The sequence below is a fragment of the Rhinolophus sinicus genome, chromosome 18, assembly GCF_057876585.1.
Source record: "Rhinolophus sinicus isolate RSI-liver-muscle chromosome 18, RSI-T2T, whole genome shotgun sequence".
Taxonomy (NCBI): domain Eukaryota; kingdom Metazoa; phylum Chordata; class Mammalia; order Chiroptera; family Rhinolophidae; genus Rhinolophus; species Rhinolophus sinicus.
In genome coordinates, this window is record NC_142518.1 from 37,870,634 (window position 1) to 37,921,464 (window position 50,831).

At 52.9% G+C, this 50,831-nt stretch overlaps 6 protein-coding genes across 10 annotated transcripts; 2 read left to right on the forward strand and 4 right to left on the reverse strand.

Annotated features, from left to right (window-relative positions):
- Positions 1 to 3,089: 3,089 nt before the first annotated feature.
- Positions 3,090 to 10,563, reverse strand: GPKOW (G-patch domain and KOW motifs). 2 transcript variants are annotated; one of them, XM_019714335.3, is made up of 11 exons: positions 9,985 to 10,439; positions 9,087 to 9,241; positions 8,863 to 8,987; positions 6,985 to 7,094; positions 6,028 to 6,238; positions 5,426 to 5,558; positions 4,619 to 4,745; positions 4,314 to 4,437; positions 4,151 to 4,220; positions 3,542 to 3,627; positions 3,090 to 3,446 (listed from the first exon to the last, which is right to left on the reverse strand). In XM_019714335.3, the coding sequence occupies exons 1-11, from the start codon at positions 10,158 to 10,160 to the stop codon at positions 3,312 to 3,314; spliced, it is 1,452 nt and encodes a 483-aa protein (XP_019569894.2). In that variant the 5' UTR covers positions 10,161 to 10,439; the 3' UTR covers positions 3,090 to 3,311. The 2 variants fall into 2 exon arrangements, with proteins under 2 accessions (XP_019569894.2, XP_088650837.1); XM_088794711.1 differs by lacking the exons at positions 3,090 to 3,446; positions 3,542 to 3,627 and adding an exon at positions 3,666 to 3,917 and having other exon boundaries at positions 9,985 to 10,563.
- A 698-nt stretch (positions 10,564 to 11,261) lies between these two features.
- LOC141569576 (uncharacterized) lies at positions 11,262 to 17,047 on the reverse strand. Its single transcript, XM_074323296.2, has 6 exons — positions 17,026 to 17,047; positions 15,780 to 16,274; positions 15,127 to 15,273; positions 14,249 to 14,374; positions 13,347 to 13,523; positions 11,262 to 11,399 (listed from the first exon to the last, which is right to left on the reverse strand). The coding sequence occupies exons 1-5, from the start codon at positions 17,045 to 17,047 to the stop codon at positions 13,504 to 13,506; spliced, it is 810 nt and encodes a 269-aa protein (XP_074179397.2). The 3' UTR covers positions 11,262 to 11,399; positions 13,347 to 13,503.
- Positions 17,048 to 17,687: 640 nt separating this feature from the next.
- MAGIX (MAGI family member, X-linked) lies at positions 17,688 to 22,051 on the forward strand. Of its 4 annotated transcripts, none has more exons than XM_019714269.3 (7): positions 17,688 to 18,299; positions 18,483 to 18,716; positions 19,223 to 19,369; positions 20,105 to 20,187; positions 20,264 to 20,500; positions 20,609 to 20,741; positions 21,494 to 22,051. In XM_019714269.3, the coding sequence occupies exons 2-7, from the start codon at positions 18,659 to 18,661 to the stop codon at positions 21,811 to 21,813; spliced, it is 978 nt and encodes a 325-aa protein (XP_019569828.2). In that variant the 5' UTR covers positions 17,688 to 18,299; positions 18,483 to 18,658; the 3' UTR covers positions 21,814 to 22,051. The 4 variants fall into 4 exon arrangements, with proteins under 4 accessions (XP_019569828.2, XP_074179935.1, XP_074179937.1 ...); XM_074323834.2 differs by having other exon boundaries at positions 17,688 to 18,221; XM_074323836.1 differs by lacking the exon at positions 18,483 to 18,716 and having other exon boundaries at positions 18,278 to 18,415.
- Positions 22,052 to 25,061: 3,010 nt separating this feature from the next.
- Positions 25,062 to 27,894, forward strand: PLP2 (proteolipid protein 2). Its single transcript, XM_019714289.3, has 5 exons — positions 25,062 to 25,315; positions 26,340 to 26,492; positions 26,601 to 26,696; positions 27,168 to 27,258; positions 27,476 to 27,894. The coding sequence occupies exons 1-5, from the start codon at positions 25,220 to 25,222 to the stop codon at positions 27,496 to 27,498; spliced, it is 459 nt and encodes a 152-aa protein (XP_019569848.1). The 5' UTR covers positions 25,062 to 25,219; the 3' UTR covers positions 27,499 to 27,894.
- A 152-nt stretch (positions 27,895 to 28,046) lies between these two features.
- PRICKLE3 (prickle planar cell polarity protein 3) lies at positions 28,047 to 37,368 on the reverse strand. Its single transcript, XM_019714287.3, has 9 exons — positions 36,802 to 37,368; positions 35,555 to 35,640; positions 34,577 to 34,760; positions 32,033 to 32,146; positions 31,576 to 31,713; positions 30,625 to 30,828; positions 30,348 to 30,534; positions 29,239 to 29,538; positions 28,047 to 28,727 (listed from the first exon to the last, which is right to left on the reverse strand). The coding sequence occupies exons 1-9, from the start codon at positions 36,841 to 36,843 to the stop codon at positions 28,138 to 28,140; spliced, it is 1,845 nt and encodes a 614-aa protein (XP_019569846.3). The 5' UTR covers positions 36,844 to 37,368; the 3' UTR covers positions 28,047 to 28,137.
- Positions 37,369 to 38,659: 1,291 nt separating this feature from the next.
- On the reverse strand, positions 38,660 to 50,558 carry SYP (synaptophysin). The gene is made up of 7 exons (XM_019714288.3): positions 50,468 to 50,558; positions 49,244 to 49,309; positions 47,987 to 48,111; positions 45,077 to 45,272; positions 44,032 to 44,223; positions 42,487 to 42,817; positions 38,660 to 40,281 (listed from the first exon to the last, which is right to left on the reverse strand). Exons 1-6 carry the CDS (start codon positions 50,501 to 50,503, stop codon positions 42,491 to 42,493), a joined length of 942 nt encoding a protein of 313 aa, XP_019569847.2. The 5' UTR covers positions 50,504 to 50,558; the 3' UTR covers positions 38,660 to 40,281; positions 42,487 to 42,490.
- Between the last annotated feature and the right edge of the window lie 273 nt (positions 50,559 to 50,831).

The window sequence follows — 50,831 nt, forward strand, 5'->3', positions numbered from 1 at the left end:
AGTAAAGCCTTCCCTGGCCGTCCTATGAATACTGCCAGCTGCCCACCTTGGGTCCCCTTTATTTTGCTGTTCTTTCTTTCCCCGCCATGCTTCTCAGCACCTTCTAACATTCTAGATAATTTACTTCTTATGCTTGCTACTTATCGTCTCTCAGCCCCACTGGAATGTCAGTCAGTCTCATGAGGGCAAAGATCTGTTTTGTTCATGGCTATATTCCCAGGATGTAGAATCATGCCTGGCGTACAAATAGTAAGGACTCGGTATTTGTTGGATGAAATGATTTACTCTACTGGATCCCCAGTATGCAGAACAGTACCTGACATACAGTAGGGGATCAACAGGTGCTTGTAGAGTGAATCGAGGGCAATAGGGACATGTGGTGAGTACCCAACTCCCCTTTATGTAGATTGCCAAAGTGCTGGGTACTTATCCATCTGTGTGATGCTGCAAACATGGAGGTCCAGAGGCTCCGATGCGGGAGGGGAGCACACCCCAGCTGCGGAAGGCATGTCAGAGAGTCTAACGGTATGTATCTGCCACCCGAGCTTAGCTGAGGCAGCAGTCCCAATCACCCCAATAATTCACTTCTCACTGAAAGGCAAAGAAACTGCTTATTGAGTCTGCAGCCACAAATACCTGGTTTAGTGTCTAGACGGTTGTTTTTTAATTTTATTTATTTTTTTATAGATTTTATTGGGGAAGGGGAACAGGACTTTATTGGGGAACAGTGTGTACTTCCAGGACTTTTTTTTTCCAAGTCAAGTTGTTGTCCTTTCAGTCTTAGTTGTGGAGGGCACAGCTCAGCTCCAGGTCCAGTTGCCGTTGCTAGTTGCGGGGGGGTAGAGCCTACCTTCCCTTGGGGGAGTCAAGGAATTGAACTTGCAGCCTTGTAGTTGAGAGCCCACTGGCCCATGTGGGAAACGAACCGGCAGCCTTTGGAGTTAGGAGCATGGAGCTCTAACCGCCTGAGCCACCGGGCTGGCCCTAGACAGTTGTTTTTTTAAATGGGGAATACTGGGGAACAGTATGTTTTTCCAGGATGTCAAGTTGTTGTTTTTCACTCTAGTTGTGGGGGAGTGGGGGGGGGGGGGCGCAGCTCAGCTCCAAGTCAAGTCATTGTTTTTTCAATCTAGTTGTGGAGGGTGCAGCTCACTGGCCCATGTGGGAATCGAACCAGCAACCTTGTTGTTAAACACTCACACTCTAACCAACTGAGCCATCTGGCCGCCCCAGTGTCTAGACAGTTTTTAACAGAAGCAGCACCCTGCCAGGGAAACTTCTGGGCATTTGGCAAAAGAGGCAGATGCTTCTTCACCCACATCTTGCTCAGTCTCTGTGATGTGGAAGAAGCCAGTCTGGACAGATTAAATGGGTCACGGTCCCCAGCTTGTGAGTGGAGAATTCAAGGGCTCATGGAAGCTGTTGCTACAGCAACCACGACCCAAGGGGCAACCTTGGCAGCAGGCAAGTGCTAGGCAACAAGCCGAGAGAAAACGGCACAGACTCAAAGGGTCTGAGAAACATGTCTTTGTGCACAGTGAACAAAGGGCAAATTGGGAAATCCTTCTGATACTGTCTACACTTCCTAAAGTATAAGGAGCCGTCTTCAGACTGAGGGCCGGGAGGGATCCTCTCAGGGAATGCACCAGTGACCTGTCGGGGGAGCCAGGCGCTCTGCCTAGGGCTAGGTGTTCTGGACATGGGGCCCTACTCAAGAACTTCCCTGTTTCAAAGGCAGGCTGGGGAGAAATATTAACTCCAGGAAATCGGAACCTGATGAAAGATCTATTTTAAGTATTGCAGTGCGTGGAGGAGACGGAGGGACTGTCCAAAACTGCCAGGTGAATATGCCACATTACAGGGCAGACACAGGGGTCCAGTGACCCTCCCAGGGGAGCTTTAAACCCTTCTCGAGGGTATTTCTAAGATCGATTTATGATTTAGAGAAAGGAGAAAGCCTTCTTGACTGGGTGAAACATGTACAGCGTAGGAAGCTCACTACTGGACGTACCAGATTGGGAACTTCTAGAATCCCAACTCTTCCTCCCAAGATTAAAAAAACAACCCAGACTGGAATTCGGGGGCAGTGCATGCAATCATGAGGACTCAAGAACTGGAGGAACTTGGGGTGGGGGTTTGTCCCCTGCTGTCTGCTGTAACAACCCTCTTTGTCTGACCTTGAAAACAGAAGAGTTCTGGAATTAATTAGGGGTAACAAAAAAGTAAATCAGTCTGTAAGTGTACTTGTTGTTGGGGTTAGTAAATATTGGAAGGTTTTCTAGTCACCCCCTACCTTAGGGGCACATGGTCATTGATCTGGCCAGCTCACTTCAGCTCTAAACAGCAGCCTGCCTCTGCTCGGTGGCAGGGACAGCAGCTCACCTTTACTACCCTGCTCCAGGGGTGTTTAAACTCTCCAGCACTGTGCCACATTCTGACCCTTCAGGACTTTATACTGATGGTTTAATTCAAGTACCACTTATTACATCAATGACTTAGTGACTGGGGATGATTTAGAATCAATTATGCCTAAAGCTCTGACTTCTCTCACTGATTTTGTATTTCAGACTGTTACATAGGAAAAAGATTGACGATTCTTTGCTAATAACCTTTTTGAGAATCCAGTTACCTGGAGCAACTAGAGAAATTCTACCCGAGACAGACAAAACTTTTTACCTTCAAGCCAAAGTCTTGGGACTAAAACGGGGCCCCCAAAATTAACTGGCTCCTCTGGAAAGTAGTGCTAACCCATCCCACTTGTGGGTAGATGCCTCCCTTCATCTGGACTCCCATCATCGGCTCAAGATATCCTCTGGGCGTCTGCTCTGGACGAAAAGTAGAAGAGAGCCACTGCTAGGATGCTTGCTTAGGAAGTTGTCCTGAGATGTGGCATTCTAGCTGCACAGTACGTGCTTAGGGGACAGATTTCATAGCTTCTGTGTTCCGAGAGTGAGCTTGTGAGCGAATGGATACTTTAACTTCTCTGGCAGCCCAAGCAGGGTGGTGGGTCTGAAAAATGGAATGGTTCCCACCTCACCGTGGCTCCCACCTCCACTCACAGCTCAGCACACCATTTATGAGCGCTCTGGTTTACTAAGTAGTTGAAATGGTTTTTATTATATACTAAGTGCTGGGAAATACTAGGTTTGTTTCTAGCCTCCCTTCTAGTCCACCCATCACGTGCCCTGTCTCTGTTCCAGGGCTGCACTGTAAGTGCAGGATGGAACAACGACCCCACCACCTTCACCAAGGTGGGCTTTTCACACTGTACAGAACTGGTAACCGCCTCGGGGATGGGGTGGGCCCACGGGTCAGTCTTCATCTGAGTCACGGGGGCCCACGTACTCGCAGACAGCATCATAGTGAAGCTCCACCAGCCGATTCTCTCTCCGAAGCTGCACCAAAGCCTGGCTCCGCTCTCTGTCCCAGCCCAGCAGACGGCCCAGCTAGAGTAGGGGCGGGGGGAGTCAGCTAGGCCAACCCAGACCTCGGGATATCCCCTGCATGCTCCCCCCACCTGATTCCCAGGTCTGGGACTCACCCTTCCAGCCAGTGGCCCCAGCACCACCATCACCCGGTTGCCCTCCACTTTGGGGACAAGGGTCTCCAGCATGTCTTCCCTGATTCCTACAGACAAGGAGAGCCGAGTAAGGCCTGCAGCAAGGGCCAGCCCACCAGGGTCCTGTCAGAAAGGCCTTTCCTGTATTCCCGGGAGCCACTCTGCACCCTGTTGACAGATGGGAGGCCCACCATACCCATTCCACAGGTGAGGAAACCTAAGGAGCAGTGCCTAGCAACAGCCGTACTAGAGGAGCTGTTATGTAAGGTGACAATGGGTAGTGGTGCCAGCAGAAGCTGCTTACCATAGCTGTGTTGGAAGCCCTACCAACCCTGCACAGGGAGCTCCATACACACCCCTACAAGATACCACAGAAGGAGAAACAGGTCATTTCCATGCTAATTTTGCAGATGGGAAAAGTGGGGCTCAGATAAGAGTCTAATATTCTGTCACAGGATGCTGGGCCTTGCAAAACCACCTGAACTCTGCCCAACCTCCCAGCCTCTGCCTGGGTAGGCTCTCGTCCTCAGCCAGCCTCGCTGCTCAGCCTCGAGGACGATAATGACCCAATGGCCCATCCCTCAGACTCACCTTCCAGAACCCAGCCTTCATCTGTCCGACACACACAGGTATCTGGGCTGAGGACATCTTCAATTGTCATCTGGGAAGAGGGTCAGGGGGCATGAGAATGTTAGCGAGTTAAGGGGGCCCAGTCCCTGGGGGAGGAAGGGGACCCAGGCTGTGGGGTGCCCACCTTGGTATTGTAATAATGGCCGCCCTTGTGCAGCTTATCCACAAACCGCACACGCAGGTCCCTGTGCAACCAGTGCTGACTCCTGGGGGCTGTTTTGTCACTCTTGGCTATAGGTTCGTCCTGTCTGTGGAGAGCGGACAGACACCAGGCTTAGTCAGACGTGCATTCTGATGCTGTGAAACCCACCCATAGTAGCATTCCTAGTTCCTTCTATGCACTTGCCTTGCCCTGGAAGCTTTCTCTGACTGCTGGAGGCTCCCCCCACCCCTACCCTCTTCTACCATCCCAGATGCCCAAAGTCCCACCGGTCTGGAAGGTGTTTCCGTTTCCTCGCTGAATCCTCCTGCCGGGTGGGGAGGTCCTGATCCTGGGGGGCCTTCTCTGATGAGGCTGTTCCGTTCTGCTGCCTTGGGGATGATTTGCTCACCTGGCCTATTCAAGGGGGTGTGGGGAGAATCAGGAAAGAACTTCAGTGTCTCACTCTTTCCTTCCAGGCCACGTCTCAGCCTCAGGCCACCTCCCATCTGCCAAAGCGTCCCCTCTCATCAGCACATCTTTGCCTGGTCTATTGGAACATTCTTCCCTTCTTTCAACAGTCTCGGCCTCCTTTGGGAAGCCCTTTTCCATCACCCCAGCCTGCGCTGACAATGCGTACCGGAGTCACTGCCATGTGGGCTAGGAGTCCAGGAGAGTGCTGTCAGCGCTCCTATCTGCCAAACTGCCCCGTCCTACCGACACATCTAGAATATTTTCCTCTCTGGTCACGACCTGTTCTAGGTAGCTGCTCTGACTCCCTAGCAAAAGAAAGGTTCATCACCCCAAACAGACAAAGACCTCCCGAGGGTAAGACTTGGTTTCCGCACCTGTTTCTTCTCCTTCAGAAAAAGGCTAAAGACCCAGGGTTATGAGACCAAACTTTCTTCAGTCAAACTGAAGAAACCACTATCTTCATTCTCAGCATCTTCATGTCCTGACCACGGAGCAGAAGGCAAACCTGCCAGGCAGACCGCTACCCTGCCCTCTGCAGATCTAACCCTCTCCCCCAAAAAACAGGCCCAACCACCCCAGGAATGCTTCTCCGACTCCTCCAGCTAGGTAAGAGGTTCACTCACTGAGATCCAAGGAGTTCCTGTCAAACTCCTGCTGGGAGACAGGCCGCAGGCAGTACTCACTAACAGTTACCATGCGGCCCCCCACAGCCAGACGAACCATGGCCCGAACATTGTCAGGATCGAGGCCTTCCACCTACAGTGGAGGAAGGAGCTGAGTGAATTCGACCTACATTCCTAGGACCAAACTATTCACCCTTCTTTCCAAGGTGCCCGACCCCTGTGCCTCCCCCAGCAAACTGACCCCGGAGGGCTGAATCTGGGCCTGGTCACTGTATCTCCCTAAGCAGACTGTAACCCCTGAGGTTGGGGACGAGGCCAGATCCCTATGTCTCCCCTACCAGACGGTGGGGCTTGAACATATTTTAAGCATTTAATCCTCAGGGACTTGTGGTATGACCTCTCCTTTCAATTGGAAACTGAGGCTCAGAAAGGCCCCGAAAGTGGTCCTGAGTTACCGAATGAGGCAACAAGCCAGGCAGGCCTAAAAGACAAAGACTTCCATCCAGCCTTTCTACCCCACACCTAATTCTGCCGCCCTCTGAATCTCACATCAATCTTCTCTGCTGCCTGTCTTGGGTTCCAGGCACATCTTGGTTTCTTACCTTCCCATAGAGGCCTCGGTGAGGGCCAGAAAGAACCGTCACAGCTCCTCCAGGCACCAGGCCTTGAGGCTCGTCTTCCTTATCCTTCTCTTGCTCATCTGGCCTCAGCAGGCGGTGGGGCCCTGTGGGGGCCAGGGCCTGGACCTCAGTCAGGTTGGCGCCCAGCCCTAACCCTTTGGGCCTCAGTGAGTTGACACGGGGCTTCACCACTCTGCAGGGAGCACAGAATATGGGCTTGTTGGGGGATGCAATGGCCTTCAATGCCCCACTCCCCTGTATCCCTCGCCAAATCCCACCCTACCAATATGTTCAATAATATATTTCCCCATCCTATGTTGGGACTGTTTTTGACCTATAGAAATGGCAATTTCATTTGGTTCAACCTAATAACATGTTGTATATACCATCCATTAAGTGTAACCAAATACACTAATATTTCTACAAGGGAAATCATACAAATATTCACACCAAACAGGAGAAACAGACCATAAAAAATTCAATGTCAATCCAGATCACATTTGGCTGCCAAAGGGTTTATGAAAAAAATACTTGTTTTTCAAAATTCTTTGGAGTTCAGAACTGTGAAGGGAACGTAAGTCCACGTGATAACGGTAAATGTCCAGTCAATGCTTATTTGGGTCCAGGGCCAACTATGAGTGCTTTACATGTATAATTTCACTCAATTCTCAACTGACCTAGGAAGTCAGTGCTGTTATTATCCACATTTTTCAGATGAGGAAGCTGACGCCCAGAGAAATAATATTTCCATAAATCGGATCCCGTTACGGATTTTCAAAGGGCAAATAGGAGTTTGAAGCAGTAGTGGAAGAGACTGCTGAATTGGTTAGGATGGTAATGTGCCCTTCCCGTACTGGGATGGTTCTGGGGGGGCAGTAACCACAGGGGTCTTGTTCATTGCCTTGTCTACTGTCCCCTTGCCCCTACCCCAGAACTCACTGATTGAAGGTACGGCCGATGCCCTGGCCAGGTTTCCAGCCCATGCCCCGCAGCATGGCCAGCCCGTAGGCCTCCACAGGGACTGCCTCGTAATTGGCCTCCTCCGGCACCTACACGTTCAAGCGGAGGAAGGGTGGTCAGGCTTTGCGCATGGTGGGCCCTCCGAAGTGCATTTGCTACTTCCCACTGAGATCCTCACTGCTTCTTTTCCAGTCAGCTCAAGGGTAACTTTTGATTTCCCCTCACCATCCCTCACTTTACTCCTCCACTTCAGTCTTTCAACAGAAATTTACAAAGCACCTATTCTGTGCCAGGTACTGTTCTAGGTGCTGGGGAGAAAGCAGTAAACAAATCAGACAAAAACTCCTGCTCTTGTGGAGCTTACATTCCAGTTGCGGGACACACAATAAATAAAATACATAAAACAGGATATGTCAGGTGGTAATAAATTATGTGAAGGAAAATAAAGCAGGTTAAGGAGATGCAGAAGGATGGAGAAGGGAGTGTCACTGAGTTGATATTTGAGCAGAGACCAGAGGAGATGACAGAGAAAGCCATGAGGATATGAGAAGGAAAAGTGTTCCAAGCAGAGAGAACAGTAAGAGCAAAGGTACTGAAGCAGGACAAGATCTGGTATGTCTGAAAAGCATCATGAAAGTCAACCTGACTGAACTAGAGATATGGATGCAGAGAGGGGTGGTAAGAGATTAATTAGGAGAGCTGGGCAGGAGCCACAAGGGAGACCATTGAGACAGTAACTGCAGTAGTCCAGATGCCAGCAGAGTGATGCTAGTGGCTCAGACCAGCACGGTGGTAGTGGCGACGGGGAGAAGTGTTCCGATTTTAGAGGTATTTTGAAAAGGAATATGATAGGATTCTGCTGAAAGATTGTATTGTGGTATGAAATAAAGAGGTGAGTCAAAGATGGTGCTAAGGTTTTTAGGCTGAGTAAGAGAAAGGATGGATGTAAATGTGATCAACTGAGATGTGGAAAGCTGAGCAAGGAGGAAAAATGAGAGAAATGAGGCCAAAGCTGGAAGAGGATGGAGAGTGAAAAGTCTTTTTATTCTTTTTTATGATGAAAGAAACCAGAGGACATCTGAAGGCTAATAAGAAAGTTCAGTCAAAAGAGATGGTGGTCTGGGGCTGTAGGAAAATCAGGCTCCAAAGCACTGCAAAAACCAAACTGTGAATGAAGAGGTGAAAAGAGGGTCCATGGGTATGAAAGACAGACTTGGTTACTTATGTATATACACCCCTTACCTCCCATCATCACTCCCTCAGTTCTTTATATTCACTCCAGATACACCATAAATTGCCTTACTGTCGGACACACACCACATTGATTTCCTGACATCATGCCATGGTCTGGGTCATTGCTGCCATTAGGAGTACTCACCCTGCTCTCCCCTTTCTCACTAAACCCTACCTGTCCTTCCAGGCCTCACTCCTACCACTCTGGTCTCAGTCTCCATCACTACTGGTGGACTACTGGTCACCTTGCTTCCACCTCTGCTTACTTAGTCTGTTCTGTTCACAGCAGCCAGAGAAATCCTGTCAAAACAGAAGTCGTGTCCTTTCTCTGCTCAGAGCCCTCTCATCTCATTCAGAGTAAAATCCACATCCTCACCACGGCCCACAAGGCCCTGCCTAGTTCAGCATTCCCACTGATGAGCTCATCTACGACCCCTCCCTCTCCCTCATTCCACTTCGGTTACATCAGTCTCCTTGGTGTTCCTCAAACACTCCAAAGGATGGAAGGAGGGATAAGTAGTATGCATCATCACATACACACACAGACTTCTGCTGTGTGCACGCAGGCAAGCCTATCAGACAGGGAAGAGGCTGGGAGAGGAGGGGGGCGAGGGGCCAGCTCACTGTCTCAGCCTGGGGTTCACTGTCTGTGCCTTCCCCGTTGGGGGTGCATCCTTTCTGGATCATGGGGATAGCGAGCGTGGGGTCAACACCTGCATTCTCGCTCTCCTCCAGAGACTTCTTGGATTCTAAGGAAGAATGGGAGGGAGCAATGAGGTTCCACCCTACCCTTCCATTTTCCTCCTGTTCTTCCTTTACTGGGACAAGGCAAATGGGGGATCACTCACCCTCAATGAGCTCCTTCACAGCCTGGGACAGCACCCCATCCCCCACGGCCTCAATATCTGTGGATGGCCCCGGGGCCTGGGTTGGTGGCTGCTTGCGATGGCCATACTGGATCAAGGGGATGACGAGTTCCTTGGGGGCTTCGGAGGGCTTTACACTAATGGGAACACAGAAGGGTGAAGTTGGGAGAGTAGTATGGTCAGTGGGTTGAGCCACACCCCTTCATTCAGAGAAAACACAAGAGTCAAGCTCACCCCAAGTCCCATGGACAGCGCCCTCAGTTCTGTCTGGCTCTCCTGTTATGTCTCTGATGGTACTTTCTTTGGATTCTCTCCTCTACCCCCAACTCCTAATTGTGCCTTTGGGGAATCAGTCTTCAGTCGATGGCTTCCACAATGACCCACAAATGACTATATTCAGCCTGGATTCTCTCCCCAGCTCCAGGCTCCACACCTGCTTCCTTAGCTGGTTGATTCTCTTCTGGAAGTCCCTCCCTCAGACTCTCCTTTGCGGATTAAGCTGATGAAGGCATCCTCCAACCTGAACCTGTCGCTCCATCCCGTTTCCCCGTATCAGAGAAGCCCCACCGCATCAGTTGAGACATTAGGGGTCCTGTAATTCTCTCCTCTTTTCCTTCTCTCAGAACGCACACACCTCAGGGTTCCTAAGTCCTAAAGACACTCTCTCTCAGGAATCCATCCTCTCTTGTCAATCCCCACGGCCATCAGGCTCAATTTCTCCACCTGTCCTACAAACTCCCGCCTTCTCGCCTCCACGAATTTCCTCTGGCGGTATTCAGGCTTTCCAGGTCACTGTCACCGAGACAATCAACTCAGATTGCACCCTCCCACTTGCACCCACCGCACCGACTTCCAAGGGATGAAAGACTCGGCGCTTCACCTCTGCAACTCCCTCCCTTCCACGGTCTTCAAGAAATCCTTCTCCTCCGGTGCCGCACCCGCGCCGTCTCCTGTGCCCGCCAGCCGTCTCCGGGCGGACGTGCGACTAAAGCTGAACGAAATCGGGGCAGTGGAGGCTCCCGCTGGCCGCAAAACACCTTCTTCCGCATCCGCCATCTTGCCCCTCTTCTCAGGCCGGTGAGCTGCTTGCTGGGAAGGTTAGTTTGGGCTCGGGTTGCCCGGGGCCTGACGACTAGCGCTAGAACTACCTACCTTCCCACAAAATACTGCGACATCGACAGGTGAAAGCGCGCGGTGGGAAGCAATTGTCGCCCTTTTTACTTCATAGGAGCGCGTCGCGCTAAGCATATAGGGAAATGTAGTTCTTCAGGGAGGTAGGCGTGGTAGGAGGCTGATTCATTCTTAGCAGATATTCATTCCTTCGTGTAAATACTTTGACAAGTATTTATTGATCGCCTACTGTGTGCACGTAACTGTGCCCTACTGGTGTGAGAAGTGTAGGTAAGATAAATCATTTAAGAAAAAGTGTGAATGTCAGTCGTGTACCATAAAAAATAATAATAGAGCCATGTAAATAGTGCCTACCGATACCAGATTTAATACTGGACAAGCTCTGGATTCAACTATTAATAAAAAATGCACCTCCTCCGTTCTAGAGCCTCATAGTGCAGTGGGGAGCAATGACACTTAAACAAATATTTAAAAATATTTCCTATCAACATTAAATATGTTGTGAGACCCAGGTCCTAAGTCTTCAAAAGATTAGACAGGTTCCCCTTGTGTATGACCTTAAGAGTTTGTAAAGTAGAAGACTGTTACTTAAACAAATAGTCACAAGAAAGAATACTACAAATCTACAAAAAATTCATCCCAAAGAAATCACTGACGATGTGCAAAAGGATTTTTATATGAGATTCATCATACTATTATTGTAGCAAGATCTTGAAGACCTCTTAAATGAACAACAGAAGGGGATGAGGCAAAAGGAATTATAGTACATGTCTTGGGTGGAACTCGTATACTTGAGCCTTTAAATGTGAAGCTATAAATATAACGACATGAAATGGGGATATAGTCACAATGTTTGGAAAGTAGAATCGTATGGTGGGGTCAGAGGATGGTCTTGAAAACAGGAAGCCCATTATTTGATCAATCTCATGGCCATGTTTCCAGGCTTAGAATCCCTAGGCATCCTGGAAAGGGCCCTGGAATCTCAAAAGAGTAGCCACTGTGGTTTTCAAAATATACAACAACAAACGTCTTTTAATTTTTATTTTGAAATAATTTTAGAATTAAAAATAGTAAGAGAGTTCCTGTATATTCTTCATCCACATCCACCTACAGGATAGTTAACAAGATTATGTGCTCTCTTGAGGGTGGTTACACTTCAGGGGTCTGAAAAAGAGACATTTCAAAGGTGTATTAACTTAGATGCACAGAAACAATGGATGGGGCTTGCTTAAGGCCAAGATAAACCTTTTACTAAAGAAGTTATATGTCTGGGATGAGACTACCCACCATGACCTACCCAATTAGGAATTTATGATTGATCACCATATGAGGTTACTTTTGATTAGATTTATTACAGTGCCCCTCCCTTTTTTGTCCACAAGGGCTTTGTGAGCAATTAAGAGGAGGCAGGTATCTCCATGATAGCAACAAGCAAAACAGGAAAGAAACAGCTAAGGAGAGCCCTTCTAAGGTCAGAACAAGCTGCAAAGACTACCCTCAAAGCCTACCTACCACATACAAAAGGCCTGACTTTAATTGGATAAAACTATGGAACAAATTATGCCCTAGGGCATTGTCAAAAATTAGTTTAGATTAACAGCTGGGTATGGTATCAATACAGGCAGACCAGCCAGAAATTAAACTAGGACATCAGGGAAAGAAACAAAGAGAGCCTGGATAAAAGTAAGGTCATTTCAGTGCGTCTGTGCTCATGCCCAAGGCTGAATCCTCTGTAGAGGTTCATCAGGCAGAAACAGATTTGACTAAATTAGTGTAATCAAGTCATTAAACAAATAAGCAAACAATAACAAAAATGGGCAGATCAGTACCTAGAGTTGCTACAATGTTATATAAAATGTCCAGTTTTCAACAACAAATTATGCAACATGCAAAGAAACAAAAAGGTGTGAACCATATGTGGGGGGTGGGTGGGGAAAAGGAAACAGAAACTGCCTGTTAGAGGGCCCAAATGTCAGACCTAGCAGATAAGGATTTCAAAGTGGTTATTATAAATTTGTTCAAAGAAGTAAAAGAAATCATGTATAAAGACTTAAGGGAAGGTATGCTATTGTGTTTCCCCCAAAATAAGAGCTAGCCGGACAATCAGATCTAAAGAGCCTTTTGGAGCAAAAATTAATATAAGATCCGGTATTATATTATATTATATTGTACCAGGTCTTATAGTAAAATTAGACCAGGTTTTATGTTAATTCTTGCTCCAAAAGACACATGAGAGCTGATTGTCCAGCTAGGTCTTATTTTCCGGGAAACACGGTATGTAACAGTATTTCATCAAATAGAAAATGTCAATAAAGAAATAAAATTACCAAAAAAACTGACCAAATGGAAATCCCAGAGTTGAAAAGTACAATAACCAAAATGAAAATAATTCACCAGAAGGGCCAATAGTAGATTTGAACTGGCAGAAAAAAAAATCAGTGAACCAGAAGAGAGATCAATACAGATTATGCAATGTGAAGAACAGACAGTAAAAGGAATCAAGAAAAATGAACACAGCATTAGAGAAATATGGGACACCATTAGGTTCACTGACATATGTGCCAATGGGAGTATCAGAAGAAGTGGGGACAGAGAGAGGAGCAGAAAAATTATTCTAAGAAATAATAGCTAAAAACATTCTAAATTTGGTTAATGAACTTTAATCCACATGTTCAAGAAGCTTAATGAACTCCAAGTAGGATAAATGCAAAGAGATTAATACCCAGACATATCATAGTCAAAATATCGAAATCCAAAGAGAAAACATAGCAAGCACAAATGTAGTTCCAGAACAAGTTCAAAACGGTCCTATCCTGTTCAAAGAGATACTGAGTTGCTTTTCAGAGACTACAGACCAAGACTGCAAGTCTGCAGCCAGGGCATGTGCAGAGGAAAGAACTTTAGCCTCCAGCTGCACCTGAAACCAAAGTCTTGTCCCCCAACTCATGGAATCAAAGAACCAGGACATAACCGGCACTTGAACACCAGAACCCTTTCAGAAGCCAAGAGTTCCATTGTCCAGGAAGATCCGGTGTTGATGCACCTTTACCATCAATGGCCAAGATCCAAGTTCCTCTAATTAAAACTTGCCCTACCAGAACTTCCACGTACCTGTTCTCCCTTGCCCCTTAAAAACCATTGGCCTGGTCCAGCGAGCAAGATGGCATTGAAGCACCACGAGGTTTCCCATCTTCTCATTTGGTGCCTTCTCAATCAATAAACCTTTCCTTACTCCAAACTCTATGATGTTTTGAGTTTTGTCCAAGCATCAGGCACACGGACTTCGGTCTGGTAACCAATGAGAAAAATCACTCTTTACATACAAGGTAACCCCAGTAACATTATAAGCTGATCTACTATCACAAGCAATGGGTTCAGTAGACAGCTAAATCATTCTTAATGTGAAATTTTGAATAGTTTCTATCCAAGATCAGAAACATAACAACAATGCTGCTCTTGCTACTTCTATTTAATATTGTCCTTGAAGTTCTAGTCAGGGAAGATAGGCAAGAAAAAAGAAATTAAAGGTATCCAAATAGGAAAGGAAGAAGTAAAACCATCTCTATTGCAGATGACATTCTATAGAAAATTCTAGGAATCAGCTAAAAAGCTATCGGAACTAATAAGCAAGTTTGGCAAGGTTACAGGATTGATCAATATACAAAAATCAATTGTATTTCTATAAACAAAATAAAAACGAAATTAAGAAAATAATTCCATTTACAAAAGCCTTAAAATAATAAAATACATAGAAATAAATTTAACAAAAGAAGTGTAACAAATGTACTGTGAGAACTACAAAACATCGTTGAAAGAAATTGCAGAAGACCTAAATAAATGGAGAGACATCCAACATTGACTTGTGCTGGATTCTCAGGCTGGCCCTGTCCATTGCTCTCCTGCAGCTCCCATCCTCTTAAGCTATCCTCTCCCTCCCCAAGGTTCCTTAAGCAAGTCTCCAGCTCATGGAGTTTTTAAGCTCCGCAAAAAATCCAAGGTATTTCACAACTTACTGTGTTTGCCATGCTGGGAACTCTGAGTGGGAAGCAAGGGGGCCTTCCATGACAGGAGATTTTCCGTGACATTACTGTCTTTTTTATTTTTCACATTACTGTCTTTACAGTCCAACATGCTACCTGCTGGGGGATGACAGAGGCTATCAAAGCTGTTAGGGACTCTCCATAGAAGCCACGTAGGCCCCGCCCCCTAATTTAACAATCTAGCTTTCATCTCTTTGAACTTACATAGGGCTTTGCCCACCATTTAACTACCTAAGCAGTGTCCTTTCAAGGCTTTGCCCACAGAAATAACTGTCCTTATCCCGCCTTCTTAAGTAATAACCCTGGGACCGGCTGCTTGAATCATCCTCCAGACCTTCCTACTCCCCTCTAAACACGCAGACCCTGCCCCTCAAATAACAGCCTAGGCCCACCCGGGAGGGCGCACTCTCCAGGATTCGACTCCTGAACATTTCAGGCTCCACCCTCTAATTAGCCTACACACCTCAGCCATTCCCGACATTTCGAGCCCCGCCCACACTGCATTTTTAGGGCCCACCCTCCAGACAGCACTCCAGTCCCACCCCTTGGCTAAGTGCCGGCCACCAACACGCTCCAGGCCCCGCCTTCTCAGAAATGCCATTCTAAGCCTCGCTGACCTCGCTGGGGATAACCATCCATCCTCGCACCCTCATCTAATCTTCCAACACTCACCTACGGTCCTGCAGTAACCCTCCCAGGGTCACCTCCTAGAGGAATAAGCTAGGATAACCCCAAGGCCCCGCCCCCCGAATCTTCCTCCGAGCCCCGCTCCCCTAACTCACACCTGCCACCTCAGAACTCAGCTGTACTCCAACCCCGCCCCCCGGGGAGGCCCCGCCCCCGACACTCACCGTCCTTGGGGAGCAGGCGCAATGTGGCGCCCGCCTTGCGTACCAGTACCGCCACGTCCGCCGCAGCTCTGGCCGCCAGGGGTCGCGCATCCAGCCGCGCCAGGAGCCCCCAGGCTCTGGGGCTCGCCCGCTGGGGAGGGCGGCGGCCTGGGAGGGGGGGAAAGAACCGGTCAACACCCACCCCGAGCCTCGGCGAACCCCCACACTCCCCGACGTCCGAAGACTAGAATGCCCCTAGGATCCTCAGAGCCCCGACCACTCCCTCCATAGTTCCAGAGGTCGCCGACTGTCCCTGTCATCTCCCGCGACCCCCAACCATCGCGGGTACGCGCGTGGACCCCCGCCGGCCCCCACGATATCCCTAGAGACAGCTGTTTGACCGCAGTATTCCTGGACACTCCGAACACTCTGTGACTATCTCTGGACGTCTCCGACTGCCCCCTCATAACCTCCTATTCCAAACTCTTAACCCCGCAATATCGAGAGGGACCCCGATTCCCCCAGATGTCCCAAGAGAACACGGTCTGACCCCCTGTGGCCCTGAGACCCTCGACTCCCCCTCCAGATACCCTAGGCAACCTTGGTGGCCCACGTAGCCCCAACCGCCCCTCCACTTATCCCCAGAGGCCCCCGCCTAAGCCCCCTCAATTCACCAGAGACCGTGAGTGCCCAGGTGTCCCCAGTGACCCCGGGCAGACCTCTCCGGCGCATCTCCGGAGACCCCTGAGAGCCCCCGAAGCCGGTGCGCGGCCCTGCGGCACGGGTGTGGGTGCGGGTAGCGGGCCACGAGCCCAGCCGGGGTCGCTGGGTCCATACCCGCCGCCGCCGCCGCCGCCGCCGCCTCGCGGGCACCAGGCCTGCCTTGTTTACCACCTGTCGGAAGGGAACTGGAAGGAGCAGACAGGCGGGGCGAGGTGTGGCGGGGAAGCGCCTACCCCATCCCCACCCCCGTACCTCCTCTGCTCCCCCTAGGGTCCGTGGCGACCCCCGCGCGTGGCTCCATGACTTGGAGTCGCTCGGGTGGACGCACGGCCGCCAGCGACGCGTTTTGAGCTCCCGCGCGCGCTCACCTGGCTGGCCGCCCGGGTCTAGACGCGGTGAGGCCGACCTGTCCCGTGCTCGGCGCCACAGCCCGCACGGTGACCTACCTGGCCGCAGGCAAGGAGGCCTGGCTTGGGCGCCAGCGTTTGGCCTCGCTCAGCCTCGGGGCGTGCCTCTGCTATCCCAGGGCCCTGGGCTGGATTCCACCTTCCACCCAGGGGATGTTGTTATTCCACGTGTGAGAAGGGGAAGTCGAGGCCCAGAAAAGTTAAAGGCCCCGCCGGAGCCCTGACTCCTAAAAACCCGGATGCAGAACTGGAGCCTGTTACCTGGGAATTCTGCAGCCTCCGGCAGAGCTTTGCATATAGTAGGCACTCAGTAAATTTACAGTGAGCGTCTGCCTAAGCCAGATCCCTACTGGAGAACTGGAAGAGTACGGTGGGCTGGGAAGGGGGCGCCCTTGGAGCCTTTCTGGCTATGGGAGGGCTTGGGGCCCTGAGTCTTACAGGGTTGGGGGTGCTCAAAAACCCAGGGAAGGGCAGGTCTCCCGGAGACTGGAGGGGTGGTAGGGGCCTGCACTTGAGGAGGCTTTGAAGGCACCTGGGTGAGAGGGGATGCCAGCCAATGAGAGGAGAGAAATGGGGCGTCTTCTAGGTTTGAAAGGGGGTTCTGGGGACACAGGCCCCAAGGGGGGAGCGCTGGGGCACAGTCTACTGTAGTGGAGAAGGAATGGGGAACAGTGAGAGATGGCCAGTGGCCGCTGCTTTTTGGAAGAAGAAACTGAGGCCTGGAGGGCCTCAGGCACCCGCCCAGGGCCCAGCAGCCAGGCGACAACAGCTCCCATCTCAGGCAGCTCACCCCAAACATTCACCTGATCCATGACTGTTTCATTGTGGGCTGTGGATGCACCGTGTCCTGATGTGCATTCTGGCTGGCTGGACAACCTCTCTTACCCACTTTAGGGTCCCAGTGTTGTCTGATCTGACCTTGTCTGAGGGGGATACATCGGACTTCCTTCACTGCTCTGTCCCTTTTGTGCCAAACACATCATCTGTCACAGCTCCCCATATATGCCCATTGTTTGTCCTACCGTCCTGCGTTTGCCCATGCTTTGCCCTCTGTCTGGGAGACCCTTCCCAGTCTTTTGTTCACCCTAGGCTCCCACGTCCTCTCCTTCACTGGGAAGCCTTCCCACTTTCTTCCAAGGCCCAATCCCCTCACTCCTCTCCTGGGGAGTACCCCAAATCTGCAAGGCATTGCTATTCACCAGGGTCACTGACCTCTCTGAGCCTCCATCTGCCTGAACTGGGATCCACTCTGTCACTCTTGGTTATCTTCAGGAGTCAAGAGTGGGCGGGTGCCTGAGGCCCTCCAGCCTCAGTTTCTTCTTCCAAAAAGCAGCGGCCACTGGCCATCTCTCACTGTTCCCCATTCCTTCTCCACTACAGTAGACTGTGCCCCAGCGCTCCCCCCTTGGGGCCTGTGTCCCCAGAACCCCCTTTCAAACCTAGAAGACGCCCCATTTCTCTCCTCTCATTGGCTGGCATCCCCTCTCACCCAGGTGCCTTCAAAGCCTCCTCAAGTGCAGGCCCCTACCACCCCTCCAGTCTCCGGGAGACCTGCCCTTCCCTGGGTTTTTGAGCACCCCCAACCCTGTAAGACTCAGGGCCCCAAGCCCTCCCATAGCCAGAAAGGCTCCAAGGGCGCCCCCTTCCCAGCCCACCGTACTCTTCCAGTTCTCCAGTAGGGATCTGGCTTAGGCAGACGCTCACTGTAAATTTACTGAGTGCCTACTATATGCAAAGCTCTGCCGGAGGCTGCAGAATTCCCAGGTAACAGGCTCCAGTTCTGCATCCGGGTTTTTAGGAGTCAGGGCTCCGGCGGGGCCTTTAACTTTTCTGGGCCTCGACTTCCCCTTCTCACACGTGGAATAACAACATCCCCTGGGTGGAAGGTGGAATCCAGCCCAGGGCCCTGGGATAGCAGAGGCACGCCCCGAGGCTGAGCGAGGCCAAACGCTGGCGCCCAAGCCAGGCCTCCTTGCCTGCGGCCAGGTAGGTCACCGTGCGGGCTGTGGCGCCGAGCACGGGACAGGTCGGCCTCACCGCGTCTAGACCCGGGCGGCCAGCCAGGTGAGCGCGCGCGGGAGCTCAAAACGCGTCGCTGGCGGCCGTGCGTCCACCCGAGCGACTCCAAGTCATGGAGCCACGCGCGGGGGTCGCCACGGACCCTAGGGGGAGCAGAGGAGGTACGGGGGTGGGGATGGGGTAGGCGCTTCCCCGCCACACCTCGCCCCGCCTGTCTGCTCCTTCCAGTTCCCTTCCGACAGGTGGTAAACAAGGCAGGCCTGGTGCCCGCGAGGCGGCGGCGGCGGCGGCGGCGGCGGGTATGGACCCAGCGACCCCGGCTGGGCTCGTGGCCCGCTACCCGCACCCACACCCGTGCCGCAGGGCCGCGCACCGGCTTCGGGGGCTCTCAGGGGTCTCCGGAGATGCGCCGGAGAGGTCTGCCCGGGGTCACTGGGGACACCTGGGCACTCACGGTCTCTGGTGAATTGAGGGGGCTTAGGCGGGGGCCTCTGGGGATAAGTGGAGGGGCGGTTGGGGCTACGTGGGCCACCAAGGTTGCCTAGGGTATCTGGAGGGGGAGTCGAGGGTCTCAGGGCCACAGGGGGTCAGACCGTGTTCTCTTGGGACATCTGGGGGAATCGGGGTCCCTCTCGATATTGCGGGGTTAAGAGTTTGGAATAGGAGGTTATGAGGGGGCAGTCGGAGACGTCCAGAGATAGTCACAGAGTGTTCGGAGTGTCCAGGAATACTGCGGTCAAACAGCTGTCTCTAGGGATATCGTGGGGGCCGGCGGGGGTCCACGCGCGTACCCGCGATGGTTGGGGGTCGCGGGAGATGACAGGGACAGTCGGCGACCTCTGGAACTATGGAGGGAGTGGTCGGGGCTCTGAGGATCCTAGGGGCATTCTAGTCTTCGGACGTCGGGGAGTGTGGGGGTTCGCCGAGGCTCGGGGTGGGTGTTGACCGGTTCTTTCCCCCCCTCCCAGGCCGCCGCCCTCCCCAGCGGGCGAGCCCCAGAGCCTGGGGGCTCCTGGCGCGGCTGGATGCGCGACCCCTGGCGGCCAGAGCTGCGGCGGACGTGGCGGTACTGGTACGCAAGGCGGGCGCCACATTGCGCCTGCTCCCCAAGGACGGTGAGTGTCGGGGGCGGGGCCTCCCCGGGGGGCGGGGTTGGAGTACAGCTGAGTTCTGAGGTGGCAGGTGTGAGTTAGGGGAGCGGGGCTCGGAGGAAGATTCGGGGGGCGGGGCCTTGGGGTTATCCTAGCTTATTCCTCTAGGAGGTGACCCTGGGAGGGTTACTGCAGGACCGTAGGTGAGTGTTGGAAGATTAGATGAGGGTGCGAGGATGGATGGTTATCCCCAGCGAGGTCAGCGAGGCTTAGAATGGCATTTCTGAGAAGGCGGGGCCTGGAGCGTGTTGGTGGCCGGCACTTAGCCAAGGGGTGGGACTGGAGTGCTGTCTGGAGGGTGGGCCCTAAAAATGCAGTGTGGGCGGGGCTCGAAATGTCGGGAATGGCTGAGGTGTGTAGGCTAATTAGAGGGTGGAGCCTGAAATGTTCAGGAGTCGAATCCTGGAGAGTGCGCCCTCCCGGGTGGGCCTAGGCTGTTATTTGAGGGGCAGGGTCTGCGTGTTTAGAGGGGAGTAGGAAGGTCTGGAGGATGATTCAAGCAGCCGGTCCCAGGGTTATTACTTAAGAAGGCGGGATAAGGACAGTTATTTGAGTGTGAGGAGGCTAGTGAAATGGGTGGCAATCTGTCTGTGGAATCTAGAAGCAAGGCAATGAGAAGAGGCTAGAATGACAACTCAAGGGACAGGACATAGGTAATTTACATGGAATTCGACCCTTACTCCCTCTTACATCCCACAGCCAGTAGTGAGCTGGATTCTGCAGACATAGAGGTCACGGACAGTCGCCTGCCTAATTCCGCTTTATTGGAACATCGCTCTCAGGTACCACTTCGCCCTCCTAATCGAGGCCACGTGCCTCGCGACTGGCAATGTATGTACACTCATGTTCTTACTCCAGCATCACCGGTCAGAGACCTTGGGTACGTGTACCAGGCCACCACAAGTGACTCAGGTTAAGGCACGTTGTGGTTCGAAGCTGCCCCAGGCCTCTGGTCGGTTCTGTGTGGAGCTGGTTCGTGGTTCTGCAGGCTTTGGTCTCACATTAAGTGGAGGACGCGATGCAGTCGGCAACGCTCCACTGGCAGTGCGCCGACTGCTGAAGGACGGGCCCGCAGAACGCTGTGGTCGCTTGCAGGTGAGCCACAAGGCATTCTCCATTCCATGGCGTTATAGCCTTCTCATCCTTTGTCTGGTGCTCTCCATTTGCCCTTCCTATAACACCCCTCACCTTGCCCTGTTGCAGGCCGGCGACCTCGTGCTCCACATCAACGGAGAGTCAACTCAGGGCCTTACCCATGACCAGGTCGTGGAGCGGATTCGCACAGGCGGCCCCCGGCTCCGCCTGGTGCTAAGCAGGCCTCTTGAAACACACCCAGGCAAGTCTGAGAGGGCGGGAGGGCCCCAGTAAGGACATGATGGGTTTTCCATAGGAGAGGGGTCTGAGTTCTGTAAGGGGAAGGAGAGAGTCCCAGACTGGCGAGATTGGGTGGTCTCAGGGGGGAGGGTTGGGGGTTCAGTGTCTGTGAGGGCGTCATGGCATTCTCAAAACTGGGAGCAGGGAGGGCAGGCTTCCAGGACAGATATAAAGGTGGATTTCAAAGAGGAGGCTTTCAAAGTACTAGGAGGGGAGAGGAAGGAAGGGGTCTGGTGTAAAAGCAGGTATTCATAAGGAAGCGTCATGCCCCTCAGAGGGGAAGACGCAGTGGGTCTCAGCGGGGAGGGAATGGAGCTGGGATGCAGAGGGTAGGGGGTCTAGTTTCTAAAGACAAGGGGTCTATAAGGGAAAGGGTTGGAAGCAGAGGGAGGTGGGTTGAGCAAGGGGAGAGTTTAGGGATCTAGATGGGAGGGGATTGGCATCTAGAAGGTCAGGGTTTGTTTCCTTTGGGGATTGTGGGAAATGATTTCTTAGGGGCGTGTTCTGGTCTAGAAGGGGCGGGGTCTTGGAAAAGGAGGTGTGTGGGGAGGTAGTGAGGGGGTGGTGTCGGTTCTCGAAGAGTGAGTCCAGGCCTTGATGGAAGGTTTCTCTAAGGGTCGGTTTTCTGTCTGCCTCAACCCTTGGAGTCTCCTGGCCACCTTTGGCCAAGGGGCCTAGCACACCGTTCCCCACCCTACCCCATCTATCTTTCAGTCCTACCATCCCCAGGTCGCAGCCCAGATTCTGGAGGACCAGAGGTGATGAGGTCTTGTAGTGCGAGCGTTTCCCCACTTCAGCACCCTCAATCTACGAGGCCCAAAACCGGGGGCAGCCCAGCACCTAGCCCAGAGGGGTCAGCGGATGGTCCCACGGTTTCTCGTCTTGAGCGCCGCACGGAGGACCCGGACCACCGAATCCTGGGTTCCCCGGGACCCTGGCTGGTGCCGAGTGAGGAACGGCTTTCACGGGCTCTAGGGGTCCCTGGGGCCGCGCAGCTCGCCCTGGAGATGGCAGCTGGAAGGCGGAGGCACTGAGCACAGTCTGATGGCTGGGTACTCACTTCGTAGTGTCCCACTTGGATTTATCCGGTGTGTTCTGCCAACCGCGCACTAGTATCGCAGGCGGAACTACCACTTGGCCTTGTCCCCACTCCTACTGCGCAGTCGACCAGCCCGTGCTCCCCTCGCGGCGTCAGTGGTACAGCCCTCCCTGACTCGCCAGCCTGCACTTCTTGTTTCGGGCGGGGGAGGCAATAAAAATGGTCAGATCCTGTCTTGACTTGCCAGGTGCTCTAGTCCGGGTGGGGCTCCCGAGTCCACCCAGTAAAGGAGGGGGTGGATTGATCCGGTTTAGAGGAGGGCCTCTTCTGGCAACCACACTATCAAGTGCTGTTTCTTTCATGCCTCTAGAGGGGTCTGCTTTTGCTGGTCCTCAGCCTGCTGTGCTTTCTCCCCACTCCGTTTCTCTTCGCCAATTCCTGCTTCTCAACCCATTCATTCATTTCACTTTTTTGGAGGTGTGCAGGGCTAACAGATAATTATTCCGCCTAGCGTGGGGAATGCAGAAGTGGGCCTGTTGTGGCGAGAGTGCACCAGTATACCCACAGCCCTGGCCAGGAATCATCTAGACCCTCAGCGGCCCGCCGGACAGCAAGGCTAGAAGCCCTGCGGCTTCCTTTGTCGGGAGCCTGCGGTCTCTCGCTTCCGGCCTGGTTGGTCAGCTTTCGCTGCCCTGTAGGCTGACACCCTAAGGGCATGGGCTGGGGCCCTGGAGCCCCCTTTGGGGCGGAGCTGGGAAGGTGTGAGTCAGCGGTCCCAGAGTAAAAGGCTGTTAGAACATTTGGGCGGCATTCCCCACCCCCTTCCGTAGATGGTGACAAACTGCTGCGAGCTTGTGTGCACACGCCACACACTGGGCGTTCCCGGTCCTGGGAGAGGTCCGAGTTTCCTCCATCCTGGGAACAGAGCCCTAAAGCCGGGGGCTTATATAGCCAGCGGGACTCCAACTAGGGTATCCCCAAAGCCAGTGCTGGCCCAAGCCAGAAATGTCCAGTCACCTCTGCTTTCACCACATCCTGAACACAGGGCCCCATCCTCTTCAACAACGGAAGCTGTGGTCAGGCGGGAGTGGGCAATTCTCACCCCTATGGGGAGAGGCCAGGAGTGGGGAGAGAAATGAAAGGACCGGAGTGTGAGTGTCCAAGGTGGCACTGGGAAAAAGAGGAGGACAGAATAGCCAGGCTGGAGTTGGGGTATAAAGAGGTGAACCCTTGAGTGGTTAGCCCTGTAGACATTGTGGGGGAGTGTGCTGCCCCTGACTCAGAGGCTGGTGGAGGTGTGGCTCTGTGGCAGTCAGGAAAGGGCTCCAGAGCCCCAGTCCTATAAAACAGTCACACCCAGGAGACTAAGAATAGTGACCCAAGCCACCATTTACTTAGCCTTATCCCTGCTACTGGCTTCACTTGCACTGTCTATTTTCATCTGTTTACACATCTACTCAATAATCCTGATATGTCCATTCCACAAAGGAGGGAAGTGATGCCCAAAGAATATATATAGCTGGTGTGGGGTGGGGGTGGGGTTGAAGCAAGATTTAATCAAGATTTCATTCCTAAACCTTAATCTCACCTGCATTTGACAAGAATTAACTGAACTTCAGCTGTTTACCTTGAACTGTGATAGGCACTGGGGAGATGCTTGGAGGAACAAAACAAAAATTTCTATCCTTCTGTAGCTGATGTACTGACATATCGAAAATGAGTAATTTCAGAGAGAAGTGAGAGTTATAAAGATAGCAAAAGGAGGTTGTGTTGGGGGAAGTAATGATGGTGGGCTGCTGGCCTCTTTGAAGACAACATTTGAGCAGGGACCTGAATGACCAGAAGCCAGATGGATAAAGAGCTGGGGGAACAGCACTGACAGCAGTGGGAACAGCAAGTGCAAAGAGGCTCTGAGGCCGAGTAATTTGTTGTGCTCTAGAAACTCAGGCATGTCCTCACAGACTTGGAAAGCACACACTTAGCAATGGGTAAAAGTATGTTTCACCCTTTCCATTATCCAACCACTCTTTCACTGGGATGAAAGAGGGGAGTCCCTTCCTTGGTTTTGAGGGGCCCCAAGCTAGGAGGTGGAGAGCAGGCAGGCCCTTGGGTTGAACCATCCTGGCCTTCCAGCCATGACTCTCGCCTCCTCAAATGAGATGAGAATAAAACCAATGTCCAGTTTAGAGAGCGTGCCCCGCAACACACCTCCGGGGAGAGCCAGATTCCAGTGACCAGGTGCCTGTCTCACATGCAGAAATCCAGGCTGAGTCAGAAATTATTTGCTCAGGGTAACACATTCTCCAAATGTCGTCAGCCTTGTTGCCCAGCCTGGCAGCCAAGGAGCCTGACCCTTTCATCTTGCCAAGGAGCTCCCAGCAATAAAACCTGTGTTCCTTCATTCTTCATCTAGGGATGGGCTAAGAGCCCCTTCTTAGAACCAGAAAATGGAGGCCCAGCACTTAGGGCCGCGACTTCCCTCGGACTGCAGAACAGAGAATCAGACAGAACCTGGGCTCTGACACTATTCATAATGTCAGCCCCCATTTACTGAGCAGCTTGATGCTCACTAGGCCCTGTTCTCTCTCAGCTTGGGTGTGCACTGCCGTGGTCTCATTCCCATCACTGCTAAGAGGTTTATTCTATGATCCACAATCCTTTATCCACAATTCCAAAGTTCTGGAAGCTCCGGAAACCAACAGTTTCCCCACAATTTGGCACCACTCGACTATGAAACCTGACCTGACTTAATGAAGCACAATTTTCAGTACAGGCTTATCCCACCTTATTGTCAATATCCACACTTTCGCTTGAGGAAATATTAACTTTTTGTTGTTGTTGCTGCTGTTGTTTTTGTTTTTAAACAGGGCAGCCTCAGACCCCACTGAGAGTGTTAAGTAGTATACCATATATGCACCAGGAAAACTTTCTAAAATTCGAAATATTCCTAATTCTGGAAAAATACCTGGGTTTCACCAGGGCCTCGACCATTTTTACAGCTAAGGAAACTGAGTCACTCCCTCCCAAAGGCAGCTCCTCCCGGTTGAGATGCGGCAGCCCCAGGAGCGTTTGTATCCGAAAAGGGCAAAGTATCTCGCTATTACCGCTCAAGGTACCCCTAACTGCCAAGTCTCAGAGGCTGGCGTCCCTGGAGATGTAGCGCCCCGGTGGGAAGTATCCAGGGTGGGCGGGGCGAGGGGGCTTCCGGGGCGGCTGCCACCTGGCCCGCCCCCCCCCTCCGGCCCCGCCCGCTTCTGCGCCGCGCGGTGATTCACTGCCTCCGTCGCCCCGGGGCCCCCTTCCCGGCCAGACGGCGGGCAAGACGGCTGGGTGTGCAGTGTCCTCGAACCTGCGAACAAGCGAGCAGATCCTCCGTGCCCCAAGGGACTCCAGCCCACGCCATGGCGGATTCGGAGCGCCTTTCGGCCCCTGGCTGCTGGGCTGCCTGCACCAACTTCTGGCGCACCCCCAAGGGAATTCTTCTGTTTGCTGAGATTGTGAGCGTCCTGGGACAGGCGGGTGGGGTGGCTGGATCACTCAGAGCCAGAAAGACCCCGGAGAAGCAGGCGCGTGGCGGGGCGCTCTGGGCCATGGGTGGGGGTGTGTGGGTTAGTGTCCGAGGGCCGAAACCAGGGGTGCAGGGCGAGTCAATGGGGTTTGGAGAAGGTGGTCGCGAGCTGCTGGGCCACGGGGTGAGGTCAGGGGTCCACGGCGCATATGGTGGGGGCCGTGGAGGGAGACCGCTTGAACTCATTGCTGGACTCACCGAAGGGGTCCCAGGGGCCTGGGAGTTGGGGGGCTTCCTGTGGCAGGGCGTGGCACGGCCTGGGTACTGTCGGGCGGGCTGGCGGCTCGCCCAGGGGCGGGGCCTGTTGGGGTGGAGCCCCGCGCGCTGGTCCCGCAGGGTAGGGCGCTCCGCTGTTCTTCAGTTCATCCTCGCCCTGCTGCGGTGGAGTGGGAGGTCCTTAGCTATTCGGCTGCTACGAAGCCTCGGTTTCCCACCCCCGTCAAAGTGGGCGCTGCCTTTGAGTCACTTGTAAAAGGGGTGAGGCGCCTTTAACCGGAGTCCTGCCCCTCGGGTGTCGCTCTCACCGCTTCCCAAAGGGGTTGCCGGGGGAACCGCACGTCCTGTCCCGTCAAGGCCCCAAGCTGGCTCCAGCAGTGCTCATAAAACACCTGGCCGGGCCACTCCCTGCAGTCCACCCCTATCTTAGAAGGGGAAAAGGGGGAACCGGAGACGCCCAACTCTACCCCTTACTAGCTGGGTGACCCTGGGCAAGTCACTTACTGTCTCTGTCTCACTTTTCTCATCTATAGAAATAAAGATACTAATAACAGTGCCCAGCTCATTAGGTTGTTGGGATGATTAAGTGAATTAATACTTGTCCAGCTTTTAGAACAATATTTGGAACACAGTGAGCACACAAGAAGTGTTCAGTTATGATTGAGACCCCTGATTTCAACCCATCCCCTCAGCCCCAGGAGTTGATGGAGGCCCCTTTCCTCATGTCATCCTTCCAGATATTGTGCCTGGTGATTCTGATTTGCTTCAGCACCTCCACATCAGCATACTCCTCTCTGTCAGTGGTTGAGATGATCCTTGCTGCTGTCTTCTTTGTCATCTACATGTGTGACCTGCACACCAAGATACAGATCATCAACTGGCCTTGGAGTGTGAGAAAGGGGCCAGAAATGGCAATGCGAGGGAAGGGCCCAGGTACTTGGGATTGTCTGGGAACTCTGGACACTCATTGACTTCCCTCTTCTCCCTACCCCTTACAGGATTTCTTCCGAACTCTCATAGCAGCCATCCTCTACCTGATCACCTCCATTGTTGTTCTCGTTGAGAGAGGAAATTCCTCCAAAATCATCGCAGGGGTAAAGGCCATGGAGGCACCTCCAAAGCACAGACAGGGGGATTTGGCAGAAAGTATGGGACCCACAGTAGGCCACACTTGTCCTCAGGGCCTGTAGGAAAGTCTGGCCCTTTTCCTGGTTTTCCTTCGAAGACCATCATTTGCTGTAAAAGGCCATCCCTTGTCTGACACAGGACCTTTCTCAACACACTAGACTGGCATCTGCTAGAACTTTGTCTCAAATGTTACTGTGAATGGTGACACCTATATGTGGGGCCACCATGTGGCCATCCTGTGTTGAGCGGTACCAGGAGGAGTGAAGGTGGGGGTAGTGTCCAGTTTCCTGGCCTTTCCCTGGGGCTCTCTGGCTTCCCCAACTGGGGTTTTGGTCACCTTCCTTGCATGGGACAGTCATTGGAGGTGGTGGATACAAGGAGGTATGAGGCTGACCAGCCTAATCCACCCCCACTCCCACTCCCACTCCCACCCCCAGGTACTGGGCCTAATCGCTACGTGCCTTTTTGGCTTTGATGCCTATGTCACCTTCCCCTTGAGGCAGCAAAGACATACAGCAGCCCCTACTGGTAAGTGTGTGTGTGTGTGTGTGTGTGTGTGTAGGGGATTGTTGCTGAGGGGGCTGAGGAGAGAAGGAAAGGGATCTCCCAAGGGCATGAATGCAAGCTCTGTCCCTTGTTGGTACTTATGGCTTTAGTGCCAATAAGTACTATAAGCTTCAGTGTTCTTGGCTATAAAATGGGCATATGGACCCAACCAATGCTTTCTTTTTTCCCTCATTTGCAGACCCTTCAGATGGCCCGGTATAAGGTGTAGGTGAACTCTCTTCGTTTCTCTCTGCAACCTGCAAACAACACCTCCATTGAAATGACTCCTCCCGGCCCCTACAACACTCCCAGCCAACACCCAGCCCCCTATTGAGGTACAAGTGCCTTTATTGGGAGAATTTGTCTTCCAGCCTGCCAATCAACCCTCCTGGGTGTGGCCACCTTTATGGGTGTGCCTAGGTCCCCCTTCTGCAGTACCCGAAAGGAGACACCAATTCTGCATGGACTATGCCCCACCTAAGCCACAAGATGAGTGAGAAGAGTGCCTCAGATTTCAGGCTCCAGGCCCCAGGTTGTGACCCGCTCCAAATAACCTCACTGTGGGGGCAGTTATGTGGAGGGATAAATATAAATAAATAAACGGATTGTTGGAATATATGATAATGAATAAATTAATCCTTTGATCAAATGTGAACAAATCTCAAGCATCAGAATGGGGAAAATTGGGAAGTGGGGACAGCTGGAGAAAGGCCACCAGGCCTGTTTTACACCATGTTAAATTACTTCAATAGTACAAACAGACAAAGGAGGGAGGAAGGAAGGGGATTTATGACTTAGGTTGGGGGATAGGTCACCAGCTACACTGACTTGAGAATGGAGCCCCCCAGGACTGCTTCACCTTCAGGCCACGATGCAGTTCTTGTCTCTGGACTGGCGAGTCATCCCTGGACATGAGTTCCCCCGGGGCGGTGGAGATGGGGAGTTGAGATTCTCTGTTACAGTGTCCTGAGCGGGCACTGGCCTGCATAGGTGTGGGGGCAGTGGGATGCGTTCCCCCAGGAAGAAGCCATCGTCCTCTGAGGACTCCGAACTAGAGCTGGAGGGCGAGCTGGAGCAAGATTCTGAGTCCGACCCTGATGCCAAGTCACACTGATGGTGGTGACCTCGGCGGCGGCGACGGCGGCGGCGATGTTGGTGGTGGTGGTGCTGATGGTGGTGGCGGTGACATGTGGGGGCCCTGGGAGGGGGACTACGTGGCCTGCGGCGCTGGGCTGGGGGTGCACTCAGGGTCCGCCGTGGGCCGCCCTCAGACACCAGAGGGTCCCGGAAACTGACACGCGGGGCGCTCTGACGACCAAAGGCACCATCTTCCAGGTCTGGTTGGCCCGAGGTCCCTGGGGGTGGCTCCGGGGCGCTGCGGAGCCCCAGCTCGGGCATGGAGTGGCGGTGAGGGGCCCCTCTCAGAAAGCGGGTGGGCTCCTCACCTGCAGCTGGAGAGATGGAAGGAGTCCCTGTATCTGCCTCTGCCCCAAGGGGAGGCCTGTGTAAGGGCCTTCTTTCCCCCATCAGGGCTGGGAAAGTGGGGCAAAGGTCGGAGACGGGCAGTGAAGTGGGGAGTCCGGGAAATATGAGGCCTTGGACAGGCTCCGAGTGGAGGTGGGGAGAGGGAGGTTGGAACGCAGGAGCAGAACTGGATGGGTGCATGGGGGCGTGGCATAGGCTGGAGCAGTTTAGGTTTGTGATGGGGTGGAGGGTCAAGGGTTTGGAGGAAAGGAGGAATTGGGCTCAAGCATGTACAAGCTGAGATACGGGAGGGCCTTGTACAGAAGGGGGCAGAACCAGGGTTTACGAGGGGGTATAGTTTGGGTGGAGACTAGGCTTGGAATGGTTTGGAGGCAGGGCCAGGGATGCCGCAGGTGAAAGGCCTGGGCGAGTCACTGAGAGGGGCCAGGATTGGGGATGGATGCTGAGTGGCTGGGCGTGACTCGAAGGTTAACTCACCAGGCGCTGGCTCCGTGCTGGCACCTTTGGTGGAGGTCTCGGACGCCCCCTCCACAGCAGAGAAAGAGGCTGTGGAGGCTGTGAGCGGTGGGGGAACTGTGCCCGCGCTCCAGCTGCGGCGGCCGGGCCCCGGAGCCGTGGGCTCGGACCCCAGGCTGCAGGCTCGCGAGCAGAAGATTAGGCCACGGCGTGGCAGGAAGGGGCGGCCCAGCAGGGCTCGCCCGCAGCGACTACAGCAGAAGCAGCGGTCTGAGGCGTGCCAATGCTGGCCCTCATAAGCCATCTGGCCCTGATCCAGGCCTGCGGGGACGATGTGAGGGGGAAAACTCAGGCAGAGCCCCCAGGCATATCCCCACCCTTCCTGAGTGGGGCCCTTCTCAGGAAGAAGCAAAGAATCTGAGGCAGGGTACCCGGAGACGCCCTCCCCCTGCCACCTCTCCAAAATGGGGCCCTTCTCTGGAGGAAGCAGGAAACCTGAGGTTTGATCCTCATCTCAGGGTTCCTCATGCTCTCCTATGAACTGGCTGATAAATGTCTCCTCCTCCCCCTCCCTTTCTTTCCCAGGGTGCTCCCTCCCAGAGAGGGGGTTGGGCAATTGGACACTAAGATGTGGGTCAGGCTTAGACATTAAGAGGTGGCTTCAAGTAGGAGAGTGAAAGGTGGACCTGAAGAAGAGGCCTGGGTTGTGGGGACAGGGCTTAGAAAGTAGGGCGGGGCCTTGGCGGGAACGGAGTAGAGCTTAGAGGGTAGGGTGTGGCTTAGAAATTGTGATGTACCTAGGCTGATGGATAGGGTTTGGCTTGGGGTATAGGGGCTAGACTGAGAGGGTAGCTCTGGGGGGATCTGGGAATTAGAGGGCACTCTGGAGGTGGGCCTAAATGTGTAGTGGTGCCTAGTGCCTAGTGCTGTGTAGGTGGGGTTTAGAAAGTATGGCAGATGAGGGATACTGGTGATGGGACTTGCAGTGAAGGGTATAGGTCTATGATGCTGGGGCTAGACCGAAAGTATGGGGGACAACCATGGATGGGGCCTGAAGGAAAGGAGGAATATAGGGATGTGCTGTGGCCCAGCTGTCCATCCATCCTCTGTCCAGTGCTACGTTCACCTACCAATGTGTTCCCCACAGCCATCACAGTACTCCGCGTGACGAGCCTCATAGCAGGTGCAGCAGTGGGGGCGGCTCTGACGCATGACATAGCGCTGCCCTCCTAGTGATGTTTCACACTCGAAGCAGCAGAAGTGACCCATGTGCCAGTGCCGGCCCTCGGCCTCCGTGCACTCAGGAGAGAAGATGATCTGTGGCGCAGGCCATCTGTGGCTGTCAGCGAGGCTTGCCCCTAGCCCTGCCCACCCTCCACTCCTACCCCTGGGCAGAGAGGCACAAACCTCATCACAGGCTTGGCAGCGTGGGCGCAGGCGTTCGGCATGGTGGCGACCACAGTAGACCTTGCCAGCATGGTAGAAGTAGATGAGGTCCACCAGCAGCTCCCGGCACGTGGAACACACAAAGCACTGGGGGTGCCAGCAGGCACCCAGGCCTGCGCGGCTGGCAAACACTGCAATGTCCCCACCTCCAATCTGCTTCCCACACTACCAGATGACAAATAGACACCATTATACTTACCAAGATGGTTAGATGGATGGGGATCAGCCAAGGCGTGCGTCATACTTGGGCCCTCCCCATGGCAGACCTTTGTGACTGGCCTCACCCACTGGGTAAATTTGAGACAGGCTCTGCCTACATGGGGGGCCTTACAGGCAAGTCTTGCCCTCGGGAGGTTGGGGAAATCATAGAGACAGGCAAGGCCCAGTGAGGGGACCTTAGTGACAGACCTCACCTAACAGTAGGATCTAAAGTTAGGCTCCACCTACGGGGGGTCGAGGGAGGGGCTTGGAGACAAATTCCACCCACTGCCAGGCTCTAGAGACAGGCCCTGCCACTGTGGGTGGGTTCTTAAGGACAAGTCTTGATCACAAGAGGACCAGAGAGACAGCCATGCCCCACGTCCACTGTGTGGAGGGCAGGAAACTAATAAAGAAGGCCTGCTAAGGCCTCCTTAGAGACAAACGGCACCTAACAGTGGGATCTGAGAGACAGGTCCCATCCACCAGGGGGCCCTACACACAGACAACGCTGACCAGGGAGGCCTTAGAAACCATCTTCGCCCAACAGTGAGAAGTGAGGAAAAGAGCCCATCCAGTAGAGGGGAAACTAGAGACAGACCACTAGGGCTTCAGTGACAGGCCTAATCTTTCCAGGGTCTGAGACATGGGCCCTGTATCCCCAGGGCTTGGAGCAAAAGCACCACTCACTCCCCGAGGCCCTCCATGACTCACCTCCTCACAGATGGCCCCAGTGATGGTCACTGGGAAGATGCGCACAGTGCCACGCCCCAGATTTTCCCGTTTCCGCTGCTGGCTGAAGGCTCTGAGCTCTTTCTTCTCCTCCTCTTCCAGTGCTGTGCAGTACTGTGCCTAAGGTGGTGGGGGTCATCCAGGCACCTCCTCTGATGTCTGCATCCCAACCCTCTTCCAAATGTCATCCACACTCAGAAATTTTACTTCTAGGCCATTGTATCGATGGTGCTTCCTGCCTGAAATACCCACCTCTGACCTCTCCCAAGGCCCAGCTGTGGTTTTGCTAAGGAATGTCCTGATTGCCCCTGACTGTCCACACCTTTCACCTCAGATCACCTTTCCCCCTCTGACCCTGCCCATCTCTGTCCAGCTGGCCAGCATGTGCCCAGGCTGTGCCCCCTACCTATCACGCCCTTCCTGTCTTCTCCCTCCTCACCTCACTGTCGTGTGGGGGCAGCTGATGGAGCAGCTGCTTGATCCTGTATTTCTCCCCGGGGCTGTTGACATAGGGGACCTTGTCCTCTGGGAGGCAGCTGAAAAATTGGTATACCTGGGAGGAAATGGAGGATGAGAGAAAACAATTGAGACTAGGAGTGAGCTCCTGGAATGCAGTGTGATGGTGGGTCCCTACTTCTCTGAGAAAATTAAAATCATCAGAAGGGAACTTCTACTGACTCCCTCCATCTCTCCTTCCTACAAGCCAGATCATTTTCATCACCTCCCAAACAGGCCGAGCATTCCCTCGTGTCTTGACTCCACTTTTCCCTATAGCTGTTGCTCTACTTTTCTCTTTCCCTTTAGAGCACAATTCCTCAAAAGAGTTATACACACTCACTGTCTCCATTTTCTCTCCTCGCAACCTCTCCAGACCCCACTCCGGTCAGCCTTCCCTGTCCCTTCAGTCCCTGCCCTTCCTCTAAAGCTCTTCCTGTCACAGACTTCAATGACATCTACATTGTTAAAGTCATTGTTCGGGTCTCAGTCCTCATCCAACTTGACCCATCAGTAGCACTGGACACAGCTGATGACTTCCTTTTCCTGGAAACACTTTGTTCCCTTGGCTTCCAGGACACCACACCATCCTGGTTTTCCTTCTACCGAAAGGAAACATTGGCCAACTCCTCTGTCATTTTGTTTTCTCCTCAACCAGCAGACCCCTACATGTGGGAGGGTCCTTAGGCTCAGTCCTTGGTCCTCTTGCCTCTGTCTCCATTCACTCGCATGGGAATCACATCCAACCTTATGACTATAAATATCATCTTGCAGCTAATACCTCACAAACGCATGCCTTCAGCCCTTTGACCTCTCATTTGAGACAACCACTCAGATGTCTAATGGTCATCTCTAACTCCAGATGTCAACACCAAACTTATGCTCTTAGACCTCAAACATGCTCCCACCTTGGCCTGACCCATAGCAGTTAGTCCATCCATCTTTAGGGTCATCTTTGACTCCTCTCTCTTACACACCCACAAACAAATCCTCTCAGCAGCTCCACGTTCAAATTATAACCAGAGGGGCCGGCCCGGTGGCTCAGGCGGTTAGAGCTCCATGCTCGTAACTCCGAAGGCTGCCGGTTCGATTCCCACATGGGCCAGTGGGCTCCCAACCACAAGGTTGCCAGTTCAATTCCTCAAGTCCCGCAAAGGATGGTGGGCTCTGCCCCCTGCAACTAAGATTGAACACAGCACCTTGGGCTGAGCTGCCTCCCGGATGGCTCAGTTGTTGGTTGGAGCGCGGGCTCTCAACCACAAGGTTGCCAGTTTAATTCCTCGACTCCCGCAAGGGATGGTGGGCTGTGCCCCCTGCAACTAGCAACAGGCAACTGGACCTGGAGCTGAGCTGCGCCCTCCACAACTAAGACTGAAAGAACAACAACTTGAAGCTGAACAGAACCCTCCACAACTAAGATTGAAAGGACAACAACTTGACTTGGAGAAAAGTCCTGAAAGTGCACACTGTTCCTCAATAAAGTCCTGTTCCCCTTCCCCAATAAAATCTTTAAAAAAAATTTATAACCAGAATCTGACCATCGCTTTACTCCTTCCACTGCCAGCACTGTCATCAGCCACCTAGACTATTGCAATAGCCTCCCCTTCACTGGTCCCCTGCTTCCACCTGCACTCATACAGTCTGTTCTATACTCAGCAGCCAGAGGGATCCCGATAAATCCTGAGACAAAGCACATCCCGTCTCTGCTCACAACTCTCTTGTGGTTTCTCCCTCATTCCAAGTCCAAGTCCTCTCCCCGCCACCTCTCTGACCTCACCTCCACTCTTCTCTACTCACTCTGCTCCAGTCACACTGGTCTCCTCACACATGCACATTCCTGTCTCAGGGCCTTTGCAGTAATTATTCCCTTTGCCTGGATCTCTCTAACTTCGGATTTCTGTGTGGTTCACTCTTCACCTCCTTCAGAAAGTTCAAACATCATATTCTCACAGAGGATTACTTGGGCACCCTGTTTACAATTATAAAGTCTCTCTCCATCTCCCCTGCCTTTAAAGAAATTTTTAACAGACCTTACACCATCTGACATATTTTTACAGGGTTGTGTATTCATTGTTGCTGCCCCCGGGAATCTGATCTCCATGTGGGCATATATGTATTTTTGTTTTGTTCACTGCTGTGTCCTCAGTGCCTAGAACAGTGTCTGCCATGCAGCAGGCACTCAATAACTGTTGAATGAATTAATCAATGGCGATGTGGTGAATGAAGTGCTGGGATAAGCCTCGAGGTAAGGGATAGAATAGGAGTGGGATGAAGCAGGTCCTGAGAAAATGGCTCAGTGATCACTGAGGATTCCCTGTGAATTTTGGGGGTTGACCACCTCTAAGATCATAGAGAGGTCAGAAAGACAGGTGCGGTCTGACCACCCACCCCAGGGTTGCCTCAGAAATAAGTTTCCACCTGAGTGTGTGTGTTTATGCTTGTTTGTGCGCCTATTGGAGAGCAAGAGTGGGTGGTGCCTTCTGGTCACCTGCTCTGGCTTGAGACCAGGGGGCACCCAGGCATACTCCTCTGAGGCACAGCCCGAGTCATCATCGGAGATGGAGTGGCGCTGGAAGTCTGAGATTAGCCGACACATGATGCGTTCCAGGTCCACAGGCACCGCGTGCACGGCATGCTCCTCCCGTGGGCATTTGCAGTGCTGGCAGATCTTTCTGAGGGGGCCGGGATGGGGGTCAGTTACTAAGGCTCAGTCAGCCCACTCGGATCCCTTGACAGCCCAAGTAAGTTCAACTTAGAGGCAAGGGCATTCAGATTATCACCACCAGAGGACTCGGGGCCTGGGGACAGGGCTGAGAGATGGGGCTGTGAGCCTGGGCACAGGAGGTGGAAGGGTGGCGCTGTGGGGTTTCAAGGCAGTCCGATAACTTTCAACTCTGGGACTTAGGCCTGAGTAGGGGTGAAACTCTGAGCTTGAGACTGGAGTTATACAGCTAGGGGCTTCCCCTCAGGACTGACTCTGGACATTGTGGGGGAACTCTCCCTGGAGACTGGCTCTAACCTGTGCTGAGGCTCTGAACTTGTGGATACGGCTCTGTCTGTGGTATTTTATGGGACGTTTTGGGTACAGGACTACAGCAGGAGGAGAGGACACTAAGTCAGGGAGAGGAGTTCCTAGTCCAAGAAGGTGTCTGGAGGTCAGTGGGCCGTGCTCAGAGCCCAGGACCGAGGATCTTCCTAGGGATGGGACTCAGGCTTGGGCAGGACAAGTCTAGGGCAGTGTCGTGGGTGGAGCTCTCCTGGGAAAGGGATAATAGGGAATGAGTCAGGGGGCAGGGTTCTGAATCAGAGATACAGGCTCTTTCCCCAACTGAGCTTCCTCTGTGAACCACCCCCCTTCCCCAGATCCTTACCCCTGGCTCAAGCCTAGGGGACTGGCCTAAATCTCTGGGGGATTCCCCTGAAGGTGGGGCCCTGACAAAGGTGAGGCCCTGGGATGGTCACCTACCTCCAGCCGTGCAGCAGGAAGCCAGGGCACTGCTCCCTGCAGGAATTGCAGGGCTGGCCTCGGTCTGGGTCCTCTGCCTCTGGAGGCTGTAGTGGGCGGAGGCAGACGCGGGACCAGGAGAGTCGCAGAGGCGGGGAGGGAGAAGTCAACGCCCGCCTCTCCACTCCAAGGCCCACAACCGCACGCTGGGGCCTGTCCCACCAGGGCAGCGCTGGGCAGGCTGGGACAACGCCCGGAGCGCGGGGGAGGGGGACACAACAGTGGTAGAGGCGGGAGAGCTGAGGCCACCTCTCTATATGCCCCCTTGTCAAGGAAGTCTCTTCCCCAGGCCAGCCTCGGACACCTCCCACCAGTTTCTGACTCCTCCAGGCCTCAAACACCTCCCCCAGAACTCAGTACTTTGCCTGCCCAGAGCACAGAGTCCCTAATCTGGGTGTCTCCCCCAGGCTTCATCTCGGGCCCCTTCTCCACCACGAGGCCAGCAGCATTCCAGTTCCACAGGGTAGGAGTTTCAGACCCCCTCCTTACAAGGGATCCACACATGAACCCCTCCCCCAAATGCTGGCTTCACCCTTTCATACCCAAGGAACTGGACACCCTCCTCCAGGACCTCAGGAGGCCCCTAATCCATTCAGAAACTCCACGCCCCAAGAAGCCTTGGCCCTTACCCCTCATATCCTAGGGCTATTCACTACTCTGCACCACCAAACACAGACCCCACCTAGAGACCCCCTCCAAAGGAAGAGCGAGACCGGAGACCCTCCTATCTAGGAACTCAAAGACTCCCTAGAAGTGAAAGCCTGGAAGCTCTCTTTCCCCAAATCCCAATCCCTCCACCCTCATTATTCTGGCACCACCTCACTCTTTAGTTCACCTCCCCCAAGGTACAGGGGGTGGTCCCTTCCCTCAGAAGCTCAAAAGGCCACTGTTTAATCCAGGACCAGGAGACCCAATCTTTTGGCCCTCAGAATCCCCTTCCATAATTCACACAAGAGGGGAGCACACTAAGTCCTTGGGGTGCTGATAAAAAGTGTGCGGAGAGGTGATTAGGGAGCATGGGCCCCCAAATCTCCACGTTCCTTCATCCACACGCTTCCAGCTACCCCAACCCCTCTGGTAATTCTGGGGATGGGGATTCCCAGACCCTCTGTGAATTTCGAGCACCTCCTCGCTATCCCTATCCCCAGCCCCCTCTCCTGGGCTTAAGTTTACCCCTGACGCCCGCCGCTGCCCTGAGTCTCGCTCACCGTGCGCGCCGAGCGGCGCCTTCGGGACCCACGCACGAACATGGCGCTCCCGGGCAGGGTCAAGCCGGGCCGGGTCAGGGGAATGGAATCCTCGCGGCCGTCAGGCTACCGCGCGTCCTGCCTGGAAGCTCTGTTCTGTAAATCTGAAACCGGCGGGGGAGGAGCACGCCTCGCAGCGCCGGCCTCTGGGCAAGTTGTCTCTCTAGGGCCAAGGCGCCCCCTGCCTAGAGGTGAAGGGCACGCAGCCCAGGAGCTCCGTGCAGGAGAGCTCCCCTGCCCTACTGCCAAAGGCTCCAGAACCCCAAGGTGCCACGTGGCCTCTCGCGGGACATTCTAGGGCTTGAGGGCTCTAGTGGGTGAGGGGGGATCGAAGTGGCGACCTGACTGCGAGGGGTGGTGCGCTAGGGTAATTGTATTGGCGTTTCGTGTTGATTTATCTTGCATGTTTATTTGGGGGAGGGTTAAAGCTACCTCTTGGCCCCCTCCCCACTGGTGACGTTCTGAGGGACTCTTTCCCCTGGATAAATGCTGCAAGAATGGTCCCCAACTCCATTGCAGCCCCAGCTGGTGCTCCCTCGCCCCCATCAGAGAGCTAGATCTTATACACCCCCACACAACCCCCGCTCCCATCGCTTCAAAGCAAGGATTATTTGAGATTTGTGGGAAGGAGGTTAAAGTCACTGGCCAGGTCCCATGCCCTCTTTCCATCTCCCTCCCCATCCTTATAGGCCCAGATGTTATCCCCACTAAATCCTGAGAAATAGATCTTAAAGCCTCCCCTCCCTTGCTCCCATTTTTCTCTCTCCAGTTAGATATCCCTTTCCCTGAGCTCAGTCCCAGAGCTGGGAGCCTCTCCTTGGTGTTCTCAAGCTTTGCTCTATCTCAGAGCTGGGAGGAGAGGGTCCCCCGCCCGCAGTCAGAACTCCGACGAGGGGCCGGGGTCTCTAATTAGGCCCCGCGGAGGTGGCGATCAGCCGGGACTTTCATCATGGGAGCTGGGGATTTCCCGCCCCATTACGCACGTCCCTATCACTTCCCGCCTCTCCTTGCCCCAGGGACAAGTCGGGGAGGGGTTAAAGGGAATGTGTGAACTAAGAAGTCAACCCGGCGCCCCGCCTACTGGCGGTGCGGCCTAGCGGGTCTCCTGGCTTTCCAGCTGGGGCGGAGACTAGGAAATGGAGAAACAGCCCGGTCTGAAGTATACGAGGCGGGTGGGTAGAGAGAAATCTCCCTGTGAAGTATGGGGTCGTATTCGAACCCCGTGGGGGATGTGAGGACAGGGCTGGGAAGACGCACCGGCTTAGGGACCAGAATTAGCAATGAACCCTAGGGGCTGGCGGATGGTTCAGTTGGTTAGAGCGGGAGCTCTTAACAAAAAAGTTGCCGGTTATATTCCTGCATGGGATGGTGGGCTGCGGCCCCTGCAACTTAAAGATTGAAAACAGCGATTGAAAACTGCCACTGGCCTTGGAGCTGAGCTGCGCCCTCCACAACTAGGTCGAAGGACAACAACTTGGAGCAGATGGGCCCTGGAGAAACACACTGTTCCCCAATATTCCCCAATAAAATTTATTTTAAAAAAAAGTAAAAAAAAAAAAAGTGAACCCTAGAAAGACAGGGCTTTCTGTGGCCTGTAGTGGGGCATTGGGCAAGGCTACTCAGAGGGTGACTTAGAACAGCAGGCGAGGCTTCACCGAGGAGGCTGCTCGGCCAAACACTGTTGGAAGTGCCTAAAATGGGGTTACTTGAACGGCGGCGCCCAGCAGGTCGGGGGCGGAGCTTCCTCTCGCCTCCTCTCCCCCATCCTCGCTTTGTGTTCCCCAAAAAAGGATACACTGACAAGTCAGAGCCGGATGGATTAGGTGGTTGAGGAGTTTATTTAAGGGAGGAGATTTAATATTTGTTCTTCCTCGGGGAGGGAGTCTTCAAACAATACCGAAGGGCACAGGAAGAGTAGGGGGAAGAGTAAGGGTCTGGAGGGAAGGGGGAGGGGCCACAGCCAGACAAAATGGCAACACACGGTCACAGGCACTACTGACATCACAGACACAGCAGAAGGTGTAGAATAGGGGGTCCAGATCAAGCCTCCAACCACCCCGGGACGGGTGGGGGTGTAGAGGGAGGGAGGGAGCAGTCACGAGAAAAGGGGGAGAGGAGTGGGCTGGCCCCACAGACCCATTGGCTCTGTCCTCTGATTACCTAGCTGTCACGTAGCGGGGGAGGGCAAGGGTACTTCCCTCTGGCTCCCACCCCTTGCCCTCCAAGCCATACCTCTCCACTCTTCCCAGGATCCCTCAGTCCCCAGCCTTGGCCAGGGATGCTCTTCTCCACCCCTAACAAAACCCATCCCATAGGCCCTAGCCACTGCTAAACCTTCCCACTTTAAAACATAGTTTCTTCACTGCCCCATTTCACTGTCCCTTCTGAAACCATCAAGCACGCCCCGCCCCTCTCTAAGCCCCACTCCATCTAGAACCCTGACCACGCCCTCACCCAAGCTCGGCCCATTCCTGAATCCCCCTTCTTTCCTGCCCCCTTAGAATCCAACTCAGTCATCTGAATGTTCCAAGCCCCATCCCTTCCGTGGGCTCAGGTCCCAGTCTAAGACCCACCCACTCTGGAGACTCACCCACTGCCTGGTTCAAGCCCCACCTGTTCTAGAACTCTCAGCGTTCTCCCAAACCCTGTCCCCAAGCCCCCAAGTCCCCAAGTCATACCCCTTCCATAGAACCAAGTCCTACTCCAAGCCTTGCCACTCTGTGGCCCACCCGCTGCCTCACTCAAAGCTCTGCCCCTTCTAGAACCACGCCCTCGGCCTCCTTCCAAGCTCCACTCCAGAATGCTCTAGGGCACTCCTCTCCTTCATTGCCAGTATGTCTGGAACCCAACCCACCTGCTTACTAGTCCCCTTCACCCCAGAGTTCCTCTCCAAGACCACTTTGGGTCCCAAGCCCCCAATCTCTGCCTTTCTCAGGGTTGAATTTTCCGTAATAGACCCTGTTCAAGCATTGCTGGAGGAATCAAGGTCAATGTTGGGAGAAGGGGAAGAAGAGAAGTCAGTCTGAAGTCACGCCCACCCACCCCACACAGCCTAGGTGTGTCTCCTCCCTGTCCCCCTTTCAGAGTCCTCCCCAACCTCAGGGCACAGGGCCAAGGAACAGAGAGGGGCCATGGGATGCAGGGGAAGGGCTAGGGGTAAGAGAGGAGCCCCCTTAAGATTGGGGTCTTAATGCATTAGGGGAGTAGAGTGGGGGCAGGGCTCAGACAGACAAATAGATATCTATATATATTTATATATATGTGAGATATATATATAGGTATATATATATATATATATATATATATATATATATATATATCAAAGACAGTTAAGGGTCTCCTGGCTTGAGGGACGGAGACCTGGGGTGTAGGGTTGGGAAGGGGGGCAGGCCTTCTCCTGAGCTCTTGCCCACCCATGGGGTCCTCCCGGGCTGCACTGACCTGTGAAGACAAAAGACACAGAAAGGAGAGGGGGTCCAGACACAGGTGGACCCCTTAGGGAGGGGCTGGGATGCTATGTATTTGCCCTGGCTTTACCCTCTGCCTGGCATGCCTTTTCTTCCTTTTTCTTTCACTCAGAGTCCTGGAGTCAGTTTCATCCCAGCTGCCCCTACTGGGATTGATATACCTCGCCCCACTAGATTAGGTACCAAAGAAATTATGGTCCCCACTCCCCCAACCCAAAGAGATCCATTAACAGGAACGGTTCTAGTCATTGGTTATTAACTATATTGAACCAAACAAAGATTCTCATCATTGTGGAGCTTACATTGTAGCAGGGGAGACAGATTTCAAACAATGACCATAATATATAAAGTGATCTAGCATAACATAAGGTGATAATAAGTGAAATGGAAAAACAAAAAGTAGACCAGGATGAGGAGATTAGGAGTGCCAGTAGGGGAAGGAAGTTTGCTGTAGTAAGTAAGGTAGTAAGTAAGGTAGCCAGAGAAGACCTCATTGAAGATGTGACACTGGAATAAAGAGTTAAGGAGGTGAGGGAATGAAGCATGCAGATAACTGGGGGAAAGAACATTCCAGGCAGGGGGTACAGACAATGCAAAGGCTCTGGGGTGGGACAATGTTCAGTGTGTTTGAGGAACAGCAAGGAAGTCAGTTGGGCTTGAATGGAATGAGCAAGGGAGAGTGGTGGGAGTTAATGTCAGGGAGGCAGGTAATGGGGTCACATAGGGCATTGTGGACTAGGTTGTGAGGACTTCAGCTTTGACTCTAGATGAGGTATAAGTCATGGGAAGATTCTGAGCAGAGGAGAGTAAAATGAGAGTAAAAAGTCTCATGCTATGTTGTTTCTATTATTTCCTCAGTAAGTGTTTCTTAGCAGTGCTCTAATTGATATGTGTACAGCATGAATAAGGCATGGTCACATCCTCTAGTCTACTGGGACAGACAGTCAATAAATATATAAACTAATAATTACAGACTTTGGTAAAGAAAAGCACAGGGTACTATGTGAGAGGTAACAAAAGGGGACTTGTGAGGAGTTGGTCAAGTGTGTGAGGCTGTGAAACTGCAGAGGGAAAACAAGTATCAAGGCCCTGAAGTTGGATTGTGCCTGGCACATGGAGGTGGCCAGTGTGACTGGAACAGAGTGTGTGTGTGTGGGGGGGAGAGTGGTAGAAGGTGAGAGGTCAGAGATGTGAGGAAAGGAGCTAGATTGTGTAGGGCCCTGTGAAGGCTTTGGCTTTTAATCTGAGTGAGGTGGGAGTCCAGGCAGAGCTCTGAGCCCAGCAGGATGGTGGCCTGACTTAGGATTTAATGGTATCCCTCCTAATGCTGTGAATAGAACAGAACAGGAATGGGGATGGAAATCTCCAGGGGAGATGACAGTGAGAAGTGGGAGGATTATGGATATATTTTGAAGGTAGAGCCAACAGGATTTTTTGATGAATTAGATGTGGGATGGGTAATAAACTCCTAACTGCCCTTTCCATCCTTTCCAAGTGCCAGAAGCTACCTCCACCCACGTGTTGCCACCTCCTTGTCTTTCCCCTCTCACACAATCCCCTTGCCTCTTCTCCCCAACTTCCCCCATCACATGTGAGAGAATTCTCACTTCTCTTTTCAGGTCCAGAAAGAAGGCCAGCAAGTCTTTCCAATGCCCCTGCCCCGCCCATTTTCCTTCTTTGAAATTCCACACCACCCCCCTCACCTTGAGAGTTGGAGAGAAGTGGCAGATCTAGCACCTCCTCCCAGATTGGTGAGCTTGTCTGACCTTCATGACCCAAACCTGTTTACCCTCACCATCTATTGGCCTTATAACATACTGGCTTATTAATCACTCCTCTTCCCTCCACCGCTCCGCTGATTCTCTACTATGCTAAGTCCCCCTATTGTTCCCTCCTTTCATTGGTTGCTCTGTTCGTTTCTCTCTTCCATCCCTTCCCTCAGAGCTGCACTTCTACCTCTCCCATTGGCTCTTCATTCTGCCCATCTTCAAGCACCACTACTCCTGCTCTCCATTCATTGGATAAATTTTCGCTCTTAGCATTGTAGCTCCGCCTCTCTGTTGGCTCCTGCAAACTCCAGCATCTCACGTACCATTTACTCCGGATTCTTATTGGTTCACTGACCCGCCCATCTCCTTTCTGGTACCCTCCTTGGCCACACCGCCCGCCCGTCACTCACCAGACTACATCTGATTGGAGAAGGAGGTGGGCGCACCCTGAGGGCCATAGCCTTGCTGCCCGTAGTCGCCCTGAGGGCCGTAGCCAGTGCCACCGCTGCCGGCCGGCTGCCCGTAGTCGGGCTGGTAGCCGCCTTGGGGCCCGTAGGAGTCCTGGGGCCCGTACCCGCCGGGGCCCTGCCCGTAGCCTGCCTCGCCGTAGGCGTCCCCGGGCGCCGGTTGTTTCTCGGGGGCTCCGGGAGGCGCGCGCATGAATGGAGCGGCCCAGCCTGTCTCCTTGAACACGAACCACAGGTTGCCGACCCAGAGCACCAGGTTCAGGAAGCCAAACACCTGCGGGGAGAAAAAGCCCGGCTGTCGTCCCACGCCCATTACCCGGGGAACGTTGAGGCCGCGCGCGTCGGGCATGGATCTGCGGGCCCCGGAAGGGAGGTGGTTTCTGAAACCCGGACCCTCCGAGTCCCGGCGCATGAACATCAAAGTGCAGAAAAATCACCTTGGGTGGGGAGGGGCAGGGAGCGTTAGAATTCAGATTCCCAGGGATGTTGAGATATAGTAATATTACATATATATGTTTACATATTTGCTCACCTACATGTTACATATACACGTTTATACATGTATAAAATACAGTAAACAAGTTTAAAAGTTTAATAAAATGTTAAGCATAACTGATTAAATATGTAAATATGCCACTAATAGATGCATAAGTACACATGTATACTCAAATTTGTGTAACTACACATGTATGAAGTATATAAATATATACTTTTATATTAAAACATTCATGTTTTATAAACACAAAAATATGTTTTATATGATCTATTTTAAATAGATACAATATAATTCAATTTTGGGACAGGAACTAATATCCACAGTTGAGGAAACTGAGGCCCAGAGAGGCTAATTTGCCTAAGGTCTCAGCCAGCAAGTGATTCAGCCAGAAAGACAGTTGGACTCTTGACATCTGTAACATTTGTATATGACTTACCATATGCCAATCCCTTTTCTAAGCACTTTGTATGTTATTAGCTCACTAAATACTCAACTTTGGAACAGGACCTATTCTAAGTTTTCAATTTACATGCTCAAACTGAGGCCTGAGAGGCTGAATAACTAGTTTCAGGTCATAGAGCTTCCAAGTGGCAGAGCTGGGATTTGAGCTCAGAGAGACTCCAGCCAGTAGGGGGAGTCCAGGTGGGAAATATTTCAAGTTAGTCATTTTGCATATAAGGAAACTAAAGTCCAGAGAGGGTACTGACTTGCCAGAGATTTTACATGACCAGGCTGGGCCTGGGACCCAGGTCTCCCAAACTTAATTGGACAGAAGATCTTATGTTCTCCTCTTGGGGACAGTCTGTGGTGTCAAGATGGTTGCAGTTGTTATCTAATCCTTCAAGGCTTTGTTGTTGGCATGCCTTCTCCGGGAAGCCCTCTTGGATTTCCTCTGAGTTCTCCTCTCATTCTCCCTCCACCATTCCTCATGCCGGACTGCAAGGGACCCAGCTCCCCTCCCCAGCCAGCGCAGCCAACTTCCCAGGGCTTACCACCGAGGTATTGAGTCCAGAGGTCACAGGGTCTCTTATCTCCTTGCATGTATTCTCCTTCGTGTGGCAGCTAGGTATCCCCTTGATAATGGTCTCTGGGTCTGTGGCCATCTTCACATCTGTCAGCCCCTTGGCCCATGCCGACGAGCTAACCAGCCACATGAAGGCAAACACTGCTGTGGCCAGGAAGTCCTAGGATGGACAGTGGAGAGAGGAAGACGGCACTGTGAGTGGGCGCCTTCATGCTGGGCTGTGGGACCTCCTCAGATCACAAGCTTTCTTGATAGGGGGCGGTTCCCCTAGAAGAGGACTGTCTGTCTCCTGCCTTTTCCCCAACATTCACTTGAAGGTGGCCCTCCTAGCTGGGGCTTGTGTGTGTGTACGTGACACAGAAGATGTGGGAGTATAATAGTGATATGTGGGTGTGAGGGTGGGGGGATTCTGTGGGATGGCTGCCAAATCTGTGGAAAGGAATGTGTTTTTCCACTTTGATCTGAATGTGGGAATATGTGTCATCTCGTGTCTGGGAAAGTGTATGAGTACAGCTGTGTAGGAATCAGTGTGTCTGTGGCATAGCATGACAGCATAGCATGACTGTCACAGTGAACCTCTGTGTGCCTTCCTTTGATCTATACTGTGTGCTTGTGTGAGAGGTGGCAGGTTTCCAGGTGTAGGCCTGTCTGGGATTCTGTGTGGGCTAAAAGTGTGTCCCTGTCACTCTATGATTTGGTGTTCCTACTGTGTTTCCCCGAAAACAAGACCTAACCAGAAAATAAGCCCTAGCATGATTTTTTAGGATGACATCCCCTGAACATAAGCCCTAATGCATCTTTTGGAGCAAAAATGAATGTAAGACCTGGTCTTATTTTTGGGGAAACACGGTAATGCTCATAGCAACGGCAGCAGCAGCAGTAACATGTGTGGCTATTATGGTGGCTGCTTGCACGCGGGCCGATCTGGGATTTGGTGTGGCCCATTAACATGGCTGTTTCCCCAAGGCTCCGTGTTCCCTGGCCCCTGCATGCAAGTGGCTGTGGGGGCTCACCAGCATGGGCCCTTTGTTGTTCTCTCGGTACTTGTTCTGCAGAAAGATGTAGGTGGCCAGAGCCCCCATGGAGTAGAGGAAGGCAAACACGGCCACGGTGACAAAGAATTCTGCCGATGAGGAGTAGTCCCCCAGTAGGAAGACTTTGGAAGTTCCCCCTCTGCAGTCGGGTGCATCAAAGTACACTTGGTGCAGCCTGCAGAGAGAGGTGGGCAGGTGTAGCCCAGACCCTAAGAACCCCCTCCCCCCCTGCCCAGCCATGAGTCCCCCAAATTGACAAGGTCCCAGGAAGGGGCGGAAATAACCATCCACAGAGCACCTACTGTGTACCAGTCACATTTCATTGATTGCTCATAGCACCCCCAGGAAATAAGTCCTATTCACCTGTCACTCCAACCCAGTCACCTTGGGCCTCTTGGTTATTCATGGAACATACTAAACACTCTTCCACCCCAGGGCCTTTGCACTAGAATGTCCTTGTAGATATCTTTATGTCTTACTCTCTTCATCTCCTCCAAGCTTTGTTCAACTATCCCCTTCTCAGTGAGGCCTTCCCTGATCTTACCATTTAAAATTAAGTTCAACCATTCCCTTCCAGCACTCCTTAGTCCCCTTCCTTGCTCCATTTTTCACTATAGCAGTGATACCCCATCTGACATACCATTTTTTTCTTGATTTTTGCTGATTTTTCTCGATTTTTTCGATAGCATCTGTAACCACTGTGACACCACAGGGAGAAGGCAGGGCTTTTCCCTTTGTTTTGTTTACTGTGGTGTTTCTAGGGCCTGAAACAGTGCTGCTGCATTGTAGATGCTCAATAAATGTTTAGTAAATGAAACGTAGGCTCAGTGAAGTACATTACCCTGTTTAAAGTTACTCAGCTGGCAAAGGAATGGCAGAGTTGGGATCTGAACCCTATGTTTTCCCCCTACATATTGACGCTTCTACTCATCCTACTTCAGGTCCCCAAGAGAAGGAAATGTATGCGTAGCAGAGGAGAGCCCAGAGACTACAAAATAGGAAGAGACGGGCAGACAGTGGGATAGAAGGCACCCTGGAACGGGATGTGTATATACGGGCAGGAGGGGCACACTGGGAAGGCATGGGGCTGAGGCCTTTCCCGTGCTGTGATGGAGGAGGGGTCATAGCGAGAAAATAAATATGTGTGTGGAGGACTGGGGTGGGGTCCCTGAGCTCTCACCTCAGATTGGGGGCAGGATCCTGAGACTGAGCAAATGGTGCCAGTGCCCTTGTACAGCAAAGGTCCTAAAGCTTATGAGTATTGATCCCCTACTAACCACTTTACATAATTTCTTCACTTAATGACCCTCTCACCCACAATTGTCTAAAGCAGGTATTATTATACCCATTTTATAGACGAACAGAGGCTCAGCAAGGTTATTTGCTTAAGGTTGTGTAGCTGCTAAATGTTGGAGCTAAGAGTTAAATCTGGGTTTGAGTTTCTAGTGTGCTGGGTTAGGAGAGTGGGTATCCGAGGGGGTAATGAAAGGCCCTTGCGGGGTATTGGGGCCGTGGGTGGGTTGGTTAGGGGGACCAAGGGCACGGACTTTTCCCGGGAGACTTGTGGGTAAAGGTCAGATCCTCAGGACCCAAGGTCTTAGGCATTGGAGGTGTTGGAGGGGGATCCACAGATTTTTGTGGTCTTCTGGATTCCCAAAGGGCCTGCTCTCAGAAACATCCCATGCTGCCAACTCCCTCAAACTTGGTTCCCTGGCTTCTGTGAGCCTATGGATCCTTGGTTGCTCCCCTGCTTCTTAGGCCTCCTGGCACCTCCTTTTCTTTCAACGATTGCTCAGGGCCTGTGCTGGGCTTTCTTCTCTTCACTCTGCCCTCTCACCCTCGGTGCTCTCCTGAGCCTCCATTTACTCTTAGTTCTCAAAATCCCCCAATTTCCAACTCAATTAGTGACCTCTTTCCTGAATCCCTTAAACTTATTTATTTTCTTTATGTTAACAAACACTTATGGAGTACTTACTGTGTGCCCAGCACTGTGCTAAACACTTTACAAGTATTAATTCATTTCATATTCATCATAACCCTGCAAGGTGAGTATTATTGTCCAATTTTACAGGTGAGGAAATTGAGATCTGGAGCAGTTACGTGATTTGTAGAAGTAGTGGAGGAGCCCCAGAAGCCTCTATTGAAATTGTGTCTGTGGGTCTCTGTCTCCCCAGCCTCCAGGAGGTAAGCATCTCCTTGAGGGCAGTGACCTTGCCTGCTTCTGCTCACTCTCATGTACCTAACACCCAGCACAAAGTATGAGTTCAATACATATCAGAATTGTGTAATTGGTTTTAATCATTCCCTCTAGCTAAATAGCACTCTCTCATTATTCTCTGTCATAAAACCCTGCGTGAGGATCCTCTCCATGAATTTCTCCCCATCTGCAATTATCCTCTTTATTAATTAATTTTTTATAATGTTGGCTCCATGAGGGTAGGGAGCTTGGTCTATTTTGTTCACTGTTATGTCCCCAGCACTTTGAGTAGTACCTGTCATACAACAGATTCTCAAAAAAATGTGTATGGAATGAATGGGAATTAAATAATAACATTGGCTAACATTAGTTGAGTACCTTCTGCATTAAGGCTATATCTACTTATATCCTTTTACTTTTGAACCTTGTTTATTGCCCATCTCCTGCCCCTCCCTTCACTAGACAATAGCCAGAGGGCAACAGCCTATGTCTGTCTTGCTTATCACATGTCCTAGACGTCCAGAGCAGTGTCAGGCGCAACGTAGGTGCTCAGTGCATGCCCAGTGACCTGAGTAGGTGTGGTCCCCTGAGGTGGGGGCTAGGCAGGAGCCACCCAGGAAGAACTGTTGGCATATCCCACCCCACACCACCCTCTCTCAGGGTCCCAGAGGTGGGGCAGGGTGGGGGCACACCTGAAGGGGTACTCGAATTCGACCTTGATGCTGAGGTTACTGTGGGTCTTGTTGGCACAAAGCACACTCAGCTGGAGCTCCCCACTGTAACTGCCGCATGTGGCAAAGGCGAAGATGGCGAAGACCTTGGCAGCAGGGATGGAAATGGCCATGGTGAGCCTGTGTGCATGTGGGATGGGGGTGCCCTCCTCTGGACAGATCAGGGCCCAGCACAGGCAGCAGCAGATGGACCGGTCCCCACCCCCACACCCTAATCAGGGCTCATCGGGCCCAAGGACAAGCTGATTACAGGGGTGTGGCTGTCTCTTCCTGTCTTTCTCCTACTGTCTCTCTCTGTCTCTACCTCTCAGTGCTCTGGCCCCCTCCTTTTCTCTCTTCTGTCTCAGTCTCTCTATTTCTATGTCTCTCTGCATTTTTGTCTGTCTCTGTTGTTCTCTATTGTCTTTATTTCTCTCGGCATCTCTGTCTTTGTTTCTTTATGTCTCTTTCTCAGATGTCTCTCTGTCTCTCTGCGTCTCTAGTATCTCTAGTGTCTCTTTCTGTCTCTTTTTCTCTATCTCTTTCTGTGTGAATGTATGTCTTTCTCTATGTCTTTCTGTTTTTCAGTCTGTCTGTCTCTATCTCCCTGCTCTGTCTCTCACTTAGTCTCTGTATGGTGCTCTGTCTCCCTCGCGCCTTTCTCTATCAGTCTCTCTTTTTCTCTTTTCTCTGAGTGTCTCTTTTTCTCTCTGTCTCTTTCTCTCCCCAACCCCATTTTTCTGCCTCTCGTCCTGTGTCTATTTCCCTCTGCATCTCTTTCTCTGTGCATCTCTCTCTGTCTCCCTTTTCTTTGTCTCTTCCTGTTTGTTTTTGCTCTCTCTCCTATCTCTGTATCTCTTTTTTCTTGGTATTTCCATCTCTGTCCCCATCGTTCCCTGTCTCTCATTCTGTCTTTTTCACTGTCTCTGGTTTTCTCTTGGCTTTGCGTCTCTCCCGCAGCAACCAGCTTCAGGCTCCACCTCTCCTGCCTCTCTCACCTCAGGAGAGGAGGTAGGACGTCACAATCTTCCACTTCACAACGGGGGTACCCTTGGCCTTATGTGACTGTCACTTCACGGCCCATCCATTCTCTGGCCCCAAACCCTTGGGACTTCACCCTACAGTTCCCTTCCACCCCAACCCACCCATTCATTCTTTGCTCCCCACCCCTACTCCACCCCTGCTCTTCCGGACCCCACTACCTCCCTCCTCTGTCCCCATGGCCCAGACCACACTCACCCATTGCAGCACCTTCACGAAGCCAAGGGGCTCCTTGACCACCCGGAACTGACCCCCGGCCACCAGCTGAAGAGAAAATCGGTGGGGAGGGGGTGGGGTTGTTGGGGATGGAGAGGGAGGTGAGGGGTAAGGCCACCAGGCGCTGCTCCCTGGGGATAGGGCATGTGACCTCCGGGAGGGAGTGACGACGTTTGTTTGGAAAGGGGATGAGAAAGAGAAAGTGACACTTCGGGGAAGGTGTGGGCACTGGGTCTCTGATAGAAGACCCCTGGAGTTCAGAACTGGTGGAGAGGTCGGGGGAGATGGTGCGATAGATGGCAGAGGGAGTCGGGGTGAGGAAGATGGGGGTGGAGTCAGGATGGGTTAGGGAAGGTGAGATCTGAAATGGTAAAGGTGAGTCAGATGGTGAAGGGGATCAGGTGCAGAGAGTGAGAAATGAGTCGGGGTTCATTGGGGTGGGGGAAGGGGTCTTCAGTGGTGAAGGTGAGTCATAACAGGGAGAGAGTCAGATTGGCTAGGGTGGGGGAGGGGTCTGCAGCGGTAAACGTGAGTCAGATGATGGTGATGGGGGGGTCTGAGGTGATGAGGATGGGGAGGGGTTGGTATTGATTAGAGAGGGGGGTGAGGTGGTGAAGAGTGAGATGGCAGAGAGGGTCTGGGCTGATGAAGGTGGGGGAGGGCTGGGACAGGCTTCACTGGATATGTGCTGGGGGAGGAAAGACTTGGGGGTTTGGAGATACAAAACCAGATCGACCCTCTTGGTCTGCCTTGGGGGAAGGGGTGGTCGTCCACTGGGGTACCGTCTGTGTTTGGGAGGAGCGGGTGTCAGCCCTCCCCCCACCCCCGCCCTCATGCCTTCTGTCGCTCTGTTTCCTAGCTCATCCTCAGCACCCTCCTTCTTCCTTCCACTCTGCCCTCCTCCCCCTTTGCCCATTCCCTAGTCCCAAGACCCCCTCTTCTTCCCTTCGTCGCTTGTAAGGGAACCGGGCTTGTGGCAGCCCCCGCTGCGGCAGTGAGGACGGCCCTCGCTGCGGCAAAGGGTGCACTCCTTCTTTTCTCCACTTTCCCCTTCCCTCTCTGCCGCAGACCCCAGCCCCAGCGCGGGGGACCCGGGGTCCGCTGCCAGGACCCCGACTACCACCTCTCAAAGTCGGCGGATCCGCTGCGACCCGGGCGGGGAGGCTGGGCAGCGGCGGGCTCTGTCCGCGGTGCTGGAACGCGTACCTGATTCACCACGTCCATGTCGGCCAGCAGCAGCATCAGCAATGCGGGGGGCGGGAGGAGCCTGCTAGCAAGGGCGGGCGCGGCGGGGGGGTAGCGCGCGATCCTCAGAACAGCCCAGACGGCCTCAGCTCCGCCCCTCGCGCCCCCCGCCTCTCTGGCCGCGCACGCCTGCGCACAGCGGCAGTTTCTAAGTCGCTGGCGGCCATTCCAGCCCCGAGGCTGGAGGCATGAGAATCCTGTAGGAAGATAGTCCTCTCTGAAAACACAGCTAGAGGTCTGAGGATAGGAGGATCGTTCAGCCCTACAGTATGACATTTTGCCAGGCCCTTTACTGAGTTTGTAGAATGTGTTCACTCATTTAATC

What these genes read in the sequence shown, in the direction of transcription:
- GPKOW (XM_019714335.3), bottom strand. Translation starts at nt 10,160, where the DNA reads ATGGCGGATGCGGAAGAAGGTGTTTTGCGGCCAGCGGGAGCCTCCACT. An exon ending in CAGGAACTCCTTGGATCTCA is followed by an intron (nt 4,746 to 5,425) that starts GTGAGTGAACCT and finishes CCCCTTGAATAG; the next exon opens with GCCAGGTGAGCAAATCATCC. An exon ending in GCCATTATTACAATACCAAG is followed by an intron (nt 4,221 to 4,313) that starts GTGGGCACCCCA and finishes CCCTCTTCCCAG; the next exon opens with ATGACAATTGAAGATGTCCT.
- LOC141569576 (XM_074323296.2), bottom strand. Translation starts at nt 17,047, where the DNA reads ATGGATCAGGTGAATGTTTGGG. An exon ending in GGATCAGGTGAATGTTTGGG is followed by an intron (nt 16,275 to 17,025) that starts GTGAGCTGCCTG and finishes GCCTGCGGCCAG; the next exon opens with GTAGGTCACCGTGCGGGCTG. An exon ending in CTGGGCACTCACGGTCTCTG is followed by an intron (nt 15,274 to 15,779) that starts GTGAATTGAGGG and finishes CCCCCCTCCCAG; the next exon opens with GCCGCCGCCCTCCCCAGCGG.
- MAGIX (XM_019714269.3), top strand. Translation starts at nt 18,659, where the DNA reads ATGCGCCGGAGAGGTCTGCCCGGGGTCACTGGGGACACCTGGGCACTC. An exon ending in GCGCCTGCTCCCCAAGGACG is followed by an intron (nt 19,370 to 20,104) that starts GTGAGTGTCGGG and finishes TACATCCCACAG; the next exon opens with CCAGTAGTGAGCTGGATTCT. An exon ending in AACGCTGTGGTCGCTTGCAG is followed by an intron (nt 20,501 to 20,608) that starts GTGAGCCACAAG and finishes GCCCTGTTGCAG; the next exon opens with GCCGGCGACCTCGTGCTCCA.
- PLP2 (XM_019714289.3), top strand. Translation starts at nt 25,220, where the DNA reads ATGGCGGATTCGGAGCGCCTTTCGGCCCCTGGCTGCTGGGCTGCCTGC. An exon ending in CCTCCAAAATCATCGCAGGG is followed by an intron (nt 26,697 to 27,167) that starts GTAAAGGCCATG and finishes TCCCACCCCCAG; the next exon opens with GTACTGGGCCTAATCGCTAC. An exon ending in ACATACAGCAGCCCCTACTG is followed by an intron (nt 27,259 to 27,475) that starts GTAAGTGTGTGT and finishes CCTCATTTGCAG; the next exon opens with ACCCTTCAGATGGCCCGGTA.
- PRICKLE3 (XM_019714287.3), bottom strand. Translation starts at nt 36,843, where the DNA reads ATGTTCGTGCGTGGGTCCCGAAGGCGCCGCTCGGCGCGCACG. An exon ending in GCTGCCAAGCCTGTGATGAG is followed by an intron (nt 30,535 to 30,624) that starts GTTTGTGCCTCT and finishes CCTGCGCCACAG; the next exon opens with ATCATCTTCTCTCCTGAGTG. An exon ending in TGGCTGTGGGGAACACATTG is followed by an intron (nt 29,539 to 30,347) that starts GTAGGTGAACGT and finishes TCGTCCCCGCAG; the next exon opens with GCCTGGATCAGGGCCAGATG.
- SYP (XM_019714288.3), bottom strand. Translation starts at nt 50,503, where the DNA reads ATGCTGCTGCTGGCCGACATGGACGTGGTGAATCAG. An exon ending in TCGTGAAGGTGCTGCAATGG is followed by an intron (nt 48,112 to 49,243) that starts GTGAGTGTGGTC and finishes CCTGCTGCCAAG; the next exon opens with GTCTTCGCCATCTTCGCCTT. An exon ending in GAATTCGAGTACCCCTTCAG is followed by an intron (nt 45,273 to 47,986) that starts GTGTGCCCCCAC and finishes CTCTCTCTGCAG; the next exon opens with GCTGCACCAAGTGTACTTTG.